Source organism: Condylostylus longicornis, unplaced genomic scaffold (assembly GCF_029603195.1).
Source record: "Condylostylus longicornis isolate FDR11 unplaced genomic scaffold, ASM2960319v2 ptg000135l, whole genome shotgun sequence".
Lineage (NCBI taxonomy): Eukaryota > Metazoa > Arthropoda > Insecta > Diptera > Dolichopodidae > Condylostylus > Condylostylus longicornis.
In genome coordinates this window covers 1895587-1967675 of record NW_026578103.1, presented here as the reverse complement: position 1 = coordinate 1967675, position 72089 = coordinate 1895587, and the positions used below count along the sequence as shown (strand labels likewise).

The window sequence follows — 72089 nt, the reverse complement described above, 5'->3', positions numbered from 1 at the left end:
TCTTACTAAATTTTAGCTTTACTAAATACGTGTGTACAATAATACGTAAAATATCCCTTTTGAATACCCACCCACTTACCATTCAAATACTCTGCACAGACTAGTAAACATACACGTTTTATATAACTATTTTTGCAACTTTTTCATTTAAAAACTTTTCAAATCTCGTTAAAAAAATTAAAAATTCCAAAGAAAACTTCTCCAATTGAAGATTTACTTTTTGATTTGTCTTTTCTGTGCGCTTTCTACCTTTATTTTCCTAGTACTCGTATTGTACTTGCAATGAGCGAAAAAAGGCAAAATTTTAATTTTTTTTTAGATTTGCTTTGCTTTTTTTGCTTACGTTTATTCTGAAAGCAATAATATCCTTTTTAGATTATAATAATATTACATTAAAAGGGGTGGTGGGGTTAGCAAAAAATATGATTTCTTTTCTTTTATTTTTTATTTTTTTTTCTATACATTCAAGTTTTGTTGAGTGCAATTGAAACTTTTTTTAGAGAAAACAAAATCTTAAAATAAAAATACTATGCACATTCTATTATAGTTGTACAACCACAATAAGTAAGAACTCTAATAGGATACTAATAGCTTTGGTGACATTTGGTAAAATTATATAAAAACATTTTTTTTATATAAAATTTTTCTTTCAAGTTTGTAAATTTATTTTATGAAAGATAATGTTGTTTGTGTACTCATTTGTGTTGCAGCATTTCCTATAACCTAATCGACAAAGATTCCGATAACCTAACCCGTTGTAGGTTTTTTTTTGCATTGTAATAAGTGGGCAATTTAGCTATTTACTTTTTTTCAATGACAAATTTATTTGCGAAATAATTTTAAAGATATCACGAGCAGTAGATTATAATAAAGCCCACAGCGAAGTTTACTTTGAATTTTGAATCTATTCAAAATTTGAATTGAAATTTTTTGGTTTTTAATTGCACAGCATATAAATTTGTATATTATTAACTTCTTACGAAAGTCAGACTTTTCCTGAATATAAAATAGAAAATTCTGTTAACAAATTTTAAGGAATAAAAAATGATATTTATATTAGTTCTCAGAATTATTCTAATAGAACAGTAAGATTGGGCATCCATTGAACATACAGAATTTCTCAAGAATTATCAAAAATTTCTGTTATCTAAAATTTTTTAAATGAATCTCTGTTTTAATTAGATAAGCCAACATTATGCGAAAAATTCCCAAATGTGTGTTAAATTTTCATTAATTTAAATTAATTCTCAATGGAAGATACTAGGCCTCTAGATCAAATTTTATGTATTTGGATAAAATCAAATTATATTGTTTGAAAATGATTTCTTAGCTCATAATATTAATGGGAAAGAAGTAATGATAAAATAATGAGTTATTTTGAATAAGTTTTAAAAGTAAGGTATTTATTTTTTTACTTTCATTGTAGAAAGTGAATTTTCGAATTCTGTATTGGTTAATTGAAATTTTAGAAATCTTATTTTAAAAATTATATTGCTGGGAAGTACAAATATTGGGAGTGTCGCTTAAATTATTATTAAAGTGCAATTTGATTTATTTATATAGCTATTTGTTATTTTATTCAGAAATGATTTTGTTAAAATAATAGATTCTATTTAACACTATAAAACCTTCTTATTCTAGTTTCCACGTATCTATATAATGAAATGCTCATTATCTCTTGAATTCATATAATGTAACAGAAACTTTGGATACTTTTGTGCAGTAAGTATGTATATGACTGACCGACAGAGTTGCACAGTTCTATCAATATCAAAAATAGTTTATAATAGAAAAACACTTTTGAAATTGGTGAAACTTCAGTGATTAAGAAATTTCAAGTGAAATCAAGAAATGTGATAAATATAATGAAGAGGCATTAATTTATTTACAATTTACATGCACCACTTCAAAACATTTCGTAAAAATTAAGAAAAATCTTCACTAGAAGCTGAATTCTAATCAAGTTTGTTATAATCGGAAAATCTATTAATTTTTGTCATCAATGTCAGTACAAAATTGAAAAAGATTACAAAAATGCGAGAGAGCTAAATAAAAGGAAAACAGAAAAAAAAAAACAAGAAATAAAAAAGCAAAATTAATGGAAGTCGCATTCTAAAATCAAAAAGGATTTGAATTAAGTGCACAATTTTCTTCATTTCCCATTTCCAGTTTTAATTTCTATAATTTTATAACTACGAGTACCATTTCATGATTTTCTTCTTATCCTTATACCAGTATGCTGTTATTAAGTTTTATAATTACGAGGATGGAGTCTTGATCTTTCTTTTTCATTTCTTTTTTTTAAATCTGAGACATAAAGTATCAATTTGTAATTGAATACATTCTTTTATGGTAGTATTAAATGATATAAAATTATGAAAATGAATTTTATTGAATTGGAAAATAAAATTAATTAAAGTGAATTTTATAAGATTTTTTTTTAAATAATTAATGATATTTCTCTCTGTGTTTTGCTTTCTATTATAGTTATGATTATAAAATAATATTAAAATGAAGTAGAACAAGTGAATTATTATTGTAATAAATTTTGGAAAACTTATTCTATATACTACGAACCTTTGTATTGATATTGTAGTATTATTATTATATACATAGCTATATACTATATAGCATTAATATGTAATAATGTTCAATATAGCATTATTTTATAAGCACATTTGCTAGCAAAAATAATAATGAAGTATAATAATAAATAAGGTTTTGAAAATTGATGAATTATTTTAATGAAAAAATATTATTTTTTTAAATTTTCATTATTACATCAAAAAATTTATAAATATAAAGTTAAATCTATATAATCATACATTGGGGTATATGAAATCCTTGCTAATTATGACGTTAACATAATATAATTTTTAAATTTATTTTAGCTTTATATTTTTAAAGCATTTCAGTAAACTAATTTTATTTAGCGTTCTTATTAAATTACTCGTATCTTCATTAAACTAGTTTTATAATTGTTAATATTTAATCAAAGTTTTTCTATTCTTATTGATAACTATTTTTACAAACAGAATTGCATACAATAATGTCAACATATCTAAACAGTTTTTAACGCACATAGGGAAGCGTAAAAAAACTATTTTTAGCTAGATGTACTTCTATTTGTGCGTTGGTCTGTTCGTTTGTATTGCAAATTTTGATCAAAATGTATATCTGCGTTGACTTTGATTATGTATTGATCAACTTTTATGTCAGGCTTAAGCAACTGAACCGATAGTTTTAAGAAAATAACCAATAAATTTTCTTGATATTTTATATATAACCTGTACAGTCTACATGATAATACGATTAAGAAAATTAAACTCTTTGAAGATTACTCTGAAGGTACATTGAAGTCTTCATTATTGAAAATAAATTTACTGGAAGATGATTAGTTTTTTATAAAATTTGAAATAAGTGCTTATAGAGTATTTTTTAAAATTTTCTACAACACTTTTGTTCAACCTGTTACAATTAATTGTTATAGGGATTTCTCAATATTCTTTAGTATATATATACACTTTGCGCTCAATTAGGTGCTTTTCATATCGAATTTTTAATTTATTATTTTAAAACGGAAGTAAAGTAACTTATCGTTCCTGCACAATAATATCAAGTCTATACCAAAACCACTTATTTACTTTTTTGACATGTTAATATGCCGTTATTATGCAGTTTCATATTGATTAAAGACAAAAAATTATTGAAATTGATTTCAGTAAAAAAATCAATAGGTTAGTTTGAACGGGCAATATAATAACATATTTAATAGGCACTGTTTTACTTAACATTTCTAACAATGTCAATTTTGCCTGGTGCAATGGAATATGAATGAAAATTCATTACTAATTAAAATTCTACTATCGATAGTTGAAATGCTTAACAATTTAGCAATTAAAAAAAAATCTGATGTGATCAGCACATAACCGACCGCAATGTGTATTGTCCAGTTAAGTGAAACTGTTACAGAATATTATAAAAAGGTCTGTTAAATACTTTTTTCCAATTTTTAGGACATTAGTAAGCTTATAGTTAACATACCTAGAAACATATAACTTTGGCTCTTAGTAGAGTTTCGCTTTGTGCTACCCGAATTCCCTGAAATGCTCGCCAGTTAGTTTCGGTAACAACCAGAACTCAAATATCAAATTTTAAGAAATTCCATCAATTCGTTCCGTAGATATGGTGCAAAATGTAAAATCGGCCCGCAGATCAGTTTTCGAGCCTTGATCTTTCCAAAAAATATGTTTTGCAAATTATATGTTCATTGTTTTAATACGAAGAATTTAAATATTAAATTTCAATGAAATCGGTTGGTTATTTCACTTTATATACGGAAAAATGTATATTTGGCCAGTTACTGACACCTGATTTTTTCCAAAAGTTAGGAGGTTAGCTCAGCTTATATATGAAATTTCAAGTAAATCGGTTGAATATTTTCTTCAAAATATTCAAAAATGTAAAACAGGCCCGCTAAAAAGTGCAGTTCCCGAGGTCTGATATATACCAAAAATTGATCAATCCATGCCATGGTGAAAATAAACTTACATATAAAATTTCAACAAAATCGGTTCAGCCGAACTTGAGACAGACCGACAGGTTGCTAAAAATAGTTTATTTATATTTCCCTACTATGGAGAAGTGCATTCCCACCGAAGACTCGTTTACACAAAACGGTCGGTAAAAATGCAGTTGCAAAAACCCTAAAATTTCAACTATATATTTTTTAATTTTAAAATAAATTTAATGCTAATAAAGTGAAAAAATATAATAGCCAATCCTTATACCATTAAGTATTAATTAGATTGTGAAAAAATAAAAATGATGTTACAAAATTTATACATAACTACTTATATTTTGATAAATTAATACGATTAGTTCACGAAACATTCATCAATATTATAAAATGAAAAACAGCAGTAAAATAATAGCTATGCATAGCTTACATTATTTATTAATGACTATGATTAAGAAATTCTTTTGTATTTTGTTTCTATTCCTTTTCTCAAACTTAATTTTTCTTCTTCCTCTTCTATATTTTTCTGAATATCCTTAATTCCTTTTTTCAGACTCCGCCTAAACCATTTTAAATGAAATATAGATTGATAATAATTTATATAAAAATTTTTGTTAAAGAATTTTTCAAACGAACCAACAACACGATTCAGGATAAAAAAATGAATATAGGAAATAGAAAACGATTTTTCTTCCAATTAATGTTAGTAATAAAAGGATACTACACCTTCTAGCTGCTCGTTCTTTGGTTTTCCATTTATATATTGTTCAATATGTTTATAAAATGAGTTAATAATAGAAAAGTTATTGTGGAATGCGGTTGCATTTAAGTACCGCTCCTACTTAAGGATTGGTTTTAATATAATTATCTTTTAAGTTTTTTATAAATGGTATTTTAATATTATTAATAAATAAATCTAAAAAAAAGAAAAAAAGATAAATAAGAAAAAGGATTAAAAATTAAATATGGTAGATTTTTGCGTAGGAAAAAGAAAAAAATATACAAAAAAATTTTATTTCTTGGTAATTTTCCCCTTTTAATGTCTAGGCGTGCCAACAATTTGATAACATTTCTCTCTAATTAATTAATATTTGAGAAAATAAATTGTGCCGGTTGGAATATTGAAATGAAAATTCTTTATAAAAACCAATTTATAATTATAATAGTTTATCGGTATTCAAATAAAAACATTGCCAAATAAGAAACAATTTATTTCTAACTATAAACATTACTCAACTCCTCGAAAAATATTGTACACGAAATTATTGTAGCCCATTTAAAATTTTTGCTTTATTCTAACTAAATAATCTTTTTTCATAAACGGCTCTAAAGTATAAATAATTTGAAAACAGTATACTTCAAAAACTGTTTTAAATTATGTTCCAAATAAAAACGAGGAGGTGAAATACAATTATGTGAAAATTATCTATAATGGGTGGTTGTACACGATTTCGGTCATATGTAGTTGCCGGTTCTGTTTAAAAAAATATTTAAATTAGATAGAATTTTTCTCAGTACAGGTTTCTTTATTTTAAGGTATTGTTATAGTTGCTAATAGATTTGATATAAAATCTATTTGTAAATACCTAAATCTACAATACGTGTTGTTCTACTTAATGCAATATATATCTATTAGGCCACCATGCTCAGAGAGCAAATCAAAAATATATTCTAAATTTATGCGGAGTTTAAACGCATGGGTTGAAGGAAATTGAACAACATTTTTAGCTCCACAGATTTTACATATTTTTTTAAATTTAAATTTAAAAAAAACGTGGGTGGATAAATTCCATCTGAAAAATTCATTTAAAAAAAAATTGTAATTTTTCGCCCAGACAACCTTTTTGTCTTGCAAAGTTCCAAACGAACGGATACTGAATAAAAGAGCAAAGTTTTTGAACAAGAAATTGAATTTAAAAAGATATTTAAAAAAAAAAAACAAAACAAAAAATATCATAATCTAAATCGTTTTTGAAACCATACTAAATAAAGTGAGAGTCACAAAGAATACTCAAAAATTTCACAAAAAAGAAATATAAAAATATTTCAGTCAGAATACTTCGAAAACGAGAAACTTTAAGAAGTGTTGAAAATAATTTCAGCTTGCTGCTTCTTTATTTTGCACATTACTTCCAGAGATAGTACAGCTGTGAAAATGTAAAGAAATACATTTTTAAATACACACACTTGTTATCACGAATAGTGTAATATACATAAACTGCGCGTTTTACTAGTCATAAAGAAAGTGTGAAGATTTGGTTATTCTACCATTTTTAAGTTATAACTGAATCGAATGAGATGGCTAACTAAGTTACTGGACGAAATTAAAAATATTGAGCTTGCTGGCCAAGACGCTAGCTCCCAGAGAGAGTGAACGAGATGATTGCAGTAGGTCTTTTGAGAAGTCCAGGAATCTTTGGTTACTTATTTTGCTCGCAGAATCCCTGAAAGAGTTTATTTGTAAAGAAAAGTTCCAAAAAAGTTCAACAACTGAAATTTTTCTCCAAAATTTACAAATCTTAATTATTTTTTATAGTGACTATTGCGACCAAAAATGAACAATAGTTGATAACTTTAGCACTTAAAATCAAAAATAGTGACAATTTTTTTGATTTTTTACATTTTATCAGGTCCATTAAAAACTTGACATAGAAATGGTTTTTCTGCTGTATCTTCTGTACCAGAAAAGAGTTTTTAACGCTTAAACTTAAACAGCTGGTGAAAAAATCTGTAAAAAAATTTCAAAATTTTGAACAATTTCTAAGTTATAAGCAAAAAAACTTGGACAAATAGATATTTAATGAAAATTCGATAAAATCTCCGTAACACGGAAAATTTTGAGTGTTAGCATGAACAAATTTTTTACTGATTTTTCATAAATTATAATTTTTCATTGATAAATCTTCGTTCGTACAGGTAAAAAGACTTACTACTGAAAGGATACACAATGACTTATAAACAACATTATAGACTAAGCATTTTTTCCTTATAATTACAAAAATTTTTAATTTAATTTAAATTACAAGTATAATTTAAATAACGTCTACTTGAATACATTGTATTGAAAGTAAAATATTAAATTTTGTATTGAATTTTCTCCACTTTAGCTGATATAAGTTAGGGATCGAAAAAGTAATGATGATTTCATGAGAGTAATTTTAATAAATTCCAATAAGCTCACTCAATATTTGGGATTGGAATCATTTTAAGAATGTGCAAGAAAAATACCAACATTTTTATCTTCATTCTTTAAATAACCTTTAAAAAAATTAAAATCAAATGGTAAGAAAAAAACGGTTCAAGAGCACTCGTCTAAACCCTCAAAAAAATTTTCAATAGAAATAAATCTAAAACAGCAAAAACATAAAAAAATATGCAATAATAATAAAAAATTCCACTAAGTCCACTATTATCCTTTTCAATTTCAGCTTTATTAAAATACATACAATTTTTCGATTTATTTTTTGCTATGTATATTACCACCTTTAAAATTTATGTGCGTAAAGGTAGAAACTGGTACATAAATATATATTTTGAGTTTTTTTTTCGATATTTTTAAATTTAAAATAAAAAAAAAGTTTACGTACGTACGTGATCTTCTAACTAAAGAAATATCATAAAATATTCAAAAGGATAAGAAAAATATAGAAAAAACAACAAAATGGTAGTAAATTTAAATTTATTTGATAGCGATAAGACTGCTCAATCGTATATCAATAAAAGCTAAAATACGAAAAAAATTTACTTACCGCTTCAGGTAGCGAAAGCAGATTCCATCCCCATTTTTTTTTAATTTATCAATAATATAAAGTAAGGGATTTTGTAAAAAATAAAAATTTTATATTTTGATTTTTGCTCTCAATTTTTAAATCAGTTTTTGATAAACGTATCAAGAATAAATGAAAACAACTGGTCTTGGCGTCACATTGTCTTGTAGCCATTGGATCCATTTATTTTTGGTAATTTGAAATTAAAAACAACAATAACATTGTACTAAAGAATGAAAACTTACATTACTAAAGCTTGCCGAACCGTACTGAATATGGGTTTACGGTTTAAAGTGTACAATTTCTTGCAATGTCTTACATGGTGAATGTTTTTAATCACAAAATAATTTAGGTTAGTTATAATTTGTTCGCATATTTTTCTCCATGAACTTACAACTGTATAAGAATCAGCATTTTATTTCTTATAGAGTGTTTTTGATAATGCAGTTTTCAAATTTGATTTATAGCTTCATGTATAAATCAAATGTAGAGCTTTTAAAGCTATGCAGTTCTAACCTTAAGAACTGCATTTTCAAAATCACCCATATTACATAAATAGTCAATGCAAATAAAATTTTAAAGGAAATAGATTTTATACAAATCCTATAAAACAAAAACAGAAATTAGCTAAATTTGTAAACAATATAAGTTCGTAATTTCCATGAAATTAAATTTTTTATTCTTAGATTTGGTATGAAAGAATTTAATAAAAATAAAATTTTATTCTCTATATTCAACCCAAATAGACTAAATCTTTTCAAAAAAAAATGTTAAAAAAAAAAAACATCTTCAAAAATATATACTACAACACTAACGTTTTTATACTTACCACAGAATAAGTAAGTTTACAGTAAAGAGCGATTTTTAATGGCAATGGTTACTTCAATTCCATATAAAATAATAACATTCAAATTAGTTTGCTGTAACTATTTTATTATGAAACATTTTCTGATTTTTTTCATTAAAAAAAAAACTTGTAGTGGAACATTTTAAAATTAATCCAATATTCTTGTCAGTAATATTAAGTAACAACTAGTACTGAAACAGTACTTGAAATTTATTTTTAAGTAAACGCATATTTAAGAAATTCTTCTTAGCTTATAATTCAGTAAAGCTTAGAATGATATCAAATCATTTAGTGATAAATTAATATAAAGTACAAAATTTCATAAATATTAAACTGTGGAATTTATTCGAAACTGAATAAGCACTGTGCTTTATTTTGAACACACCTCACATGATGATTTTAGATAATCCAGAAGATAACAATTTCACAAGATTGCATATAATCTTTTTTTCCTTTACCTAAGTAAAAAGTTCTGGGAATTTAATTTTTTTGTCTTTAATTACGAGAACATGGTCATAATTTTCCCCTTTAAGTACATTTTCTTTTAATTTTTAAATATTTTTTCGTTCTTTAATTCTGCATCTGATTCTCATAAAAAACAGATTAATATATTATAGGTGGGATTGTACACTTTTAACTATGAAGATATTTTGAACTTTGATTACATCAAACAAGTTTATTATCATTGAAACTAGACAGGATTACGATATTATGGTAAAAAAATCTGATGTGGTCAGCACATAACCGACCGCATTGTATATTGTCTAGTTAAGTGAAAGGGTTACAGAATATTATAAAAATGTCTTTTAAATACTTCCTTTCAATTTTTAGGACATTAGTAAGCTTATAGTTAACATACCTAGAAATATGTAAATTTGGCTCTTAGTAGAGTTTCGCTTTGTGCTACCCGAATTCCCTGAAGTGCTCGCCAGTTAACCAGAACTCAAATATTAAATTTCAAGAAATTCCATCAATTCGCTCCGTAAATATGGTGAAAAACGTAAAATCGGCCCGCAAATCAGTTTTCGAGCCCTGATCTTTCCAAAAAATTTATATGTTCATTGTTTTAATACGAGGAATTCAAGTATTAAATTTCAATGAAATCGGTCAATTATTTCCGTTTATATACGCAAAAATGTATATTTGGCCCGTAGTAAACGTCTAGTTGCTGATGCCTGATTTCTTCCAAAAGTTAGGAATTTTTGCGGACGGTCGAGAAAAGCTTATATATGAAATTTCAAGTAAATCGGTTGAATACTTTCTTCAAAATGTTCAAAAATGTAAAACAGGCCCGCTAAAAGGTGCAGTTCCCGAGGCCTGATATATCCCAAAAGTTGATCAATCCGTGCCATGGTGGAAATAAACTTACATATAAAATTTCATCAAAATCGGTTCAGCAGAACTTGAGATACACGCGTGCACACACAGACCGACAGACCGACAGACCGACAGACCGACGGACCGACAGGTTGCTAAAAATAGTTTACTTACACTTCCCTACTACGGAGAAGTGCATTCCCACCGAAAACTCGATATGCAAAATTTGTTGCCATCACATAACCTACCTATTGTTTACACAATACGGTCGGTAAAAATAATAAACATGGGTATGTTGTCGGGTAGATGCTCCTTTGAAGCTTAAATCCAAAATTCTTTGATTTTTTAAAATGGGATGTTCTGGTTTAAGTGTTTTCGAATTACAATTTTAGATTTAATTTGAAAAACAAGGCAAAAATGTTTTGCCGTATCAAAAAAATTTTTTTTTCTTAAAAGAATTTTATAAATTTTAATGGATTCCTGAACCACTATAGAGTTTGTGGATAGCTTTCATTTTAAGGCTTTTTTTAAAACAAAATAAATGTAACAATTATTAGCGAATATGCTTATTAACCAGTTTTTATACCCGTCCTAACGTATATTCGAGGAGTATACTAAATTTGCCTTACCGTTTGTAATACTAAGAAATAATTGTCCGAGATATATACCCAAGTGTATGTTTTTGATCAGCGTCGAATTCTGAGTCCAGTTAGCTTTGTCTGTCCGTCCGCCCCAACGATAACTCAAAAACTAATTGAGCTAAGTTCACCAAATTTTCACAAAAGATTCCAAAAGTTATTTGGCAATCGATGTTTCATTAAAAGCCTCTGCAGAACAATTTTGCAAAACAAAAAAGTTATTCCTAATTTAAAATTATTTTTAGAAATTGTACCTAACTAATCTCCACCTTACATTAAAATCACAGAAAAAAAAATCATTTTGTCGTCCTTTTCAGCATTTTTCCAAAAATTTTTGAAAAAAAGTGCTAATTAGTTTCACTCTGTCCGTTGTACGTTCGTGGACTTGTATACAAAACTTGCACGACCTTGCAGATAGAAAGCTGAAACTTTATACATACATAGATCTTTACTAGAAACTTAATTTTGTAGAAGAAAGTTTTTACCTATATTTTTTTGATTATTTCTCTTTATATACACAAAAATGTATATTTAGCCCGTAGTAAACGCCTAGTTGCCGATGCCTGATTTCTTCCAAAACATACGAATTTTCGCGGACGTTTGAGCTGAGCTTATATATAAAATTTCAAGTAAATCGGTTGAATATTTTCTTCAAACTGTTCAAAAATGTAAAACAGTTGAAATAAACTTACATATAAAATTTCATCAAAATCGGTTCAGCAGAACTTGAGATACACGCGTCCACACACAGACCGACAGACCGGCAGACCGACAGGTTGCTAAAAATAGTTTATTTACACTTCCCTACTATGGAGAAATACGTTCCCACCGAAAACTCGATTTGCAAAATTTGTTGCCATCACATAACCTACCTATTGTTTACACAATACGGTCGGTAATTATGAATTCTATTAATGAATTTGTTTTACTTTATTACTTTTCTTAAATGTTTAATATGAACGAAGCTAAAAATTACAATATGTACTTAATTGCTTATCTCTTCACAAGTGCAGACAAGAAATTTCAAATTCTTAACAAATGTAAAATGTTCCATAATGTTGCAGCAGCTTATTGTTTCATAAAATAAGAATGTACATAAAATTAATTTAGCTATGTTTATTACCGACCGTATTGTGTAAACAATAGGTAGGTTATGTGATGGCAACAAATTTTGCATATCGAGTTTTCGGTGAGAATGCACTTCTCCATAGTAGGGAAGTGTAAGTAAACTATTTTTAGCAACCTGTCGGTCCGTCGGTCTGTCGGTCTGTCGGTCTGTCGGTGTGTTGGTCTGTCGGTCTGTCGGTCTGTCGGTCTGTCCGTCTGTCGGTCTGTCGGTCTGTGTGTGCACGCGTGTATCTCAAGTTCTGCTGAACCGATTTTGATGAAATTTTATATGTAAGTTTATTTCCACCATGGCACGGATTGATCAACTTTTGGGATATATCAGGCCTTGGGAACTGCACTTTTTAGCGGGCCTGTTTAACAATTTTGAACATTTTGAAGAAAGTATTCAACCAATTTACTTGAAATTTCATATATAAGCTTTTCTCGACCATCCGCAAAAATTCCTAACTTTTGGAAGAAATCAGGCATCAGCAACTGGACGTTTACTACGGGCCAAATATACATTTTTGCGTATATAAAGAGAAATAATTGACCGATTTCATTGAAATTTAATATTTGAATTCCTCGTATTAAAACAATGAACATATAAATTTTTTGGAAAGATCAGGGCTCGAGAACTGATTTGCGGGCCGATTTTACATTTTTCACCATATCTATGGAACGAATTGATGGAATTTCTTGAAATTTGATATTTGAGTTCTGGTTGTTACCGAAACTAACTGGCGAGCATTTCAGGGAATTCGGGTAGCACAAAGCGAAACTCTACTAAGAGCCAAATTTAACTATTAACTATAAGCTTACTAATGTCTTAAGAATTGGAAAGAAGTATTTAAAAGGCATTTTTATAATATTCTATAACCCTTTCACTTAACTAGACAATACACAATGCGGTCGGTTATGTGCTGACCACATCAGATTTTATTATTATTATTGTGTGAAACAAATGGAAATAACTTAAATTTTCTAATATAATTCAATTTGTAATATTATTATATCTCTTGACAACAATATGCAAATATAATAAATACGTGATTCTTTCACTAATAATAATGTATTGTGCTTCGTGCACTAAATAAATCTTTAGTCTGTCAGTTAAAAGATGTTAAGTGTGCTGCAATTATAGGAAATTGCAAATTCGGCTTTAATTACTCCATTTCTACTTCAGGATGTATTTACTTGTAGTCGGAAATATTTAGCTGAAAATTTGGACAATTTTTGCTAAAATTAGAAACTTTTTTTTATATTATACATAAAACGTATCTATAGTTATTGAATTTTTAGAAGAGTAAAGACTAAACATAATATAATCACATATGAATCACATACTCTTTAACTTAGGAAACAGTAAATTTTGCCAATATATAACTTTTGGTTTCTGCTATTAGTGCTAGGGATGCAATTGTTTAACATGAACTAAACTTCAAAACACAATATACTGCTTAAAAACTACAATAAATTAAAGAAGTGTTAAGACAGTTTATTTAAACATAAAAGGAAACACAAAAATTTAAGGCGATTTTAACTTTAACATACTTGACGAAAACGATTTTAATGTTTACCTGTATAAAAATATAATAAAAACAAATGGTTACTTGTTTTGTAACAAGAATATTACACGACCGAGTAGTAACACGTGTTTAGATCATATACTGACAAATAACTTAAATCAAGACATTTCTATAACCCAATTGAATTATAATTTCTCAGACCATCTGATGTTATTTATTGAGACAAATAATCTCACTCAAATAATAAGAGAATGTTTGAAAAAGTAAATTATGTTACACTCAGAAGAAATTTGTGTCGAAACGAAATTTTCAATTTAGAATATGAATTAACTGCAAATCAAAAATATGATCTCATAAAAACCGCAATTACAAATGCAAAAAACGAATCTACGACAACAATTTAGGTCGGTAATAAAAAAAAAATTTCAAAACCTTGGATCGACAAAGAAATTATCTCGGCTATTAAAATAAAAAATTATTGGTATTCAAAGCATGTTAACAGTCCAGGTAATTTAGAAATTCTGACAAAATATAAATATTGGCTTAATAAATCAACTCATTTAAAAAGACCAAAAAAAGGAATTTATAATGAAAATAAATTTAAAAAATGCAAAAATGACCCTAGAATGATATGGAATAACATCAAAGACATAATGTATTTTAGAAAATTTAATACCAAAAAATTTTACCAAGAAAACAATTCTAATAATGACAAAATCGGAAAATTAAATGAATTCAACAACTATTACTGTAACATAGGTAAAAAATTAGCGAAAGTAATTCAACATGAGGTATTCTACTTAAAATAAACAAGTTACAAGTAAATTTTACTTTAATGTCATCAGTCTATCTGAAGTATAAAATTGCATACGAAGCTTAAAACAAACTAAGTCAGCAGGATATAACAATTTTCAAGTGAATTTATTCAAATAAACTCAGGAAGAAATTTCTCCATTCGCTTATAAACACTTCTTTTCAAACTGGTACATTTCCAAACTGTCTTAAAATTACGAAAAAAATATTACAAACTATAGACCGATATCACTTTCATCTATAACCTCAAAATAATTGAAACTTTAGTCAATACTCAGCTATATAACTATTTGAAGAAGTATGCTATAATAAGTAAAAGACAATACGGCTTTAAAAAGAAATCAAGCACAACTTCTGCGTTATTTGGTCTTATAACCCATATTGAAAAAGAGCTGAACGCCAAAAAGAAAGTAGCCATAGTATTCTTCGATCTGTCAAAGGCTTTTGACTCAGTGGATCGAAATATTCTATTGCAAGTATTACACAGTTTAGAAGTAACTGGAATCGAATTTAAGTGGTTTGTAAGCTATCTTGAAAACAGGAAACAATACACAGAATACGGTATATACAAAGTAAAATTGAAGATATAGACCATGGTGTGGTTCAGGGGAGCTCGCTGCTCACACTATTTCTGTGTTACATACATCAAATCGCCAACACTGCACTTAATGGTAAAATATATATGAATACTGATGATTAAGCAGTTGTATACGCTGACGACATTATGACGATATGCAAAATAAAATTAACTGTGATAATAAAAAAATTCTTGAACTTATGAATCGCTACAAATTGACAATAAATACTACTAAAACAAAGTACATGATATTTAACACAAATGACAACGAAAGGCTTAATATAAAATATAACAATAACGTCATTCAAAGGGTTAAAACCTTTATCTATCGAGATAATAAATATTTCGATTTAAAAATTTATAATGAATTAAACTGAAACTATCACGTCAATTTAAAAAGGCAAATCTACTATAGTATGTTTCATAGCATTATAACATATGGAATCATTATTTGGGGACTTGGGTCGAAAAAAAACTTAGACAAAGTACGAGTATTACAAAACAAAGCTATTAAAAAATTATATGAATTACCATTAAGAATATCATCTGACCAACTATATGAAAAGTTTAATCTGATTAATGTCAATCTTCAAATAAAACTGCTACAAATTGAATATATACACAATATTTTGCAAAAACACATCCTAACAAACACTCACTTTACACAGTATTATATTATATTAGTATTTATTACAATTATGCATACGTAATATGATTAATTTTAAAAACTAATGATCCTTTATTGTTTTTAGTTGTGCACTTTCCATTTCACATCTACGTGTAAATATGTATGTATAATTTAGAAGACGTAATGTAATAATATACGTAATAATATATTAGTGTATTAGAATATATAGATTTGCAATACAAAAATTGTGTTTCTCATTAACATTAAATCAATAAGTTAAATAAAATATTGGTATAACGGTATTCATTGTAATTGCAGTACATTTACATAAATATTGTTAACAAAACAAAAGCGAACGTGTTATGAATTGGTAGCAGTATTTTCAAGCACAGAAATTTCATAAAACATACATACATACATATATAGCATGTATTTTACGTTTGCTGTCTCTATTTACAAATCGCAGATTCACTTAATTTGCTGTAGGTTAGATTATTCTTTTAATTTTATTCAATTCAGTGAAATATAACAATACGTAAAAGTGGGTTAAGTCCTTAAGTTAATGAAACACGTTTCTGGTCCGGTAATTTATTATGTTTCATGGCCCGTAGAATGCTATGTTAAATGGCCAGAAGATGACCATGCAAATCCTTAGGACCCGAATACGTTCTGTGCCTTATTTAATTTTATGTTTACTACATTGGACAAAAGAGCATCAACAACAATCTACAAGGGCATTAAGGTCCTTTCTTATTAAATTTATTCTCACAAAATCGTTAGTATAGAAAACAATGACACTAAGGCCCAACGATATGATGCGCCATCATACACGTAACTTACTGAGTGCCAAGGAGGCCTTCAAGCTCATGCGGTTTAGGAGGTATAGCTATTTTATTTGATTCTATTTCATTCATTTTTGAAATATTTGACAGGAACTATCCTAAAAATAAAAGCATTAAGAACTATATACATGTAACATTGAGGACCATAAAAGAATTTTTTATTTATTTTTTACTTTGCAAGAAATCTATACGTCCGTAATAATACTAGAATACTAACCGGTAAGTCAAAAATTCTTAAAGTATTTTACACATAACTTCTTGAACAACCGCAAATGTAATAGTATTTTTCTATATTTTACTTCTTTATGGCAGAATATTAATGTTAATATCAGAATGAAACGAAAAATTCTAAATAAATAGTTTTTAGTAGAATTTTAGACCTATGTTTTTAGCACTTTTCCAAAAATTTTTTTGAAAAAAGTGCTTATTAGTTTCACTCTGTCCGTCCGTCCGTCCGTCCGTCCGTGGACACTTTTTTTGTTTACAAAACTTCTACACCCTTGATGATAGAAAGCTGAAATTTCATACGTACATAGATCTTTACTAGAAACTTATTTCCGTAGAACAAAATTTTTACCTATCTCCCCTCCGCTAGAAGTTATACCCCCCCAAAACCCTAAAAATGGCCTTTTTTAAATATTTGTTGCAATGAAACCATAAGCATTTTTGAAATTTTGCAAACGCAGAAAGGCAGTGGCTTGCTTCCCCTAGCGTGATATACTATAGTTAAACTTTATAAAAACAAAATGGCCGTTCAAATTTACCGTTATCTAAAGTTCTTTTTTTCCAAATTTTTGATGTCGTTTTTCTTCTAGACCCCATAATCTAGAACTTTGAAATTTTAGGGGCTTTCAGATATTAACAAATAGTTCATTTTGTTAGAAGAAAATTTTTTTCCATCTCCACCCCCTCTCAAGTTATCACCTCTTGAAATTCGTAAAATTTGAATTTTTGACACCTTATATTTCCGAAACCGCAAGCTTTTCCAAATTTTTATGAACTCAAAAGGCTAACGGTAAATTCCATGAAATTAAAAAATATAATTATTTTTCTTAACTCACACAATTGACCCTTAAAATCGAGCATTATGTTAACCCCTTTTTGTATTAATTTTTGCTTTATTTCAAAGACTATGCATATATGCGTCATCCTAAATATATGCAATCCTAGAAATAGTTTTGTGTATGAATGAAAATAATTTTTATAGCGTGATAGGTATACATAGAGTGTTTGTAAAAGCAGAATTTTCACTTGTTGAAGGGAAAAGTGCTACAATACAAACCGTTGGTTTGACCCAACTTTATTAAAACAGGAATTAAATGGCAAAACATTTCTAATTCAGAGAAATTCTGGTACTTCAATCAAACATCATTTCAGTTTGGTGTCAAGCAAACATCATTTTGATTTGTTAACATTCACCTATTATTTACTAAAGAAAATTCATATCTATTTAATTACTTTACATAATACGAAAAGAATTTCTTTATAAAAGGCATAGGAATAATATGAATTAGCAAGCATTGAATAATTTTCTCGGATAGTTAAAGTTCGAAAATTGTACAAAAAAAAATATATAAGAGAAGAGCAGAAGATTTCGTCTAACAAAAGTTTATAATAATAATAGGAGAACTTTATATAAATAAAAGTTTAAAATAGCACACTTTATGACAAAGCAGTATTTATCTTTTATAAATAATGCCAAGCCGAATAGGCTTTCTAAGATACGTTCAGATAAAACTCATAAGAAATATTTATTAAAACAAATTCATACGTTATTGTAAAAAATGTTTTACGTATCTTGGATGTTTACTTGTTGAGATGAGTATAATTGGGAGAAAAATTGAAATGAGAATAGAACACTATAGTTAGCGAAATATTCAATTATGGCGAAAGTTTCAAATATTATTCACAATATAAAGCCGAGAAATTAAAATTACAGGAAATATTAAATTAATAACAAAGCAATACCACATTGAAACAAATTTTATATAAATATTTTACAGCTGTTGAAGATACACACACTTATGTATTAACATTGCTCGGCAAGAATATTATATTTGAATAGAACATCTAAATACTTTTAAAGCCTATAGATTAGTATAATAACGCAGTTGAAATTAATAATTTTTTTGCATTTACTTTTCAAATTATGTTGAAATTTTTATCAAAATCACGGCTGACAGAAATATTTTTTGATTTTTTGTAATGTCAAGATCAAAATCATAAATATGTCATTGCTTTTGGAAGTAAGAGGAATCCAATGCTGTATGTTGGTTTTAAATGAACGGAAAGGAACGGAAAGACAAAGCCTTCTCATGCAAAATTGAAAAAGTTGAAATTCTTTTTTCTCAGGCGGTATAATAGAATGTATTGAACATTGTTGAAACGAGTAATTCGAGGAGGTTAAATTTGATTCAACACTTTTCTAAAAAATTTAGAAAAAAAGTGCTTAATAGTTTCACGCTTTCCGTCTGTTCGTCCGACCTGCACTCGTCTAAAATTTTAGCAGGATTAAAATATTAATAAATAGTTAATTTCATTAGAAGAAATTTATTTCGACCTCCCCTCCTCTCAAGTTATCCGTCCTCAAAATTGATGAAATTGAAATTTTTATCCACTTATTTATTCGAAACTTCAAGCTTTTCCGAATTTCTATAAATTCAGAAAGCTAACAGTAAACACCATGCCTTTAAAACTATAATTATTTTTCTTCACTCACGCGATTCAGTGGCTTCTAGCACAAACGATATAAGTTTGTTTTAGTGATTTCGAGATAAATGAATTTAAAACTTTAAAATAAATTTTGAAAAGTTATGAAACTTTTTGATCTCATTTTTTTTTTTAACAAAAGATAATTAAAAAACAAGAAAAAAAAGAGTTGACCGTGTCAATTCTGTGGTATATACCAGTACGAATTTGTTATCCTATGCGCGAGTTATGAATATCCCATAGCTGACTATGGGACAGACTATGATTTTAAGTTGCCATATTACCATATTAATTTATGCAAAATTTCAGTACTGTGTAGTTTTTGTGTACAAAATTTCAATACTGAAAAAAAATTTCAAACTACTGTGGAAGTTGTATGTCAGCTACCACAAAAAGTTAAGAAATTTCAGCAATTATTGTCACACCTAACAACCCTAAAAATACACTTGTTTTCACACAATTTCTATATTATAGCTAAAATAATTTCTGAGATGGGAACTTTTGGATTGTATGGCAGCTACCAGAAGGAGCCAAGCAATTTCAACGAATTTAATCAAACACATTGCCTCTACTACCATATTCGTTTGTGTCAAAATTCAGTACCACATCTTTTATAGTTTCCGAGATATAGCAAAATAACTTATGAAGTTGTATGGCAGCTACCAGAAGGAGCCAAACAATTTCAACTAGTTTTATCAAACACATTGGCCCTACCACAGCTTTTATAGTTTCTGAGATATATTCAAATAAATTTGGTAATTGTATGGCAGCTACCCGAACCAGCACCCCGATCATATCCAATTTAGATAGAGTTCTGGAATTTATAATAAAAAATCGTTTGTAAAAATTTGTTGAACTTAGCTCAAATAGTTTTTGAGTTATCGTTGAGACGGACAGACGGATAGACAAATCTGAATCGACTAAAAATTCGACGCTGATCAAAAACATATACTTGAGTCTATATCTGAGAACGTTATTTCTTGACGTTACAAACGATAAGCAAATTTAGTAATCCCTTCGAACGTACGTTTGTGCGGGTATAAAGAAGTGATTACCTTATAATATGATGTAAAACAACTAATTATGGAAAATTATTATGGAATAAAGTTGGGTCAAACCAATGGTTTGTATTGTAGCACTTTTCCCTTCAGCAAGTGAAAATTCTGCTTTTAAATACAGTCTATGTATACCTATCAAACTATTAAAATTATTTTCATTCATATACAAAACTATTTCTAGAATTGCATATATTTAGGATGACTCATATATGCAGTGTTTGAAATAAAGCAAAAATTAATATAAAAAGGGGTTAACATAATGCTCGATTTTAAGGTTTAATTATGTGAGTTAAGAAAAATAATTATATTTTTTAATTTCATGGAATTTACCGTTAGCTTTTTATGTTTATAGAAATTTGAAAAAGCTTGCGGTTTCGGAAATATAAGGTGTCAAAAATTCAAATTTTACAAATTTCAAGAGGCCATAACTTGAGAGGGGAAGGAGATGGAAAAAAATTTTCTTCTAACGAAATGAACTATTTGTTAATGTCTAAAAGCCTATAAAATTTCAAGCTTCTACAGGCTGGGGTCTAGAAAATAAACGACATCAAAAATTTGGAAAAAACGGACTTTAGATAACGGTAAATTTGAGCGGCCATTTTGTTTTTCTAAAGTTAACCTTTAGTATACCCCGCTAGGGGAAGTAAGCCACTGCCTTTCTGCGTTTGCAAAATTTGAAAAATCCTTATGGTTTCATTGCACTAAATAGTTAAAGAATGGCATTTTTAGGGTTTTGGGGGGGTATAACTTCTAAAGGGGGGGAGATAGGTAAAAATTTTGTTCCACGAAAATAAGTTTCTAGTAAAAATCTATGTACGTACAAAATTTCAGCTTTCTATCTTCAAGGGTGTAGAAGTTTTGTAAACAGACACACGGACGGACGGACGGACGGACGGACGGACGGACGGACGGACAGAGTGAAACTAATAAGCACTTTTTTTTTCAAAAATTTTTTGGAAAAGTGCTAAAAAGTGAGATAAGCCGTTATATCAAATTTATAAAAAGCACTTTGCAAAGCACATCTCGACTTAGGCGATTTGTGAAAAATTACTTTTGCATTTTCGTCAAATTTAAGTCGACTTAAGCTGTTGTTGCAAAATTGAAAATATGGTTTTATGTGACTTAAGTTATATTGAAAAGGAAAAAAATATATGTATGTATATATTATTTCTATTTTATTTGATTTTTCACTTTTTTTCAAGTCTTTGTCATAAAAAACACAAATGAATAAACTTCAAGTAAAAATTATTTCTTAAAATTGAAAAATAATTGTTTCATTAAATTTAAGAAAGGTAACAGTATCTTTTATCCTCCCTCCCTCTTATCTGCTAAATCTCCAGTTTCAATCGTTTTCTAAAATTTGTGAAATAAAGGATCAATTAATTGCATGTACTCTTTCTTTTTTGGACTAATGTTCTCTTTTCCTTCAATTTGAAGTATATCTTGAAAATCCAACTAGTTAACACCTCGTCTTAAAATATAATAATAATGTTGAGTCAAACCAATGGTTTGTATTGTAACACTTTTCCCTTCAACAATTCGTGAAAATACTGCTTTTAAACACAGTCTAGTACAGGGACGGCGAACCTGAGGCACGCGTGCCCATGGTGACACTCGTCTCTACTTTCCCTAATAAACACACGCTAATAAATATTTTAGTGCAAAAATTTTTTATATTTCCGATATTATATTTGCTTAAAATATAAAAATTATATTTGCTAAAAATTGTTTCCAAAAATTTTTTAAGTGAAGCCTGTATTTTTTTAAAAACTAATTATCATCCTGATATTGATGACTTAGCGGCAGCAATTCAACAACAAAAATCTCATTAATTCTATATTTATAATGTATGTATAAATAAAATTATGTCAGTTATAAATAAATAGAAAAATTTGTGTAAATGACAAATATATTTTGTTTATTTTAAGGCACGCAAGTATTTTCATTTTTCTAAAATAATTATTTTTGACACGCAGTTCGATAAAGGTTTGCCATCCCTGTTCTAGTATATCTACCACACTATTAAAAATATTTTCATTCATATACGAAACTATTTCTAGGATTGCATATATTTAGGATTATGGCGATTTATTTAGTCATTGAAATAAAGCAAAAATTAATTTAAAGAGGGCTTAACATAATGCTTGATTTTAAGGGTTAATTGCGTGGGTTAAGAAAAATAATTACCGACCGTATTGTGTAAACAATAGGTAGGTTATGTGATGGCAACAAATTTTGCATATCGAGTTTTCGGTGGGAACGTACTTCTCCATAGTAGGGAAGTGTAAATAAACTATTTTTAGCAACCTGTCGGTCTGTCGGTCTGTCCGTCTGTCGGTCTGTCGGTCTGTCGGTCTGTGTGTGCACGCGTGTATCTCAAGTTCGGCTGAACCGATTTTGATGAAATTTTATATGTAAGTTTGTTTTCACCATGGCACGGATCGATCAACTTTTGGTATATATCAGGCCTCGGGAACTGCACTTTTTAGCGGGCCTGTTTTACATTTTTGAACATTTTGAAGAAAATATTCAACCGATTTACTTGAAATTTTATATATAAGCTCAGCTCGACCGTCCGCAAAAATTTGTATGTTTTGGAAGAAATCAGGCATCGGCAACTAGACGTTTACTACGGGCCAAATATACATTTTTGTGTATATAAAGAGAAATAATCAACCGATTTCATTGAAATTTAATATATGAACTCCTCGTATTAAAACAATGAACATATAAATTTTTTGGAAAGATCAGGGCTCAAAAACGGATTTGCGGGCCGATTTTACATTTTTCACCATTTTGAAGAAAGTATTCAACCGATTTACTTGAAATTTCATATATAAGCTTTGCTCAATCATACGCAAAAATTTCTAACTTTTGGAAGAAATCAGGCATCAGCAACTGGGCGTTTACTACGGGCCAAATATACATTTTGGTGTATATAAAGAGAAATAATCAACCGATTTCATTGAAATTTAATATATGAATTCCCCGTATTAAAACAATGAACATGTAAATTTTTTGGAAAGATCAGGCATTGGCAACTAGACGTTTACTACGGGCCAAACATACACTTTTATGTACTAAGAACCAAATTTACATTTTTCTAAGTATGTTAACTATAAGCTTACTAATGTCCTAAAAATTGGAAAGAAGTATTTAACAGACATTTTTATAATATTCTGTAACACTTTCATTTAACTAGACAATACACAATGCGGTCGGTTATGTGCTGACCACATCAGATTTTTATATTTTTTAATGTCATGAAATTCACTGTTATCTTTTTGCGTTTATGGAAATTTGAATAAGCTTGCGGTTTCGGATATATAAGTCGTCAAAAATTCAAATTTTACAAATTTCAAGAGGCGATAACTTGAGAGGGGGTGGAAATGGAAAAAAATTTTCTTTTAACGAAATGAACTATTTATTAGTGTCTAACAGATGTAATGTCAGGCTCTTACAATGTAGGGTGTTGAAGAAAAACGTGATCAAAAATTTGAAAAAACTGACTTTAGATAACGGTACATTTTAGCGGCCATTTTTTTTTTTTTAAATTCAAGTATAGTATGCCGCGATAGAGGAAGCCAGCCAATATATTTCTGCGTTTGAAAAATTTAAAAAATACATATGGTTATACTACAATAAATAGTTGAAAAATGGCTTTTTTAGGGTTTTGGGGGGTATAACTTTTGGAGGGGGGTTAGATAGGTAAAAATTATGTTCTACGAAAATTAGTTTCTAGTAAAGATCTATGTACGTATAAAATTTCAGCTTTCTACCTTCAAGGGTGTAGAAATTTTGTAAACAGACACACGGACGGATGGACAGAGTGAAACTAATAAGCACTTTTTTCAAAATTTTTTTTGGAAAAGTGCTAAAAAGTATAACAAAAAATATTGATATTCTCAGTTGTACCAATTTTATTCATTGAAAACCCTTGAATTATAAAAATTTTAATTTCCTAGCAAAATGTGTTTTACTAGTGTATAATAAAAGTTTTGCTTTGTAATACAATTATTGAAATAAAAACTCTTGTTAAACACAAAAACTTTATTTTTGTTATTTTGTTATTTTATAGTGATATTTTTACATGAGAAATTCGTTGATTGAAAAAAAAAACATTTGTAGCAGGTAAATCACGAAATGACGTACAAGGCTGTTACAGATTTTAAATAAACGAAATTAAAACTAAAACCCGCGATATTTGGGTAATTAGAGCAGTGATAATACAGGTAAATTATGCAGATATTTTATATTTTGTGTTAAAAAATACAACTATTTTACTTGTCCCTGAATGTAAGATTTAATTTTAACTATAGTAAACAAGTTTTAAACCATGGACATAAAGTAGCTACACTATATTTAACATAAAATAATATGCGGTATAAAATATTTTTTATTATAAAAAACTAAAAAATATTCTATAATGATCACGTATTATATCGAACACTAAACGCAAATATAATTGTATTTGCAATAATCGCCTAACTTAAGATAATTTTAAACTACCAACAATTATTATTTTACACACATCGTTTACCTCGAAACTCAAAATTAATTTTGCAACAAAAGCTTAACTCGATATAAGCGGTTATAAAAATTCATACATATAAAAAAATTTCACTAATTTTGATTTGCAGCAATAGCCTATTTCGAAATAAGTTGTTCGTCGAAAACATAAAAAAAATGTTTTCTGTTCTTAACTTGATTTAGGCAATTAATGCAAGTGCACATAGTTACCATTTCGAGTTAGGTAGAACCACCAAAGTTTGTGAGCATATTATATCAAAACGGAGAATTCGCTGGTAAACATATCTCATTTTTGTCTTAACTCGAATTAGGCGGTTTGTGTTTGAGGCCACTGTGCTATTTAGTATATTGGTTTAATTTTATTTGTATTTTATTTATATTGGAAACTGATTCGGTCACTTTTGTGTGTATGGTATTTCATTTATTTTACTTCTCATTTGCTTCTATCAATATTGTATATGGGAGTATATACAATATACGTTACAATATACGTTCGTTTTTATAAGTATTACATATGCGTTATTTAGTACGTCGTTCAATTTTATTTGTATTGTGATATTAACACAGAAAAAAATAAGAAAAAATATATGTAATATATCTAATATAAATATAAATAACGTATATCAATTAATAATTGTAAATGAAATATGCATATGCAGTATTTTTTTTCTAAAACAAAAAAAGAGAACTGGAATTCTTAATGAACGATGAACAATTTATTTTTGAAGAAGTTAACTAGTCAGCTAAGATCAGTGTCGTTCTTTAAAATTAGTTCGTTCGCGGACGACACATGACTATCATGAATATTAAAACAACGGATGAGGATTTTTCATTTTGTTTAAATTAGGATACACAACATGTAAGCTTAAACCGTGTATGAATCTACTATTGTATAGTTTTCTACATACACCCAACGACAAAAAAAAGTTTCCATTATAATTTTTTTGGTTAGATAATTTTTATGGAATAAAAAATCACTGTAGATGAAAAATTAAAATTACAAAATTTATATATTTAAAATTTTTGGTTAATATTAGATATATTTTCAACAAAAATTTTAATTATTTAACATGAATTGAGAAAATATTTGCTAATTTATGTTAAAATGACTAAAAAACATAACATTTCATTTCTTAAGAAAAAAATAACAATGTAACAAATTCAACTTCAATATCGTAAAATTAAGAAAAAAAGTATTCATTTTGGTAAAATGAATTAATTTTAGTAAAAAGCTGCTATTTTAAGCAATTTTTCTGCAAATATTTTAACCTATTTAGGGTTTAGTAAGAAGTAGTGCCGCCCTTTGCTTCAAGCACTGCTTTCACTCGTCTGGGCATTGATTTGTAGAGCTTATCTATATAAGATGGACTTAGTTCATTCTGCCACACGTCTAAAATAATTCTTTTTAGCATTTGCATATTTGATGGCTCTTTTTCTCTTATCTTTTTACCCATAACATACCACACATGTTCTATTGGGTTTAGATCTGGACTGTTTCCTGGCCAATTTAGGGACACTATACCTAAATATTCTTTATGCTGGTTCACCTGTTGAATAAAAAAAGAGTGGAGATTAAAACACAAATAACGAAATTGAATTTGCTATCAAAAATACTTGCATTTTTAGCTCTGTGGCAAGGAGCAGAATCGTCTTGAAAAATGACTTTATCCAGATTTTCGAAAAGAGATTCTATCTGTGGTACTACGCCTTCATTAATCATTTCTATATATTTATTTGCGTTCACAAATCCATCAAGCAATAAAATACTACCAACTCCGGCATAAGTTATGCATCCCCATACCATACAATAACTTGAATGTTTTACCGTCGATTGTATAGTATTCGTGTTATATCGTTCACCATTTCTGCGCCTCACCCTAAGTGTACCATCTGGCCCCATCAAATTAAATTTTGATTCGTCTGAAAATATGACCTTTCTCCAATCATATTCGGTCGAGTTTATATATTGACGACACCATGCGAACCTTTTTTGCTTCATTTTGTTCGTTAAAAGAGGTTTTTTTGCTGGAATTCGCGATTTTAACCCCATTTCGTTTAGCCTCCTTTGAACTGTTCGAACACTACAAGGCACGGATTGGGATTTGATAAGCTCCTTGTGTAGTTTAGTAGCCGGCAAGAATCTATTTTTCAAACTCAGACGCTTCAGGTGAGCTTCGTCTCGTGGTGACATTACCTTCTTTCGTCCGGACCCTTCCTTCCGTGTTAGGCAACCTGTTTGTTCATATTTAGCAATTATTTGGTTTACACAAGTGTGACTGCACTTTACACGACGTGCTATTTCACGCTTGCTTAAATTACTTTTAAAATAAGCAATAATTTCTGCCTTTTTTTCAATTGACAATTGCTTTTTAAAATCCATTGCACACTATAATCCATCAAAACAATTCACTTAAAAGCGCTTCACTTCATACTAAACTGTAACCACTTCAACACAAAATACTCAAAACTTATTCGACGCCATAAACGAAGTACCGTTATAAATAAATCAGCCGATGTTGTCAAGTTTTTTTAATAAAAAGTTAATATTTATGTTTAGAATTTAATGGAAACTTTTTTTGTCGTTGGGTGTATTTAGCACGTGCAAATTGATTTGCATGCTTGAAAATAATCTTCTGATGAAATATTCTGACCAACGCAAAGCAAAATGTATTCTTCAAATTTTCGCCGCGTTTTCTTGCATATGCTTTAGTAGTACCACCTTGAACGGCAATTACATTTACCCTTCCGAATCTGCCAAAATATCTTACAAAAAGGTTTTAGTTGTCAAAAAAAAATCTTCTGCCATATGCAATAAATCAATATTCTCCACGGTGTTGCATGAATTTTCAACTTCATTTACGTTTTGCTTTTTGCTCTCGAACTGTCACATATCGGGTACATCGTTGTATGAAGTTATGTTTGTTTGTAATAAATCTTCGCTTTCTGAAGAACTACAACTTATCCATTTTCACTTTCATTTTCCAAAATTTTCATTTATTCTTATACAGTTTTAGGTCTATTAAAATAGTTCTCTATTAACAAATAGTTTTTCATAAATTTAGGAGAAATCTTGGGAATACGAGTACCTATTTAAATTAAATTATTGAAGGCATAAGGGTACAATTTTGTGTAAGCAAACAAGTACTACAGTACATTCATTTTTTTATAGAAGTTCAGTAGGGCAGTGACGATAAGAGATAGGGAACCGAAGATTATCTCTTCTCAATTGTTTTATTGTTAAATTAATGTCTTTATATCTAACAAGTCCCAATACTCAATTTTTTTTACGAAATATTACGAATTTTTGGCTTCGCTGCTGGTTTTTTCTTTAAATGCCACTGATCGTGTCATATTTTTCATTATTTTTTACTTTTTTTTTAAGTAAAAAAGAGTTTAGTATTTTAAAAAATCTCAGGATATTATACACATTTTTTAAAAAGCTTCCCATTTAAATTCTATTGCCCGAAAAAGAAAGAAAGGTAGGAGGAAAGAAAAAATGAAAAAAAATTTCAAATTCATATTTCAGTATGGTTTCAAATGTTAATGAGGAAGGATGTATGATTTTTTATGCACATTTTGTATTTCCCAATAAGGTAAGTTGAGTAGTGTTGGCTAACAAAAATGTTATTAAAAGTAATATAGGTTGACACATTTCAACAATTTGAATTATCTCATTTCGGTTATTTATACGTTACTTATAAAATTGTTTCAAATAATTTCAGTTAGTTTTTAAGTTATTAAAAATAAATATGATGTACCTAGTGCCAATAAATTTTTTTTAAATAATTATTTTAAAACTATTTCAAACATTGTATATTGAGTGCTTCAAAAATTTTGCTGTGCTCTTTTTTATATTTTATTAGCAGGTAAGCAAGAGCAATCTATTTATAAAATGTCCCTGCATGTGTATGTATGACCTACCTTAATTCTAAAAGGAAAGAATTTTAAAATACCTGAACAAAAATTTTAAAATACCTGTTATTTTACAGTCGGAATTTTTGAGTCATTTGGTAAAATACCATTTATTTCAAAAATAGAAAAATATTCAAATCCGGTCATAAAAATATATGATTGTTTTTTCCAAACATTTTAAATATTTTTTTTTCTTAGGTAATTGATATAAATGATAGTAAGTTTTTAATATTTTTTCAAATAAAAATAGAGGTAAAATTTTGAAGTTTATATAAAATTTGTATTTAAAAAATAATATTTGATTGTATTTTAGATATTATTTTCTAATTCCCTCTTCAAATTTTTTCTTTACTATGTATTTATATCAATATTTAAGAATTATCTTTCATTAATTATATTTTCAACTTGACACCACAGGTACTTCCCATATCTTGCGTTAACTTACCCTATGAGAAAAAAAAGCTGTTCACTTAAAAATAATGAAATGCTTTCAGTAACATATAAAACGTTGAAGGCGAAGGATGTGCTTGTTGTTTTTCCGCTTTTTTTTAAATTTTAAAATAATTGTCAATGAAAATATTAATATATTTTTTTGATTTTTCAAATATATTTTCTAAATCTTACCTGCTTTATAATAAGTATAAATTTATTTTAATATTTCTTCTCAAAAAATAGCCACTTCGATTTAAAAAAACCCATATAAAATAAGGTCCTGCTTTCAAGTTTCTCTCTGAACATTGGGAATTGTTAGATATAAAGACATTAGTTAAATACTTTAATTTTTATGTTGACTATTAAAACTTTAGTCAAATAAGCGGTACTTCACTGTGTAGTTGAAATACTATTCCAACAAAAATATGCGAAGTAGCAATTTGAAATTTCAAAAAATAAAGAGTGTACTAATTTTGCAAACATATATTTAGACAAGCAGCCGGCAAACAGAATTATCAATTAGTAAGATTTTACAGTAGATATTATTGTTGACATTTTTGATTATTTGGTTTTGTGAGAAAAGTAATAACGCTAAAAAAATATTATTAAAATACCCAAAAACTTTCAATACATACCTGTGAATAGCTCAATGAAAGCAATGTCCCACCCAAGTATGTATCTTCATGAATGCTTGCAGATTTTCTTATGGATCTTTGTTAAAAATTTAGGCTTCTGAATTCTGCTGAAAGAATCCTTGGATGCGAACAGGATCTTTTTGTTTTGTATATGATGTGCTTTTCAAATCAGTACAATTCAGAATATATCAAAAAACATAACACCTCCCTTAACGAATCGTAAAGTAATTGATTCGATTAGAGAAATTAAATTATTTATAACACTTAAAAAAATACACGTAAGGGATCACTTAATTTAGCTCTTAAATTGATCAATTTAACCTAAGTAAATCACTTGAATTCGAAATTAAATGCAAGAATTTTGTTATTATATTGAATTTTTTTCGAAATCTCATAATGTAAATATTTAAGAATCATAAAGATTTATATTTCTTCACATTATATATGCTAATGATCCTTAAGAAAGAACAACTGAATTTCATTTCAAAAACATTTAAACATAAAATATACATTTGATCCTGTATGGAGCACAAAATAAATTATCCAAAAACTCATTTACGACTCTTAATAAAAATTTCCACTTAAGAGTAATTCGTATAAAAATGTTAAATAATTTCTTAGGAGTACTGACATTAGATCAAATGAAATTTTGTCTAAAATAAAACTTTTAGCAACACTTAATCACTTGAAAGGGTTATTTAAAGTAAACTTGAGATACAACAAAACAAAAGTTAGAAAAATCTGCTACAGTTCGTTTAATGCTCTTGAAATTGCTGCCAATGCTAATGTGTTAATCTAATTCAAAATGTTTGCAGCAATTCAATTATTGCTCATTAGGTCAGTTGCAATGCTATTAAAATTTGAAATATTATCTGAGATAGAATATTATAAAAATTCTATAAGAGAATTCGCAACAATTAGGATTAACAAATGCAGTATTTTTGAAAGATTTTTGCCAAGTACTGCGACAGAGGAAATTAGCTATCGCGATAATCATTAATACTTAGAAAACTTAGATTTACCTCTACAATAAATAATTCAGACAGGGCACAAAAAGAAACTACATAATAGTATTATTCGTCAGATTTTAAATTTACATTTAGATTTCTTACTTTTCCTATTAAATTTCTTAATTGTGATTATAAAGTATTTTAATTGGAAGAAAAATATGAAGCGATTAAAAACCATTAGAGTCTTCTATACGTTATAGACGAAAATGTATATGTAATTTATTGATATACCTAAAATACGAACACAAAATTAGGATTTTATTCCACACACCACTCTTTGTTTCTCTCTTCTTCCCAAGCAAATTAAAACATTAAAAATCAAAATTCAAAGTCCTAATAATGTTTTTATGTCTTATCCTTATTCACCTCCTTCAAAATATTATTTAGAAAGGTTCCTATGTTCTAAAACATTTGTATTTACGTGCCCGTATACTTCTATAAAGATAACAGTTTGTATAGGATTATTCGTATTTGTATGAATGTATTTATGAAATAAAATTAATAATACTAAAAAGATTTATTGAAACATAAATTGCGTTTAATTGTTTTACAACTAAATCACCTAAACAGATGCCGTTTAATTTTATTTTCGTTTTACTTCATACTTTTATACTATTACCGTACCATATGATCTATTATGAAGGGAATGTAAAATTTAAATCCCTAAATTAAGTTATTCATGTAATAAAACCATATTTTATTTTATTTTATTCAATTTATTTATATATATAAAAAAAATTTGTTTTTTTTTTTACATTTTCATGATTTTCTAATGTCCTTGATTGTACAATAAAACGTCTTTACTAATAAACATTACAATTTTTAATTTTTCCTTTTGTTTATATTTTAAGGGCTAAAAAGAGGAATATAGAACGAGATTGTTGTTACTGATAAGGTTAATGTGTAATTTTTTTTTGTAATTTATTTTCAAAGAAATAACTCGCGGAATTTTGATGTATTTGTCGAAAACCTAGAGCAAGTATAGGTTTTAAACAAAACTACTGAAGCATTTTTAATAATTTTCAAACTGTTTTCCTTTTCTGGTAAATCATAAAGGCTGCATAATTTAACGTCTTTAAAAAAAGTTATTAATTTTGAATGTAGTGTGGTTTTAGAAAAATTCTAGGTCAACATAATGAGAGTTTTCAGAGTGTTCAGAGTGTTATGAGAAGGCTCCAGCTGAACGTTGCTGAAACAAATGCTATTGATGTAACATATTATATTTCATATTCTTAAGGAACGAGCTTGAGAAAAATTACAATACTAAAATATTTTACTGTCGATGTTCATATTGTAATATTTAGAAACTCAATATTATTCATATTGTAATATTTAGAGTAATCTCCATATCAAAATTTTGTTGAAATTTTTCATTAATGCATGTTTTAAGGTTTTTAGCATCAATTGTGAAGAATTTAATAACTTTAAAATATCGTAGCATTAAGATACTAATTTTACTATTAAGAAGTAATTAACAAATTAGTTAATGTTGTGTTGCGTAACAACTGGACAGTTTAAGTTTTTGAAATATTTAGAAATAACTTCGATTGTTAATTAGAAATAACTTGAATTACTTGAACCTGTTAATAATAATTATTTTATTGTGCCTACGTATAATGAAGAATGTAAAAAGAAATGAAAAAAACTCAAAGTTGATTCAAAAAAAATTTAACTGCAAGTATTCTGATGTGAATATTTTCTATCACATTCATATCTCATCCTTAAATTTTTATAAATACTAGATTTAAATTACTAAAAATAATTCTGTTATTCACAAACCACATCTTTACTAATTTAATCCGCTGATTTTTTTTACTTGAATTCGTCGTTTTAAATTAATTTAAATATATTGCAACTTATTAATAAAAACTCATAGAATTTTTTTAGCGCTTTTTTCCTCTCTACTAATGGAATAAAGGCAAAAAAATGGAAAAACTAAAGGATAGAATTTCCGATTAAATTAAGTCTTCAGTAATTCTTTTATTTTTTCACATGGAATGTTTGCGTGGAATTTTCGGATAAGAAAAAACAAAATTTTTAATGATGTTTATTAATTGTATTGATAATTTGTGTACATATATGAGCGTACACAAAATAATTCATACCGATTTTTTTTATGAAGTCCTTTGTAGGACGAATAAAAAATGTGAATAATCTTCAGTGTTTCCAGTTGTCAACCGATCGAATAACTTTAAATTTAACCGAAATAGCTTTTATATAATATTATAGTAGTAAAATTTTTAAATGAATATTTAAAAATGCAACTAAGTATTTAATTTATTTATTTAATGAATTAGAGCGTGGTTAAGCATGAAATTAACTTTCCCTTAATATAATTTGTGCTTATAATAATTTTTTTTAAGAATGAAGTTAAACATTTCTTAAAATACTTTGCGAATTATCTTCCAATCAGTTACAAGAAAAATTTTTTTCTGTGTTCAGAATAAAACAATGCGAAATGTACTTATTTTAGTCAAGATAAAATATTCGAATTCCATGGAAAGACGAAGGTTTAAGATTGAAAAATATCTGTATGAATGAAAATTTTATTTGTTAAAACGTGAAAGTAAAATGTTATCTATTTTCTTATTCCATTAGGTGAGTGAAAATTATAAATTTATAGATATTATAGAATTGATATATGGAAAAAAATTTTTTATATATCTCATTCTTTTCATATCTTTTTCAAATATGACAAAATACTACTGATTGGAAATAAATACTAAGACTAAAAACGGTCAAACCTACAAAAATTCATATTATATCATTAATTTGCTTACAAAAGTTTTTAAACATGTGATCAATTGTAAGGTCATTATGTAATCTCTTTTTGAAAAAATTAATTTTAACGATGCTAAATTATTAACATATTGCAGATTTCCGATGTATTATTCAAGTTCAAATTTCAATTATGCGATATCTAAAAAATATGGATAACATAATGAAAAAGCAATCTCTTATAATAAAAAAAACTGTAATACTCATACATCCATAAAACATATTATACATAATATTATAATATTGTGGGATATTATGTTTATATTGTAGTTTATAATATTAAATTTAAAACAAAAACAAATATTTATAATATTATTCCATTTAAAATTTTAATCTTACCAGGATTAGCTATTTATAATTTCACTTCAACTAAATTAATTTGATTAGAAAAGGTACTAGATAATATTATATTATTATAAAATCAACTATGTGTGCGGTTATAAGTCGCCTTTAATTATTCCACTGGTTTATTATAAATTCGTTTTCAATGATATGCACATACTTAGTTACAGTAACTTATATATTGTATAACATAGATACATACAATAATACATACAATAATATATACAACAACAATATTGTAATAATATTCACCTTATGACCGGTGAGGTAAATTTTTAATTTATTTCGGAAATGAATGTTAATGCATAAATTAATTTTTAATACTCAGCTAAATTTAATAATGCTCCATCCACCTTCTACCTATATATAAGTACACTATTAAACATTTAAGCATTAATGCATAATAATAATATATGTAATTATCATTCATAAAATTTCTAATTAAATTATCCATATAATTTTATGTTAATTTAAAATTAAATACACTATTAAAACCAATTACAAAATTCAACTACAACAAAATATTAATAATTTTTTTAAATATTATTTCGATTTGAATTTATGAATTTTTAAACAATATTTTCGCTAAATTTCTAGATATTTGTGCTTTAATTAAAATAATACTCAAATATTACAAAAGAAAACTGTCCTTTTGTTCCTTCGAACGTTTAAAACTTAGACCAGTTTAATGATTTCGCTTTAACAGTATTTATATTTAACAGTATTATGAGTAAACAAGTAAAAACGTTTCAGTCGGTATAAACCGACTGAATAATACCCTACATTTTGACAATCTGAATTTAAAAATAAGTTTTTGAAATATTTAGAAATAACTTCGATTGTTAATTAGAAATAACTTTAATTACTTGAACCTGTCAAACTACTTAATAGAAACTTCACGGATATTATGCCTGAACTGCAAGTGGACACACGACTGCCGAGTTTCATCAATCTAGCTTTAATATTTTTCCAAACATTTAAAATTAACTTTCGGAGTTGTATGGCAGCTACACGAACCTGTCAAGTCATTCCACCAAAACTTCAGAATAATAACGTGTCGATTGCCTAGAAAGTAAAAGTAGGTTACAAAAATATAGATCTGAGTAAATTGCATTTTAAAATTTTTTTAAAAAGTTGCTCTAAAAATTACGACGTACTAAACATTCAACTCAATTCAGATTTTAATGTTATTTTAACGTGATTTAGAGAAGTTTATACTTCTTAGGTCTTTAGATATTTGTCTCGAATGAGAAATACTTTTATTAATTTTGATTTTGATGGTAATCACAAATTTATAAAATTTGGTTTATACTTATATGAAAATATATCGCAGTGGCTACATAGAGAGTTAAGTTTACCAAATTTTCAAAAGTGATTAACGATAGTAATATGATCAAGAAAGTGTTTCGATTGCAAAATATAGGAACTTTGGTCCTAAAGTTCAACACGAATTATTTAAGCAACTATGTCACTATATACAAATCTATACTCGTATTATAAAAAACAAATAGCATCAATATCATGAAGCAGCGTGGCTGCTATTATACAAGTCATAGAATAATTTTGTCATACGGGTAACCAAAGGTAAAGAAACCTTACCTTTTTTCGTTTCATATTTGTGTTCCTTTTGCTCACTAAAGTTCAACAAAAATTGCGTGGAAATTTCTGCAACTCTAATCATATGCATACAGTATAAACACTGTCACTCAATCTGAGCAATAACCACCTAAACCTATAACCACAATAGTTTTCAAAAGGATTTCAGCTTAAAAGATCTCTTGAAAAATGAGTTTTACAAAAAACTTAAAGCAGTTAACGGGATATAATATAGTAATATTACTGTTTCGTCACAAAACGTAATTTTGTGGATCAGAAACATCCACCACAAGAAAACAAAAACTAGCTTTGTCACTAGTTAAGGTTATTTGTTTTTGTAATTAAAATGCAATCACATATTTTTTCAGTTAAAATTCTTGTAATTTTTTGTTTGTAATAACATAATTACTATTATTCTTTTATTACATTCAAATTCGTTATATAATCATATTTAATTTGTATTAAATTTTTACAATTCTTTAAAATAGTTTAGAAAAATAATTAAATAAATGTTAGCATTATGACACTCTTTTTAAAATTGGTAGTTAAATTTATACAATTTAATTTGAAATTGTATTTTATTTTATTTTTACATCTTCTTCGTTCTATGATTTTGATCAAAGTGACCTATTTAACTTTAAAATTTGCTTCGATACAAAAAATTACCGTGAAGAATGCAGTTAACATAATATATTTTAATGGAAAAATGCATTAGCCTAATTTAAAAACTATATAAAAAAAAATCTGATGTGGTCAGCACATAACCGACCGCATTGTGTATTGTCTAGTTAAATGAAAGTGTTACAGAATATTATAAAAATGTCTGTTAAATACTTCTTTCCAATTTTTAGGACATTAGTAAGCTTATAGTTAACATACTTAGAAAAATGTAAATGTGGCTCTTAGTAGAGTTTCGCTTTGTGCTACCCGAATTCCCTGAAATGCTCGCCAGTTAGTTTCGGTAACAACCAGAACTCAAATATCAAATTTCAAGAAATTCCATCAATTTGTTCTGTGGATATGGTGAAAAATGTAAAATCGGCCCGCAAATCAGTTCTCGAGCCCTGATCTTTCCAAAAAATTTACATGTTCATTGTTTTAATACGGGGTATTCATATATTAAATTTCAATGAAATCGGTTGATTATTTCTCTTTATCTCTCATCTCACAAAAATGTATATTTGGCCCGTAGTAAACGCCCAGTTGCTGATGCCTGATTTCTTCCAAAAGTTAGGAATTTTTGCGTATGATCAAGCAAAGCTTATATATGAAATTTCAAGTAAATCGGTTGAATACTTTCTTCAAAATGGTGAAAAATGTAAAATCGGCCCGCAAATACGTTTTCGAGCCCTGATCTTTCCAAAAAATTTATATGTTCATTGTTTTAACACGAGGAATTCATATATTAAATTTCAATGAAATCGGTTGATTATTTCTCTTTATATACACAAAAATGTATATTTGGCCCGTAGTAAACGTCTAGTTACCGATGCCTGATTTCTTCCAAAACATAGGAATTTTTGCGGACGGTCGAGCTGAGCTTATATATAAAATTTCAAGTAAATCGGTTGAATATTTTCTTCAAAATGTTCAAAAATGTAAAACAGGCCCGCTAAAAAGTGCAGTTCCCGAGGCCTGATACGAGTATATACCAAAAGTTGATCGATCCGTGCCATGGTGCAAACAAACTTACATATAAAATTTCATCAAAATCGGTTCAGCCGAACTTGAGATACACGCGTGCACACACAGACCGACAGACCGGCAGACCGACAGGTTGCTAAAAATAGTTTATTTACACTTCCCTACTATGGAGAAGTACGTTCCCACCGAAAACTCGATATGCAAAATTTGTTGCCATCACATAACCTACCTATTGTTTACACAATACGGTCGGTAAAAATATAAATGGGCATTGACCTCGAGTGTGAATACACTGTTCTTTTCTCTTTAATTTCGCCTTGAGATGACACTAACACACTCGTACTGTTTTGTAGCATTTATAATTTGTGGCTTCACTCGGTCGGTCAGGTAGTGCAAAAATTATGTTTAAATAAATCAAGATGTCAGCTGCCATTGGATACAAAAACGAAGGTAAGATCACTTTGCTTTCTTTTTTTTTGTTTTATTTAAATAAATTTATAAAGATAAAATTGTGCCTAAAAGCAAAATAAATGTTTTTAAAGTGTTTTAATATATTTATAAAGTGTTCTTTTGCAAGTGCCGAACCCATTTGCAATGTATTTTGTTAATGCATCATACATTTTACTTGTTTACATTTTGGGCTCATCTAATTTGTGTTGTTTTTATGCATAAAGTACTAATATTCCTTATTTTTATTTCAGAATAAAATTAAGAGGACCAAGATGAGGACCAGAAGTCTGCGCCGACCAAGGATAATGGATCACAATAAGTAACAGGTAAATGTTTTTGCAAAATATGAATTTCTTATTAGAATGGGAATGCTTTTTAATCTTGTTGTTGTTTTTGCTTTTCTTTTTAGATTTTTTGTATTTTTACAGAAGTATTTTTAAAGAAGAAATCAAATCATTAAATCATAAAGGTGAAAGTAATCATAACAAGCAAAAACACTTCAATCGATTTAAATCGATTGAGTTATGCCCCGCACCTTGGCAATCTAAGTGTAAAGACTTGTTTTTGAAATATTTAGAATTAGCTTTCATAGTTGTATGGCAGTAATTCGAACCTGTCAGCCTATTTCACAAAAACTTCACGGTAAGACTAACATATTATTGGACACATTACTGCCAGTTTTGATGAAGTTTTTGAAGTGCAGCCATCCTATTAAAATTTTTAGAGCATTTCTAGAATGTAATTGAACAGATTTATGTAATTTAACAGTCATACTTTTATTAGTTTTTGTTAAATTTAAAATAATCTGTTTAAGTTGTATAGCGGCTACCCGAACTCAAGTTATCGCCTCCCGATATTTGTAAGACTTGAATTTTCAGCATTTAATATTTCCAAAATTGCAAGTTTTTTTAAATTTCTGTAAGTGCAGAAAATTAACAGTAAATTCACTGTCATCAAAAAATATAATTATTTTTCCTAACTCACACAATTAATCCTTAAATTCTATTATTATTGCCTTTTTAAATTTTTTTAGTTGCCTCATCTTAAATGTATGCAATCTTTGAAATATTTTGGTACATTAATAAAATTAATTTTAATAATGTAGTAAATTATTTCTAAAAATAATATTTTTACTTGTTAAAAGGAAGAATGCTACTTTAAAAAACATTGGTTTGACCCTACTTTATTTTCGTATCCTACTGATGGATTTGTAGATTTTTTTTTATTTTTCCTTCTTTTTTCCTCACTTAAGAGTATAAAAATAAAACTGGCAATTTTTTTTTCATTTTGGAATAATTTTGAATGTGTCAGCATATTATATGTGAAAATAAATCGTTCTATCGTTCTTTTAGCTTAAATTTATATAAGCAAAACTAAATATATTATGAAATGTGGGAAGAAAATGAAAAATAACAAAAAGCATAAAACAGGATTCTTCATATTCCGCAGGATTATAATTTATAGAATTTTATTTGGGTAAAAATGAATTGTTCTGGTTGATATTTGAAACCAAAAAATACAAAATGCTCAAAACAAAAAAAAAATTTCTGAAAATATAATTTTACCAAAATAAAGCTATGCATGTAATAAATCTAAAAATAAAAAATATTAAGCTAAGCAAAAAACAAAAGAAGAATCCTCACAACACCAAAATTCTACTAAAAATAAAAAAGCAAAGAAATATTTAAAAAAAATACTTTTAAAAAGAGCTAGAAAACTTGGACTAAACCCCACAAATCTTCGCAATTTAAATTTCAAAAATTTCGCCTGAAAGATTTTCTGGTTGTTTACTCTTTGCTTACACGTACATATTATTATTTTTAGCACTTTTCCAAAAAAATTTTTGAAAAAAGTGCTTATTAGTTTCACTCTGTCCGTCCGTCCGTCCGTCCGTCCGTCCGTCCGTCCGTCCGTCCGTCCGTCCGTGGACACTTTTTTTGTTTACAAAACTTCTACACCCTTGAAGATAGAAAGCTGAAATTTCATACGTACATAGACCTTCACTAGAAACTTATTTCCGTGGAACAAAATTTTTACCTATCTCCCCCCGTTTAGAAGTTATACCCCTCCAAAACCCTAAAAATGGCCTTTTTTAAATATTTGTTGCAATGAAACCATAAGCATTTTTGAAATTTTTCAAACGCGGAAAGGCAGCGGCTTGTTTCCCCTAGAGCGGTATACTATAGTTAAACTTTAGAAAAACAAAATGGCCGTTCAAATTTACCGTTATCTACAGTTATTTTTTTCCAAATTTTTGATGTCGTTTTTCTTCTAGACCTCAGTCTGCAGAAGCTTGAAATTTTAGGGGCTTTTAGACATTAACAAACAGTTCATTTCGTTGGAAGAAAATTTTTTTCCATCTCCACCCCCTCTCAAGTTATCGCCTCTTGAAATTCGTAAAATTTGAATTTTTGACACCTCATATTTCCGAAACCGCAAGTTTTTTCAAATTTTTATAAACGCAGAAAGCTAACGGTAAATTCCATGAAATTAAAAAATATAATTATTTTTCTTAACTCACACAACTAACCCTTAAAATCGAGCATTATGTTAACCCCTTTTTATATTAATTTTTGATTTATTTCAAAGACTGCATATACTCGTATGCGTCATCCTAAATATAGGCAATCCTAGAAATAGTTAAATATGAATGAAAATAGTTTTAATAGTGTGGTAGGTACACATAGACTGTATTTAAAAGCAGAATTTTTACTTGTTGAAGGGAAAAGTGCTACAATACAAACCATTGGTTTGACCCAACTTTATTTCAGTTGAAATTAATAATTGTATACCCAATTGATACGTACATGTAAATATGTAGATATGTACATTAACTGTATAAAAATTATTTTACGCCTAAATATTTCTAAGTAGCTACTTGTGTATAGTATGTATTTAAAAAGCAAAAAAACTGTAACGATATGTTTATAGTTTGAATAAGAATAATTTTCGTTTTAATAAAATAATAATAGAAAAAACTTCATAAAACAGTGTACAAAACACAAAGGAAAAGTGTAGAAAAATAGTTGGCACCTAATGTATGAAAAAACAACGTGATTTCTTTATCGTGTCAAAGGAGCATGGATCAAAATTTATTTCCAAATTATCTCAAACTGAAATTTTGGGATTCCGATTATATTTTATTGATTTTATGTGATTATTTTACCAGAACTCTGTAATTTCGGTGGGCATAGATGTATTAAATGTATTAATATAAAAATTTGGAAAATAATTAATATAATAATTTGGAAAAATTTTGTTTAACCTTGATACTCCTTTTTGATTCGTGCTTATTTTGCAAAAAAATTGTAATGGCAAAGTAAAATAAAACTTGTATTTTGTTTTTGTTAAGCATTTTCGTTGTATTGGGGACAACACCTTCAGGACCGCTTGAGAGGAAGCGATAACTTCATTTTTACCGACCGTATTGTGTAAACAATAGGTAAGTTATGTGATGGCAACAAATTTTGCATATCGAGTTTTCGGTGGGAATGCACTTCTCCATAGTAGGGAAGTGTAAGTAAACTATTTTTAGCAACCTGTCGGTCTGCCGGTCTGTCGGTCTGTGTGTGCACGCGTGTATCTCAAGCTCTGCTGAACCGATTTTGATGAAATTTTATATGTAAGTTTATTTCCACCATGGCACGGATTGATCAACTTTTGGGATATATCAGGCCTCGGGAACTGAACCTTTTAGCGGGCCTGTTTTACATTTTTGAACATTTTGAAGAAAGTATTCAACCAATTTACTTGAAATTTCATATATAAGCTTTTCTCGACCGTCCGCAAAAATTCCTAACTTTTGGAAGAAATCAGGCATCAGCAACTGGACGTTTATTACGGGCCAAATATACATTTTTGCGTATATAAATCGAAATAATTTACCGATTTCATTGAAATTTAATACTTGAATTCGTCGTATTAAAACAATGAACATATAAATTTTTTGGAAAAATCAGGGCTCGAAAACTGATTTGCCGGCCGATTTTACATTTTTCACCATATCTACGGAACGAATTTATGGAATTTCTTGAAATTCAATATTTGAGTTCTGGTTAACTGGCGAGCATTTCTGGGAATTCGGGTAACACAAAGCGAAACTCTACTAAGAGCAAAATTTACATTTTTCTAGGTATGTTAACTATAAGCTTACCAATGTCCCAAAAATTGGAAAGAAGTATTTAAAAGACATTTTTATAATATTCCGTAACACTTTCACTTAACTAGACAATATACAATGCGGTCGGTTATGTGCTGACCACATCAGATTTTTTTTTTATTTCGCCAAATAATATGCTACTTTTACTTGTTTCTATTTTACTAAGCTTTAATTTTTATAGTTCATACTTTTAATAGTTTATGTAATTTTAATTTCACTATTTCCATTTCATACTTGTAATAGTTTGTGTACTTTTAATAATTTTTATACAAAAAGTTTTAAAACTTAAAAAATAATTTTAATAAAAACTCAAATAAAATTAATTTTATAAATTAATGCATTGAGTTAATAATTATAAATTAATATTGAGTTAAGCCTGAGTTTCCCAAAAAACAAATAATGTGATGTATTGTCTAGTTAAACGAAAATGTTGCAGAGGTTATGAAAACGTCTTTGAATATTTCTTTCAAATTTTAAGGACGCCAATAAGCTCCTGATTAACATAATCTAGAAAAATGTAAGATTTCTCTGAAATATTTGTCAGTCATACTTTCAGTACCAAACTGAACTTAAATACTAAATTTCAACAAAATCCGCCAATTAGTTTTTTAAATATAGTAAAAAAAGTGAAATGGGTACGTGGTACAAAAGTTAATCAAAGCGTTTCATCCTCAATAAAAACTCAGTTATAAGTTTTCAGAAAAATCGGTTCAGCCGAACTTGAGATCAGGGTTGCCACTTTGGTAGATTTCTACCAAAAATTGGTTGGTAGATTAAAAGAATATTTTCTATTTTGATAGACTTTTGAAGGCTGAAAACAATTTGACACTTTGATTTACTTAAAATCGTAATAGATATTTTTAAATACATCAATTATTGCAAAATTTATGGGTCTACTGATACTTAAATATAGCTTAAAAATTGTTGCTAAAATATGTATTTTGGGAAAAAGTCAGCAATATAAAAAGTGGATTAGTCGAATATTGCTTTAGGGATCTGACTAAGTTTTTTTATAATTTTTTATTATTACTACATACTTCTGCTGCTGCTGAATAAAAATTTCAGTTATTTATTGTTATTTATTAATTGTTAATTTGCATTAAAAAAATGGCCGGTCACGTAAAGATTGTTAAAAAATAGTTATATTTTTAAATGGGATGACATTTACAATTAGCGTTCTGCATCTATAGGAATTTGCAAAAGCTTGAAATTTTCGTAAATGTAAGGTGTCGGAAATTAAAATTTGAAAATTTTCTAGAGGTGATAACTTGAAAGGGAACCCAGGTAAAAAAAAATTTTCTCCTAGCAATATAAATCTCAAAAGTTGATCAAACCGTCTCATCATCGATAAAAAGGCAGATACAAGTTCTCGTGAAAATCGGTCCAGAAGAACTTGAGATACTGATCTGGACGGACAGGTTGACGGACAGACCGACAGACCGAGAGAAAGGCAGATAAACAAACAAACCGACAGACATCTCTCTAAAAATACTTTATGCTTCCCTACCGCGGAGAAACAAATTTCCGCTTAAAACTCAATATGTGAAATTTGACGTCATCATATAGCAATCATATTGCGTGCTATAAAGTCAGTAAAAATAATGACGATTAAAAATTTGATTAGTTAAATGCGGGATTATTATGAAAAAAAAAACTACAAAATAATTCCTTAAATGCAATTGTTTAATAATAACCGCTCCGAATAATACTCTGCTGTCTCTATTACAAATAATACGCGATTTAAACCGACTGAAAAATTCTCGGCACCTTGGTAATCTGGCACTATAAAAAGTTATTTGTGAAATATTTAGAATATTTACCTTTTATGGTTGCATGCCAGCTACTCGAACCGGTTCCACAAGAACTTCACGGATATGTTTGATTTATATGACTGCCAAAACTTATGAACCTAACTTTATTATTTTATCGAATAATTAAAATTGGTTTTTGAAATTATGTGGCAGCGACCCGAACCTGTTAAACCATTCCGAAAAGCTTTCAAAGTTACGCATGACCTATAACTGACACATAACTGCCAAATCTCAAGAACCAAACTTTATTATTTTTTCGAATATTTAAAATCCGCTCTTGCAGTTGTATACAACTACCCGAACTAGTCAACTCATTCCATAAAAACTTTGAAAATATATCTCGGACACGCGACTGTCAAATTTCCTGTAGCTGGTTTTATTATTTTTCCTAATATTTAAAATTAGGTTTTTGAGTTGTGTAGCAGTTACCCAAACTAGTCAAGCCGTTTCATAAAAATTCAAGGATATATCTGAGCCGTAATTGGACACATGACTGTAAAGTTTCATGAATCTAACTTTATTTTCTCCAATATATAAAATTGACCATATAATTGGCAGCTAGCCGAACCAATGAAGCCACTCCATAAAAATTCATTCCATTTGGAGAACCTGTAAAATGTTTACGGACACACGTATATTTCAAAAACTTATAAAGATATAAATTTTGTATTTATATCTTTATTCGTTTTTGAAATATTTAAAATAAGCTCTTTGAGTTGCATGGCAACTACCCGAAGCCCTTCGCCGAATTGGTCTAATAACGATAGTGACCGTCCTTGGCACAAAAGAAGCAACTTGTAAAAGTTTGGTCGTATTTTCTTTATTCATTTTTGAGTTGTCATACAATCAGACGGACGGACTAGTTTTAATCAACGCAGAATTTTACCAAGCAAGAATGTATATATATGTCCATACCGCAGATGACTCCAAGCGGTAACAAACTCCACACCAAAGTTAATATACCCTTGACAAAGGTGCAGGGTAAAACGATCACACAACTTTAACAACTAGATCAGTTTGATTATTATTAAGTAATTACTGCATATTTTCTGGAGAAAAAAAAAAGAAAATTAAAAAAAATCTGATATGATTAACATATTACCGATAAGCGATAGGTAAACAGATAGAAGAAATGTATTTTCGCCGGAAACTCTACATGTAAAATTTGGTACCATCATATTATCTCCTACAATGTATGCAATGCTTTCGGTAAAAAGTGTAAACGAAAAATTAAGTATGTTATGTTCAAATTCGAATAAAATAAAAAACAAATTATATTTTTTAATGAATAAACAGTTTTATTAATATCTTTTCACAACAACATTGTGTATACAATAGGTAGGATTATGTGATGGCAACAAATTTTGGATATCGAGTTTTCGGTCCTGTCGGTCTGCCGGTCTAGATAGATAGATAGATTCTAAGGGAACCGAGTGGGACAGGAGTAAACTCCCAAGCCACCGCAGCCATTTTTGACTTATTGTGGCCCCCCTACTTTCCCGTCTATAATAAGATATCCCTAAGGCAGTTGGGATATCTTAGTAACTCCGCCTATGTCGGTCCCAAGCCCGAATGTGAAAGAAGGAGGAGGAGGAGTAACAACCTCGTTAAAAAGCCTAGGTTCAGCTGGCCCGGCTGATAGCACCTTGTAAGGGCTCCTGATGAGGATTACACAAATCCAGAAGCGACTGATCTAGAATGGACGGCTACCTGTTCTGCGTCTGATCCCAGAGGGACGGCAGTAAAAACAGAAGGAAAACTATAAACCCTTTAGAAGGCAACGGGAAACCACTAAAGTAACAATCCCTAGAAAGTACCTATGATCAACAACGAAGAAGTAAGATGGCCCTCAGTCTCCGGCAGTAAGAGGGTGCTAAGAATCCCCGGAGGTAAAACTAATAAAAACAAAGCGAAAGACATTTGTATTGCAACCTGGAATGTGAGAAGCATATATCAGGCTGGTAAGCTTGCCAACACAGTAAATGAAGTGAAAAGATTGAACATCGACATCTTAGGAATATCTGAAACATGGTGGGCGGGATCAGGCGAATGTGTAACCAACGGAGCAAAATTATACTATTCAGGCAATGAAACCGATGCTGAAGAGGTGTAGAGTAATAATTCCGCAACACTTAACAAATTGCGTAACCAATTATTTTATGCCAGAGTCAGATAGAGTGATGTTGTTGAAAATTAATGCAAAACCGTTGACATTAAATATTATCCAGGTATATGCGCCTACATTAGATAAGTCTGAGGAAGAAGTAGAAGATTTCTATGCAGAAGTCACCAAAGTACTGAAATTAACAAAACCCCATGAGTTGAACATAATTGAATAGACTTGTTCAATATTGTCAGGGACAAAACTTAAGAATAATGAACACATACTTCAAATTACCACCACGCAGATTATACACCTGGAAATCTCCTCAAGACTCAATTAGCCACATTGTACGTAATCAAATTGATTTCATATTAATTAACAATAGATTTTGCACATCAGTTAAAGGAGCTAGAACTTATCCTGGAGCAGATGTACCGACGGATCATAATTTATTACTAGCTGAAATTAAATCTAAACTCGTTGCGAAACCCAAGGTTCCACAACAGGTGAGGTTAAATCTAGATAGGTTGAAAAACGAAAATATCAGAGCTAGAGCTGCTGCAAAGATAAATGATCAATTACGGAACATAGAACCAGAAAATGATACGCAATCTATATGGAATCAAACGAAAATGGTGCTGAGCAATGTTGGCAAAGAAAATTTAGGTACCAAAAAATATACGGCAAAAAGAAATTAGATGACAGAAGAGATTTTGATGTTAATGGAACAACGAAGATCGCACAGAAATAAAAATACAAGCGAATATAAGAAGCTAGTCGAGCGGAAGTCGTAGAAAATAACTCATCAATTCAACTTTCGGGCCCACCTATTACTAAGGATGAAATACGTCAAGCCATCAACTCATCTAAAAATAATAAAGCTGTAGGTCCAGATGAAGTACCCGCCGAACTATTGAAGCTAATTAATGACAACAACATCAAAATATTGGAGAAAATATTCAACAACATTTACAACACCGCATTTTTCCTGGCTCAAATCTACTTTTATTGCTTTACCGAAGAAAAAAAATGCTCGTAAATGTAAAGATCACAGACAAGTGAGGCACACGTGAGGCTCTATTTGCGATCCAGGTACTCGTCCAGAATTGCAAAGATGTACAAAAAGATGTATTTCTAGGGTTTATCGACTATGAAAAGGCTTTCGATAGAGTTCAGCACAACAAACTAATAGAGATTCTCGAAAACATGGGTTTAGATGGCAAAGATATACAGTGCATTAGAAATATATATTGGCAACAAACTGCAAAAGTAAAATATGGAGATATAACCACAACTACTGCTGACAATCAAAAAACAAAAAGCCGCATATTTTGGTCATGTAATTAGGGGCCAGAAATACGAACTTCTGCAATTAATTATCCAAGGAAGAATTGAAGGCAAACGAGGAGTGGGAAGAAAGCAAATGTCCTGGTTACGAAATATTAGAAACTGGACAAATATAAGAACAATTGGAAATTTAGTTCATATAGCATTAAATCGTGAGGAGTACGCTAATATTGTTGCCAGCATTCGCTAACTCATCAAAGGTACACGCTTACATCCAGCAGTGGATATGCAGCAGAAGAAGAAGGCAGTTGGACAACAGTTCCCGAACACTTAGGGACCCATGTCCAAGACAATTGCGGCGCCGAACAGCCAGTGTCGGACAGTCGCAGAGAATGTGCACGGCGGTCTCATAGCCACCCTCATAAAATCTGCACAGGGGGGAGCCCGACTTCCCCAGCCTATGCAGGTTGTACTTCACTGGGCAGTGCCCCGTGAAGAAATTCGCAATAGTACGAACCCGGCTCCTGCTCATTCCCAGCAATTCTGCGGTGAATCCGCTGGAGCACGCCGAAAGAAACACTTTCGGATGACGGCACCCTTTCATGTCCCGCCAGTGACGGCCGCATTCCGCCGCGAGCAGGCAGGCAAGCCTGGCCCCCAAGGCGGAAGAAGGCAGACCGCAGAAAGGCAGCGGCTGCACAAAGTCTGCCCCAGATCCCCTCCGCGCCAGTCCATCGGCAACTTCGTTGCCCGCATGGCCACTATGGCCCGGCACCCAAATGAGCGTCACTCTGTTCTCCGATGCCAATTCCATAAGTGCAGCAAGGCAGCTCCAGACCAACTTGGATGTAACCTGAGCTGAACGAAGCGCCAGCAGTGCAGCCCTGCTGTCTGAGAACACATAGATCGTGCGGTTTCTATACCCCCTTTCCAAATTGAATCTCAGACAGATCTCTATTGCATGTATTTCGGCCTGGAACACTGTGCAATACGGGTCAAGGGTTGCATATACACGCGTGTCCGGACGAACACCGTATACGCCCGAACCCATACCCGACTCCGTTTGTTGTCTCATTTGAGACATGCCATCCACCAACCCTACTGCCGATAAATTCAGTGCAAAGGGTGATGTCAAGGACCTCTTCCCTAATTGCATTTATGAATGTCGGCCTATTGCCCTCATTCATAACCATTAATTTATTGCTATATATAAATTCAAGTAGGCACTCACCTCTTTTGTTTATATTACTGCTTCCCCAGACGGTGTGCTGGGCATTGGCATCATTTCCTATTATAAGTTGGAAGTTCCTCCTTCCACAGTCTGCCGGTCTAACGGTCTGTCAGTCTGTCGGTTTGTCGGTCTGTCGGTTTGCCGATCTGCCGGTCTGTGTGTGCATGCGTGTATCTAAGTTCGGTTGAACTGATTTTGATGAAATTTTATATGTAAGTTTATTTCGACCATGGCACGGATTGATCAACTTTTGGGATATATCAGACCTCGGGAACTGCGCTTTTTAGCGGACCTGTTTTAAATTTTTGACCACTTTAAAGAAAATATTCAACTGATTTGCTTGAAATTTCATACATAAGCTTCGCTCGACCATCCGCGAAACCCCCTAACTCTTGGAAGAAATCAGGTGTCAGCAACTGGGCGTTTACTACGAGCCAAATATACATTTGTGCATATATAAAGAGAAATAATCAACCGATTTCATTGAAATATAATACTTAAATTCTTGGTACTAAAACAATGAACATATAAATTTTTTGGAAAGAACAGGGCTCGAAAACTGATGGAATTTGTTGAAATTTGATATTTGAGTTCTGGTTGTTACCGAAACTAACTGTCGAGCATTTCAGGGAATTCGGGTACAGCAAAGCAAAATTCTACTAAGAGCCAAATTTACATTTTTCTAGGTATTTTTCACATTACCTCCCGGCGTTATTTCTAAAAAACTTTCCTCTGGTACCGGGGCAAATTAAAAAAAAACTATTTTATTTGAAATGCTTTTTAGCTTCAGAAACTTGAACAAAACAGCTTCGAATTATCAAAATTGTAACCAATTAGAAGTTATATAATAATAGATATAATTCAATAGTTTTTAAAATGATAATATATTTTAATAATTTTGGTACATGGATAATTAAACAGTTTAGTACTTTTTATTGGTATGATATTTTTGAAAGCATTCTCCAATATGTAATGCTACTTTACAAGATTTACACATATAAGCACTTGGTTTTCTTATTTTATGCGCAGAACAGACGCGACAATTCCTTCTAACAAATTTGTTGGCCTTATCGCTGAAAATTTTTATCAACTCGTGTTGTTTTATGGATCCCGAAAGCCGTCCTCGTTTATCAGCCCGAGGTGTTCTTGTAAAAGAAGTACTAGGTTCACTAGCTTCGATATCTTCGTCTGAGTAAGAGTTTTTCTCTGTTAGCCAAGACTCAGCAAGTCTAAGCAAAAATTTTGAAAATTTCAACTTTTCGTCGGGATTTAATTTTTTGTAAATTATAAATGCGTTTAGAAGTGCGCAATTAAATAAATACATTGTAACTTTTTTGGTCCATTTTTTTGTTTTTTTAAAAATAGGATAGTATGAGAGATATTGATCGGCAAGACTACACCACTCATAAAATTATTATAATCAATAACACTTATCGGTTTTCTTATCGAAAGTCCCGTTTTTCTATCTATTTTTCCGGTATCATGAATTTCCGCTTGGTGAATTGTTGAAATCATCGTTACTTGTTTCGTTTTTTTGGCTTGCCACACTTGCAATAATACTTCACCTTTTCGGCGATATATAGATTCATTTATATTAAGTTTTGGCTTTTTTAGAACGGCAGGTAGTCCACGGTTCGCCCTGATAGTACCACAGATTCTGGTCTTCAAACTATATAGATGATTTGCTAAATCAACACTATTATAAAAATTGTCAGCATAAATGTTATGCCATTTATTCAAATATGGTGCCAATACTTCAGTAATAGTGTTCCGCAAATTATTGCTTTCACCTGAATATAATTTGAAGTTACATATATAACCAGTTTTAGATTCGCATAACATTCTATTTAAAATTCCATATTTGACTATTTTCATGGGATTGTATACTCTGAATTTTAGACGACCACGCCATGGAATCATACCCTCATCTAATGATAAATTTTGGTTGGGTGTGTAGATCTCCATAAATTTTCTACAAAAGTAGTCGATGATATATTGAATTTTGATTAAACGATTCGAATTTGATGGTATAATAGAATTATCTGAAAAATGAAGGAAGGTCAGAATTTGCTGGAATCTATTACGAGTCATAGTTTTCCGGAAAATAGGCATTTCAATCAGAGGGTTAGTTGACCAACAATCAGCTATAGAATTTTTTTTTACCAACCCCATAATTATTACCAGGGCAAACCACTTTTTCAGTTCGATATTAGTTACGTCATACCACTTTGCAGTATGCTCCACTTTTTTATATTTGTGACGATTTTGAGAGTAATATTTATTTGTTTCTTCACATATAGTAGAGAAAAGATCATCACCAATAAAAAGCGATGTTACATTTTCTACGCTGTCACGATTTTCTGGAAATATTTTCACTCCTGAAGCACCTTCAAAATCATTTAGATTTCTCGGCAGATCAGTTTCTGACCAATCCAAATTTTCGTCGGCTACATCATTTTCTGAGGAATCTGACAATCTCATTACTCGTTGTCTTGGTACGAAAATTCTAGAATCAGAAGACTCATCACTTTCTGCATATTCACTGGGGATGTCTGAAAGGATATCCTCAAGATCCTCTTCAAAATATATATTTTCGATTTCATCCATGTTTCACTTTATTGTTGATATGTGGGTTCAAAAATATGCAATTTGCTATAAAATAATTCAATAAATATGTGTATACATACATAAAACTGTATTCTGTATAATAACAGTTTTTCAATGATTTTTTTACCTTGCCTGAAATGGTTTCTAAAAATAATTTTAGTTTATATGTATTTGTTTACGTCTTTTTATATTTAAAACTGCAAATATATCGTTCTTATATAGCAAATAACGTTTTTTTCAAACCAAATTTGAAAAATGTGCTAAGCTATAATATACCACGGGAGACTATAGAATAGACAAAGAAAGATCATACAGGGCAAATGAAACCCCATGTGAGAGAGTGACCTTACGGGACAAATGAGAACTCAAGTGAGAGAGTTCTTGAGAAATTTGAGATCAGACGAAATTATTTAACTTTACAGATGAAAACAATTTGAAATTAACCGTTACCTCGCTCCTTATCTTATAAAGGCGTTTTCTCTTATTTTATAAAGATGTTTGAGTTCAAATTCAACAAAACGCACATATATGTGTACACGGGATTTTCTTGAAGTTCAATGAAAAGCACAAACGTGTGCACACGGGACGTAATGTGTTAACTATAAGCTTACTAATGCCCTAAAAATTGGAAATAAGTATTTAACAGACATTTTTATAATATTCTGTAACATTTTCACCTAACTAGACAATACACATTGCGCTCTGTTATGTGTTGACCACATCAGATTTTTTGCTTTTATAAAAGCCTTGGAATAGCTTACAGTTTCACTCTCCAAGTCTTGGAATAGCTTACAGTTTCACTTATGTTCTCTCCAAGAACAGGAGAAGTAGGTTAATCAAAATATGGATTGATTTTTAAAAACTGCAAAATCTTAGACCTCAACTAAATGTTAAAGAGAAAAACGATGTAAAATATTTGAAAAAACTTGTGGTAATACGTTACGTAGCCTAGTTTTCATATTTTAATACCTTTCAAAAAAATTTTGAAAAAAGTGCTTGTTAATTTTTGTCCTTGGACCTGTTACAATGCATAGATCGTTACTTAAATTTTTCAAATTCTACAAACGCAGAAAAGTAGTGGTTAGTTTCTTCTACTGTGGCTTACATATTTGAACTTTAAAAAAAACAAAACCACAGGCTGGAGAAGTCTGAAATTTTAGCCGCTTTTAGACACTAATAAATATTTAATTTCGTTTGAAGAAAATTTGTTTGGACTTCCGCTCCTTCTTCAAGTTATCGCGTCCCGAAATTTGTAAAACTTGAATTTTCTGCATCATCCAAAATTGCAAGTTTTTTCGAATTGCTATAATTAGAGAAAGCTAATGAATTCAAACATCATATTAGCGCCTGTTTACATTTTTTTTTTTGTTTGATTGCAAATACTGCAAACATTTTAAATGAATGAAAGTAGTAATTGATTTTTTTAAAAGCAGTATTAAAACGTCTCTTGAGGGGAAAAGTGCGACATCACAAATCATTAATTTGACCCAACTTTATTTACTATTTATGTAATTTAATTGCTGTAAGTGAAAGAAGTTGCTGCGTTTGCGCAATTTTAAAATTTTTTATTTTTCGGTATAATGAATTCTCGAAAAAATATTAAAAATATTCGCACAGCCAACTTTACCGTTTTTCCTTTTTTTGTCTTTTCCTTTTTTTTACTCACTTGTAAATATGTTGTTGTTAAAGTAAATAAGAAACCTTCAGAAGCTTAAAAGGAATGTATCAAATTGCGTTTTAATTATTATCAATATTTGAATTATTGTTAATATTATAGTTTTGTTGTTATGCCATAGTAGTGAAATTAAAGTTTTCATAACGGTTAACATATTTGTCATACTGTTATTTTTAAAGATGTTAAATATTTGCCATACTGTTATAAATAAAACGTATGTATATGCACTGTTACAAAAAACATATACATATATACATTATGTTAATAAGCACATTCTGACCGTTTTAAAACTTTTAAACTTTAATAAGTGGGCTACGCTCATACTAGTTCCTCCGCAATATGTTATTAACTTCTTTATACAGCTATATAAGCTCATCTAGAAAATAAATTCCAACTTTCAAGCCAACCAGAAAACAATATTTTTGAAATGCAATTCCAAACAGTATTGGGTTGGAAATTTATATACGTAAAACAAAATCGCCAATATCTAAACGAACTCGGTGATCGTTTCCTTTTTAATTCAGTGAAATACAGGCTATTCAAAATATCCTCGAAATATTTTAGAACTAACGCTAAAGAAAAGAAATGTTGTAAAAAAGATGCATATAAAAAGATCATTGCCTATAAAAAATACCCTGCACTTTCATGAAGTGTATATTAACTTTGGCATCAAGTTTGCAAACACTTGAAGGAGTCGTCTACGGTATGGACATGTGTATATATTCCGTACGCCCGCTCAATCGTACAATAACTCAAAAACAATGCAATCAACACAAAACTTTTACAAGTTGTTTCTTTTGCGCTAAGGCCACAAACAGACTTTTAAAAATATTTCAAAAACTAAAAGACATATTGATATCAAATTTTGTACCAGTGCGTTAAATTATATTCTACATATACTCTGAAAATGTTAATGATATAACTCCAAAAGCTAATTGTAAATATTCGGAAAAATAATAAAGTTAGGTTCGCGAAACTTGGCAGTTGTGGCCCTAATTATAGGTCAGGCATAGCCGTGCAGTTTCGATAGAGAGGTTTGACAGGTCTGAGTACTTGATATAAAACACTGAAAGCTAATTGTACATATTTCAAAAGTAAATATTTATACTCTGCAGATTATCAAGACTATCAATAAATTTTCGTTAATCCCTGCAGATTAACAAGTTGCAGGGTATAATTCAATATAAACTCAATAAACATACTTGAAGGAAAATTATATAATTATTCTATTACAATACAAATAGACTATCGAAAATTTTATACTCGTAAATTGACCATTAAAATTGTATATGAAGCAAAATAATTTAAAATGGCGTATAAACAATGTTCCATTTGCAAAAAAAATATTGCTGGGAAAGTTAAATGGATTCGTTGTAGTGGGGTCAAAACACATATCACATCAAATACGCTGAAGTCGGTGAACCAAAATTTGAAGACATTAAAAACGGTGTTATTCGCTAGTCATGCCCACATTGTTCATCGGGCCTTAACGAGTCTTTTAAGGTAATAGAAGCTGATGAGCATTCAAATCAGCGCCAGCCGACGATGATAATATTCCACATTTAGTGCGGTGATCTTATATCTTTTGATTTCACTATTTGCGACCTACCAAAAATTGCAAGTTTTTCGAAATTACTTTCGGGCCTGTGCTGTCTAATTATATTATAATATTTAAAATTTAAACAACCATTTTTAGATAATTTTGTTTCATACAATGTGACGACGTCAATATTGTTTCTAGATCAAAAATCTTGTAAGAATAATTGTTTACTCGTAACTACAGATTTTAAAAAATTAATATTCAACGAAATTGACTAAATATTATGTTGTTGCAACATTCGTTCAGTCATGTAAATTTTCAAACAGAAAAGCGATTTTCGATGAATGATTTTGTAATTCTGTTCGTAATTTTGCATAGTTCTCACAAAGTGTTACATTTTTCGTCATAATTTTAAATTATCATTCATTCCTACATATGTTAGTATTAGTGCATTCAACTATTCGGCATTTACAACTATCCGGATATCGATTACTTCTTTGTCAACTATTCGAATATCCGGTTATTATCCAGATATTACGAGTATATATTAAATTAAATAAAATTAAAAAATTAACATAGAATGCCAAAATAAAAAATTTTTATTGTTATTTTATTTTATTAGTTTTCATTTTGAAAATAATATTTAGACACCTTCTTAATTTAAATTTTTTTCCAAATAGTAGCTTCGCTTAATGGCATCTTTAAATTTTTCGATTCAATGTAACCCTTAACAGCTTTTGAACTTTTTATTGCATGAACTGGCATGCCATCTTGGGCGGCAAATCTATATAAAATAGCACCCAATGTGTCTTTATTTATGTACTTTAAAATATTTTCAATTTTCGGTTTTTTTGTTGGTATACTATTTTCTTCAGCATTAGATTCTGATTTAGTAATTGTAATGTCATGGATTTTGAGATAGTTTATTAACGCACTTGTAGATGAGCCTTTACATTCTATAGTTTTGGCACATACATTGCATTTAGCTTTTTCATTATTAGATAGCTTTTCAAAGTGATTCCACACATCAGACTTTTTGAAACGAAACATCTTTTGATATGGGCTAAAAATTAATGTGAATTTCTTTTGCTTAAATGTTATTATTTTTTAATTAGTTTTTATACCCTGCACTTCGTGAAGGGTATATTAACTTTGGTATGGAGTTTGTAACTACTTGAAGGAGTCATCTGCGGTATGGACATATATATATATTCTTGCTCAGCATAAGATTCTGCGTTGATTTAGACATGTCCGTCCGTCCGTCCGTCCGATCGCACGATAACTCAAAAACGAATAATGCAATCGACATCAAACTTTCACAAGTTTTTCCTTTTGTGCCAAGGACGAGCCTTATTGTTATTGGACTAATTCGGACAACGGGTTCGGGTAGCTGCCATACAATTCAAAGAGTTTATTTTAAATATTTCAAAAACTAATAAAGCTATAAATATAAAATTTTGTATACATGTGTCCAATTGTATTCTACACGTGTTCTAAAAATTATAATGGGATAGCTGCACCGGTTCGGGTGGCTGCCATACAACTCCAACAGCAAATTTTTTATATTCGGCAAAATAATAAAGTCAGATTCATGAAACTTGGCAGTCATGTGTCCAATTATAGGTCAAATATATTTCTGAAGTTTTAGAGGAATTGCTTTACAGGTTCGGGTACCTGCCATACAACTCCAGAAGCTAATTTTAAATATTTGGGAAAATAATAAAGTCAGATTCATGAAACTTGGCAGTTGGATGTCCGATTATAGATCAGATATATTTGTGAAGTTTTAGTGGAATTGCTTGACAGGTTCGAGTAGCTCCCATACAAGTCTAAAAGCTTATTTTAAAATTTTGGAAAAATAATAAAGTCAAATTCATGAGACTTGGCAGTCGTGTGTCCAATTATAGGTCATATTTCTAAAGTTTTAATGGGATTGATTGACAGGTTCGAGTAGCTCCCATGCAAGTCTTAAAGCTTATTCTTAATATTTGGAAAAATAATAAAGTCAGATTCATGAAACTTGGCAGTTGTGTGTCCGATTATAGATCAGATATATTTGTGAAGTTTTGATGGAATTGTTTGACAGGTTCAGGTACTTGCCATACAACTCCAAAAGCTAATTTTAAATATTTGGAAAAATTATAAAGTCAGATTCATAAAACTTGGCAATCGGATGTCCAATTATAGGTCAGACATATCCGTGAAGTTTCTATAGAATGACTTCACAGGTTCGAGTAATTGCTACACAATAACGAAAGGTGCAGGGTATAATTCAATCGGTTTATACCGACTGAAACGTTTTTACTTGTTTTTTTTTGTTTTGTTATGGCTTTTTTTAAACAATAACAAATGATAACTATATTGCGTAACAAATATGTAGATAAAAGTTTGGTTTTTAATCGCAATTTTAATTTTGCAAATAGAATGGGGTATTCCAGTATAAATATCAGCTGTCAAGTCAAGTGTATATTAGTGTTGACGTTGTATATTTTCCTTTCAAATCCATCCATTATTTATTGGAAACGTAATACATAAACTTTTTAGAATTATTTTGCGCGTTGTTGACATAAATTGAAAATAAAAGAAGAAATATAGTATTCGACTATTCGCGAATACTGATTTCGAAATATCCGGATAGCGAATACCTTAAAACAACCCCGAATATCCGGATATCCGGATATTCGACTATTCGAAGTTGAATGCACTAGTTAGTAATTATATTTTCATTAACTTAATTATTCTTATTATTTTATATATCTGCAACATTTGCAAAAGAGACGTTAGTATATAATTAGTACATAGTTATTAATATGATTAATTTTGTTTTTATTTTTGCCTAACATATTTTGTTTTTTCTACACAATATCTCTATTTTTTCATCTTCTCTTTATATACGGGACATTGTTTGTATGATGCGGGGCGGCCAGTTGATTTGCAATGAACGCAATATAATTGCTTTAGTGAACTGCTTTTAAAAATTTTACAATTATTTTCTGCAAGATTTTCTCCACATTCGATGGATCTTGTATTCATATTACAGTTGGAAGGGGAATTGTTGAATCTCTAACATCTTGCACATTGTTTTATTACTGGTTTTTTTAATTTTGCCCATTTGACAAGTTGATGGTTAATATTTTCAACGTTGCTGTTGGGCTCAACTTGTATAACATAAATTAGCAACAGTTTGTTTTCGACGACAGATTTTTTGTTATTAATCTCAATACCTTTTTAAAAGAGGCATTTTCAATTTTAAGTTCTTTTAAGTTTTGGAAAATTGTTTCAGGTTCGTAGTTTCCGTGCAAATCTTTAAAAACTAGGTTGATTGGTTTTTCGGTTTTTGTTGTGAAAGAGAAACATTGTGTGTTTATTAATGTACTAAATATTTTTTTGTAGTCTTCTTCAGTGTCTGTATATATTGTATGGTGTGTGCTATTAGAAGATTTCATAACAAAGATTTTTATATTTAATTGTACTTTAGTAACACTTTTAATATGGTGGGTATGTCGTCAGAATTAACCTTAATTAGTGGAATTTTTTTATTAACTTTTTTTCATATTACTTGCATCATTCACAGTTGTATCGTTTTTAGATGTGCCCTCAGTAATATTGTTTCCTGACTTGTCTGTTATTTTTTTACTTAAATTTTTTATTCTTAAAATTGCAATAACATATGTGTCATGACCTTGCTTTTCATTTCCCGCATTATCTACATTATATTATTAACGTTTACTACGTTTTCTGCGCACTCCACCTCGCCAAGAATAGCAAATTGATTCTTTGATATATTTGAATTTTAATTAAATGATTTGTTAAGCATTTCTTTCATAGCATTTAATTCTGTTCTCAAATTCGTATTATCAAGTGTAATGTAAATATATAATCAAGTGTCTAATGTAAGTTTTGTTATGGCTTCACTATTATTGTCTTATTTTGACCATGCGATCAGTGCATACCTAATAACAAGAATATGTTATATACCTTTCTATTTTTTGTTTTATGATTTTTTTTTTGTTTTTTTGATTGTTATATATTTTTTATAATTTTATAAATTTTGTTTTATATTTTTTGCATTATACACTATATACATATGTGTAAATGTATGCACACTTGTATTATTTTATTAAAACTTTTATTTTAATTTTTTCGCACCTAATTATATTTAGCACTAATTATTAGCAAGTCTTGATCCAATCTAGGTTAATAATCGAATCCTTCTAGAATGCAACAACGTAGAATTGGAAGCAAAAATATGTGAATTAGAAAGCTTACTGGATGAGTCCTACCAAATTGAAGTTAAAAATTTAATTTTGGCAGGATTACCATTTAATTTAAGTAATTTAACTGATTTGGAGAATGTTATGCTGAAAATTTGTGAGAAAATTTAAGCTAATATACAAAAACGGAGATATCTTAAAAACTTGAAAGCAAAAATGAACGAAAAGTTGTGTTCAAATGCGGTCCAACATGCTATAAAAAACCTAAAAAGAAAAGCAAAAACAACAGCAAAATTGGAAAGCATTCATATTCTAATAAGAAATTATTATTTTGTAAAAACATTTACCTGTTACTTGTTGTGATCCATTATCCTTGGCGGGTGCAGACTTCTGGGCTATTCTGAAAAAAAAATTAGAAATATTAGTACTTTATGCACAAAAACAACACAAAATAGATGAGGCCAAAATGTAAACAAATGCAATGTATGATGCATTAACAAAATACATTGCAAAAGAACACTTTATAAATATAATAAAACACTTTAAAAACATTTATTTTGCTTTTAGGCACAATTTTTAACTTTATAAATTTATTTAAATAAAACAAAAAAAAAAGAAAGCAAAGTGATTCTACCTTTGTTTTGGTATCCAATGGCAGCTGACATCTTGATTTATTTTAACATAATTTTTGCACTACCTGACCGACCGAGTGAAGCCACAAATTATAAACGGTACAAAACAGTACGAGTGTATTAGTGGCATCACAAGGCGAAAAGGAAAAAGAAAAGCACAATGTATTCACACTCCAGGTCGATGCCAAATTGTATTTTTTTTATATAGTTTTTAAATTAGGCTAATCCATTTTTCCATTAAAACATATTATGTTAACTGCATTCTTCACGGTAATTTTTTTGTATCGAAGAAAATTTTAAAGTTAAATAGGTCACTCTGATCAAAATCATAAAACAGAGAAGTTGTAAAAAGAAAATAAAATACAATTGTAAATTAAATTTCAAGTTTGAATACTAATATTAAATGAGATATACCGAAAAAGAGTGTCATAATGTTAACATTTATTTAACTATTTTTTATAAGTATTTTTAGTAATTGAATAAATTTAATATAAATTAAAAAATGAGATTACAAAACGAATTTTGAAATGTAATAAAAGAACAATAATAATTATATTATAATAATTAACAATTGCGAAAAATTTAACTTGAAAAATACGTGTTTGTATTTTAATTATAACAAGTAAAAACGTTTCAATCGGTATAAACCGATTGAATTATACCCTGCACATTTCGTTGTTGTATAGCAATTACTTGAACCTGTGAAATCATTCTATAGAAACTTCACGGACATGTCTGACCTATAATTGGACATCCGACTGCCAAGTTTCATGAATCTGACTTTATTATTTTTCCAAATATTTAAAGTAAGCTTTTAGACTTGTATGGGAGCTACTCGAACCTGTCAAGCAATCCCACCAAAACTTTAGAAATATGTTTGACCTATAATTGGACACACGACTGCCAAGTCTCATGAATTTGACTTTATTATTTTTCCAAATATTTAAAATAAGCTTTTAGACTTGTATGGGAGCTACTCGAACCTGTCAAGCAATTCCACCAAAACTTCAGAAATATATTTGACCCGTAATTGGACACATGACTGCCAAGTTTCATGAATCTGACTTTATTATTTTTCCAAATATTTAAAATTAGCTTCTGGAGTTGTATGGCAGACACCCGCACCTGTTAAGCAATTCCTCTAAAACTTCAGAAATATATTTGACCTATAATTGGACACATGACTGCCAAGTTTCATGAATCTGACTTTATTATTTTTCCGAATATAAAAAATTTGCCGTTGGAGTTGTATGGCAGCCACCCGAACCGGTGCAGCTATCCCATTATAATTTTTAAGCATGTGTAGAATATAATTGGACACACGTATACAAAATTTTATATTTATAGCTTTATTAGTTTTTGAAATATTTAAAATAAACTCTCGGAGTTGTATGGCAGCTACCCGAACCCGTTGTCCGACTTAGTCCAATAACAACAGGGTTCGTCCTTGGCACAAAAGAACAAACTTGTGAAAGTTTGGTGTCGATTGCATTATTCGTTTTTGAGTTATCGTGCGATCGGACGGACGGACGGACATGTCTAAATCGACGCAGAATTTTACGCTGAGCAAGAATATATATATATGTCCATACCGCAGATGACTCCTTCAAGTAGTTACAAACTCCATACCAAAGTTAATATACCCTTCACGAAGTGCAGGGTATAAAAAATTATCTTACCCAGTGGCGAAGCTAGTTTTTTTGAATTTCTGATCCTGTGTTTCTGATCCACAAAATTACGTTTTGTGACGAAACAAGCTGACCTATGCGTATTTAAACTTAAGTGCTTCAAAGAAAAGAGGAATTCCTAATTAAGAAAAAGACATAAAAACATTTCTTCATTGTTGAGTAGGTTTTAAAAAATCAAGGCAATAAAGAAATCTATGACAGGCCTCAAGGTGTTAGAACAGAAAACCAATTTTAGCTTTTATGGGTAGAAGATATGACCAAATTTTTTTTCGTGAAAAACAAAACAAAAAGTCATTTATTTCAAATGCATTGTTTTAGTGACATACTAAGAATCAAAAAAAGTACCAATGATAAATGCCAAATTGCTGTTGCATAGAATCTTAACTTTAAATATCATTATTTTTATTATCTATATATGTAAACTTTATTTCAACTATTGCACTATTAAAATTTTAATATAACTATTGCACTATTAAAATTTCGTATAAATGTATAAATTTTTTTTTTTTTTTACCGAGAGGAATGGTGAAAAATCTCGAAAGACACTGCCAGACGAAAAGCAGTAGTGTGTAACTTTAATTCACTAAAAAACACCCTCCTCAAAATAAATTATAAATCTGCTTGTTTTCATAGGTATGCCATTCTAGTCCAAATCCATTCGTGGCCCTGATAAGATTCCTGTAATCCATTCCGGAATTTACAATAAGCTTAAATTGATTGTTATTAATCATTTTAACCTTATAATTGATGTCCTTATTTTTTAATGTTGACTATATTTGATTATATTCAACCACATTACTTATAACTACTGGAGGCGGCCTACAGTTTTCGTGACATTCCCACGACTTTTAGAATTCGCTTTTCTGTTTTTATTGGACCTCTTTTGCTTTAGGATCCAATCTGTTCCTCTGGCGAGTTCTTCCTCATCTGTTGAGTAGGCGTTCAAGATTGACCTCACCTACTTTGCTTGTGGTGTAGCATCTTTTTCTTTATAACTTCTATCATTAGACTTATTGTTCGTAATTTGCACATGTTTCTCTTTCTTTAGCTTCTCATTCTCAGCCCTCAGTTGAAGAACCTCGTTTTTTCAAAGCCAGACAGAACTGTTCTAGTTGGTTAATCCTGTTATGTATGTCAGCAATCTGATCATTACTTCCTTTGGCTTGTCCTTTACTCATGCTTATACCCTTACTTGTCTGTGGAGCCTGATTGTTCGGTAGTCCACCTTCTATATTTTTGTTCTTTTCTAAAATCCGCACATCAGATGTAGGTGGTAAACGCCGGGTTTTCGCGTTCCTCCTAAACGGATCAATCAATGCAATAAATGGCTCTCCCCAAAATCCGACCTCCGAAGAGGGTGGATTCTCCAACGTAGTTGGATTACCTGGGGACTTAATCCTTTTATTTTGTCCATTACACAAATGATTAAATTCTGCATTTTATACCTACTGCCAGGATTCAAAAACTGCCGTCCCTCAGGGATCAGATGCAGACCAGGGAGCCGCCTATTTTAGGTCAGACGCTTCTTGATTTACCGCCCACGCTTCCTAACCAACGAAACCCGCATAAGTGCCGAGTACTCGCTTTCGCCCGCTCTCGTCAGCCTTCCTATGTAAGTTGCCCAGGAGACACGCAGCAGATAACTATGTTACCTACCTTCTGGGAGGTGAGAGTCGGATTTGTTAGCAAAATTTTTAGCTTCACATGTTAGGAAAATGTGAAACCGACAGCCTTAGTCTCCCCAACATATCTGCAAACATAACCTATAAATCTAACATTTTTCTTTGCTGGTTCATTTCGACTTCAATCACTAAATTTCTCCACTTTAATTTCAGTTTCAACTTACAACTATAAACTTTTTTAATTCAATTAAATCTTCAAATTTCAATCACTTTTTTTGTCTTAACAAAATTTTTTCAACTATAAATTCAACTTGTGCCATAGAACAAATTTTAATTGAATTAAAGCTTGATATATCAATTTTTTTTTATTTTAACGAAATAAGTTGTAAAACTGTACAAATAATTAATATTTTAATACAAATAAATAAATTTCGGTTATTCATGCAATACACGGAGGTATTTTGATTTACTTAAACCTTCTTTATTAATATTTTCACATTACTTCTTCGAATTATTTTTGGGAAGAAACATTTTTTTTTAAGAATGAATTTAATTGTATAGTTTTGAAATTAACTATTTTAATTATCTAGCGTTTAAAATTCTTAATATTCTTATCAAGTTAGGAAAACCGATTTTGAGTATATTTATAGAAAACATTTCAACAATAGTACAGTACTAGGCGCCTGTAGTGCGAATGGCACTAATTTCATATATTTTTGAAAACATTAAAACAGAATTAACACATTGAACTTCATGACTATAAATAATATTAAAAATACTTATGTTGAGTTCCATTGTGTAACCAATGTGTAAATCTAAAAGGCTTCGTAGAAACCGTGCTCACCTGCGAGCGACTTGCAGTCCATGTATCAGAGATATAATCTCACAAGTCACAATTTAGAGAAATTAAATATATCTATTAGTAAAAGAGTAACATAAATAAATTTTCAAGTTTTTTTTCTACCGTAGAAATCAAATTTAACTCTGCGTTACTAAGTTATTCGCATGTTCAGCAATAATTCCACACATATAGGTTTTCTTATGTTCACCACCCCCCCCCCCCCCCCCCCCCCCCGCCTGTTTTTAAAAGCAGTATTTTCCTGAATTGTTGAAGGGAAAAGTGCTACAATACAAACCATTGGTTTGACCCAACTTTATTAAAACCCATTTTTTACAATTTGCAATTCTTTTGTGCCAATCTGAGTTCTTATTTTGTAATTATATAGTAGGTCAAAAACTCAGATCAATTAAGTCAAAATTTTAATGCTGCTACGACGAAGAGGAGAAGGAATGGTGATCCATCTATTTTCTGTGTATCCGAACTCAGATAAAATTTATTTCGTTTTTGCGAAATTTGTAAAAGATTTAGCTGTCGTGTACACTATGTTGATGATTATGACAATATGAAAAGTAAATATAACTGTGATAATAAAATATGTAATTATACCCGTTCGAACGTATGTTCGAAGGATATACTAAATTTGCCTTACCTTTTGTCACTCTAAGAAATAATGGTTTGAGATATAGACTCAAGTGTATGGTTTTGATCTAATAGTATCTAATGTGTTTGATAAAATTCGATGAAATTGCTTGGCTCTTTCTGGTAGCTGCCATACAACTTCAATAGTAGTTTGACCGTATCTTAGGAAATATTGAAAGTATTAAAATTTTGCATAAATTAATATGGTAACTTAAAGTTATAGTATGTCCCATAGTCAGCTATGACATATTTATTCGCACATAGGATAGCAAATTCGTACGGGTACCACAGAGTTGACACGGTCAACTCTATTTTTTCTCCTTTTCAGCACTTTTCCAAAAATTTTTTGAAAAAAAGTGCTTGTTAGTTTTACTCTGTCCGCGGTCCGTCCGTGAACATGTTTACAAAACTTCTACACCTTTGAAGAGAAAACTGAAATTTAATATGTCCATAGACCTTTACTAGAAACTTTTTTCCGTGGAAGAAAATTTTTTCCTACCTCCCCCCTTCTAGAAGTTATACCCCCCTAAAAACCCTAAAAATGCATTTTTATAAATGTTTATTCCAATGAAACCATAAGCATTTTTCAAATTTTGCAAACGAAGAAAGCCAGTATGTTGCTTCTCTTATCGCAGCACACTATAGTTAAACTTTAAAAAAATAAAATGGCCGTTCAAATTTACCGTTATCTAAAATCCGTTTTTTTTAAATTTTTGATACAAGTTTTTCTTCTAGAACCCAGGTTGTGGGAGCCTGAAATTTTAGTAGCTTTCAGGCACTAAAAAATAGCTCATTTCGTTAGAAGAAAATTTTTTTCCATCTCCACACCCTCTCAAGTTATCGCCTTTTGAAATTTGTAAAATTTGAATTTCTGACGCATTTTGACATTAAAAAATATAATTATTTTATATATAATTATAATTAACACTTAAAATCAAGCATTATGTTAACCTCTCTTTAAGTTAATTTTTGCTTTATTTCAAGGACTGCATAAATCGTTCATCCTAAATATATGCAATCCTAGAAATAGTTTCGTTTGTGAATGAAAATAATTGTAATAGTTGACCCAAATTCATTTAAAAAAAAAATCTGATGTGGTCAGCACATAACCGACCGCATTGAGTATTGTCTAGTTAAATGAAAGTGTTACAGAATATTATAAAAATGTCTGTTAAATACTTCTCTCCAATTTTTAGGACATTAGTAAGCTTATAGTTAACATACTTAGAAAAATGTAAATTTGGCTCTTAGTAGAGTTTCGCTTTGTGCTACCCGAATTCCCTGAAATGCTCGCCAGTTAGTTTCGGTAACAACCAGAACTCAAATATCAAATTTCAAGAAATTCCATCAATTTGTTCTGTGGATATGGTGAAAAATGTAAAATCGGCCCGCAAATCAGTTCTCGAGCCCTGATCTTTCCAAAAAAGTTAAATGTTCATTGCTTTAGTATGAGGAATTCATATATTAAATTTCAATGAAATCGGTTGATTATTTCTCTTTATATACACAAAAATGTATATTTGGCCCGTAGTAAACGTCTAGTTGCCGATGCCTGATCTTTCCAAAAAAATTTACATGTTCATTGTTTTAATACGGGGAATTCATATATTAAATTTCAATGAAATCGGTTGATTATTTCTCTTTATATACACAAAAATGTATATTTGGCCCGTAGTAAACGCCCAGTTTCTGATGCCTGATTTCTTCCAAAAGTTAGGAATTTTTGCGTATGATCGAGCAAAGCTTATATATGAAATTTCAAGTAAATCGGTTGAATATTTTCTTCAAAATGTTTAAAAATGTAAAACAGGCCCGCTAAAAAGTACAGTTCCCGAGGCCTGATATATACCAAAAGTTGATCGATCCGTGCCATGGTGGAAACAAACTTACATATAAAATTTCATCAAAATCGGTTATGCCGAACTTGAGATACACGCATGCACACACAGACCGACAGACCGACAGACCGACAGGTTGCTAAAAATAGTTTATTTACACTTCCCTACTATGGAGAAGTACGTTCCCACCGAAAACTCGATATGCAAAATTTGTTGCCATCACATAACCTACCTATTGTTTACACAATACGGTCGGTAATTATGGTATGTTATATATTTGAACAGTGTACACTCTATACGAGCAGGTTTTTGCTCTTCAGAGAAGTAAATAAATAAATAAGATTAATGAAAGTAACCTGTTGGGTACAATTATTGACACTCTTAAGTGTTATTTCTTATAAAAGTTTTCTATACAGAATTATCAAAATTTAACCATTAGTAAAATATAAATTGAATATTCCTCCTTCATAATCATATACCAAAATTTATCAAATATTAAAAATTAAATTTGGTTGCTCGAATACCAAAGAGTACAATAAATTATTGACACCCTTGTACGACTATTGATATTGCTTAATAGCTTCTCTATCTCTTCTTCAAAACTAGTCCAGTCAGTGTGTTCGCGAATAATTGCTAACAGCTTTAAAATTTTAAATGAAAGATAAGTTTTTGTGTTTTATAATTATCACAGTTTATTGTAGAAAGCACTAAATCCAAAAAAAAAAATTATGTACTCTTTTTTCTTTTATATTACAAATGTTATATTTAAAAAGTTGAAATTATATAATCCAAGAAAACTATCTTTGGCTTAACCAATTTTTTCCGTTTAAATTATACAATTGAAAAAATTATCTTATGTTTAACAAAAATTTATAATTCGAAATTCGATGTGTTGCGGTTAGCGATCTTCTATTTAGTAGTACTTCTTCTGAATCATTCTGTCCCTTTTACAATTCCTGGAATTAACGGTTGAGCAAACGGTGAAGTTTTTCCTGGCCAGTCCCATTTTTTGGTTGTTAACGTTTTTCTTCTTTTCTTTTACATAGATCATATGATATAGGTCAACGAATCTGTAATGCAATGTATCAATCTTATGTACATCGCAATACAAATTGTTGTTGTAAAATTCTACGTTTCTTCTTTTCTATTTTACGCTATTTTCCCCTTCCATTCTACATTTCATTCACCTTCTATTCCTTTTCTTACTCCATTACACTTCTATCAATAGCTGACTATAACTCTACATAAACTCGTCTATGACCATAGGTGACAGTTGGCATTGAAATATAATGTTTGTGCAGAAATGATCGCTGCAAACTGCCCATTAGTTTTATTTACATTGTGAGGTGAACATAAGTGTTTAAAGAAACAAAAATATAATTTCACAAAAACGGAGATTTAATGGAGACGGAGTCCAAAAAAATGCACAAGTGGAAGGAAAAAACGGTGGAGGATGAAGCGCAAAAGAAAAGTGCTCGACAGGCATTTGAAAACCTCATCTGGACTGGTAGATGCATAACTGGAAGACATTGCAAATTCATGTAAGTATTTTATTACAAATAAAATTACTTGCCAAATCCAATATATTCAATTTTTAGGTCAAGAAACACAGCCCGATGAGTGGATTGAACTGGATTGCAGCAAGTTTATATAAGTAGCAAAAATGTTTTTTTTTGTATATAAAGTAGTGTTTCTTGGTAAGTTTTCAAGTTTCGATTATACGTTCCAAATGCAAATTGTACCCATCACTAAAGTCATGTCCCTTTAAGTCTTCACCTGTAACGAAAAGAGCAGAGGGATAGAAGGAAGAAGTTATAGCGCTCTATCTCGCTTTCCGGAAATTCAGGAAGTGAGAATTAGGAAAAAAAAATCTATTAGTAATAAGTTAACTAACAAATTAATTTAAGTGTTACTTAAGTTAATTTAAGTAACTTAAATTAATTTAAGTGTTACTTACTTTTAAGTTAATTTTAATCTTAGGTTACAAGTGTTTGTATTAGGTGCCTCTACTTTTTTTTTTTTTACGTTAAGTACCGTAAATAAATGTTATTAGGTAGTGCGATGTTTTCCGTGGAAGAAAATTTTTTCCTACTTCCCCCCGTCTAGAAGTTATACCCCCCTAAAAACCCTAAAAATGCAATTCGGTAACGTTAGGTTGCGCGATTTCCTCCCGTTTTTTCTTTTCTTTTTATTGCGCATTAAGTGTAGTGCTACTTGCGTACGATTAAATAACGATACATTACGCGATTTTTTTTTTTGTTTTTCAAAAATGCTATTAATCGGTTTCGATTGATTGCGTTTTAGTTTCATCATAATTTTCCATCGTATCTACTGGTAGTAAGCATATCTTTGCAATCGAGCGTTTCAACATGTTATCCTTCGTTTTTAATTCGAACAACTCCATCGGGTGTCGAACAAGTCCATCGAGACCAGAATGAATCTCTGTTATTCGACCCATTAACCATCTGCTTGGTGGCAACTTCTCGTCCCTATGTAAAACCAAATCGTCAATTTTTATGTTGTCAGTCCTTTTAGTCCATTTTGGACGATGATGCAATCATTATAGGTATTCTTTACTCCAACGTGTCCAAAAGGTTTGATGTAATTTTTGCAATAGCTGCCATCTGTTTAATCTGTTTTCATTTAAATCTAGCAAAGAAGGTTCAGGTTGTGTTATAGTTACATCACCAGTCAGGAAATGTCCAGGCGTCTGAATTTCTGCTAACTTCACAAAGAGGTCTAGAGTTTTGGCAAGCCTCAATCTGAGTTAAGACCGTTGAGAACTCCTCATATGTCAACCTTGCATTTCCAAGTATCCTTTTAAGATGCTGCTTTGTAGAGCGGACACCAGCCTCCCATAATCCGCCAAAGTGAGCTGAACCAGGTGGTATGAACTTGAAAACTACTCCCTCATGTTCAAGTACTTGTGCTAAATCTGATTTTAATTGTTGTAACATCTGTTTGTGTTGCTTTGCAAGCTCTTTGCTAGCGCCGGCAAAATTAGTACCATTATCGCAATAGAGTACCTTGCACCTGCCGCGTCTGGTACTGAATCTTCCGTATGCTGCCATCAATCCCTCGCTGTTGAGGTCTGTGACTAGCTCGATATGTATAGCCTTAACTGCAAGACATACAAAAATAGATATGTACGCCTTATATGTCCTCGGATTTTCCTTTATGTGTTCTCAATTCAAATGGCCCGCAATAATCAACGCCAGTCAACGCCAGTATATGTAAATAGCCGACTGGCCGCAACCCGAAAAGCAGGCAAGTCTCCTATAAGCTGTTTTTGAACTGCAGCCCGCTGTCGATAGCACGTGATACATTTATGTATTTGCTGTCGAATTTGATCACGTGCACCAACGATCCAAAACCTTCTATTTATTACGTTGACCATAAGTTGAGCACCACTATGTAAAGTTTCGCGATGAATTTTCTCTAAAAGTAGTCACACAAAAGGGCTTCCATCGGGCAATATAATCGGAAATTTTTCATCGAAATTCAAATGTGCATATCGCAATCCCATTCTCAATATTCCATTTTGATCCGGAGAAGGATTAAGCCTCGCTAAACGACTATTTGTATGAATAAGCCTCGTTTTTCGTAATTGTGACATTTTTTTTTAAAAAATGCTTACGAGTATGTTGCACTATTTGTACCCACATCTCTATACTAGCGTTGAATTCTGACACTGATATGAATGTATTGCAATTTATATTCCTTTTGGTTAATTTGGCGATAAATCTTTTGAGGTAACTCGTTACATTGACGAGTTTCGTAAATGATGAATATCGCGTTTCCAATTCGTGAATCTCGTTGCGTTCGTTATCATTAATGATCGTGTTGTGACATAGAGTTGATTTCCCTATCTCGCTGTCTGTATCTTGAAGTAATATTTTAGTCGGCCAGTGTGACTCTGGTTTCTGCAACCATTCTGGGTCGCTCTACCACACTTTGAAGTTTGAGAGATCCGGTGGCGCATTCACCGTGAAGCACAATCTGCTGGGTTTTCCTTTAAGGGTACGTGACGCCATATGTTTTTGCTTAATGTGTGATATATCTCAGCAGTCCGATTTGCTACAAGCGTTGTCTATTTGCTCGGGTGAGCCCGCAACCAAGTCAACACGATCTCTGAATCTGTCCAAGCTTGCACACTCGATATATTTTGAATTTTTAATACTCGCTGAACATATTTTATAAGTTTCGCCAAAAATGCTGCCCGCTCAACTCTAGTCTCGGCAAAGATATTGTTTTTATCGGAGCCACCTTTGATTTTACAGGTGACCACCAGGCAGACCACCGCTGCATACGCCTTTATCGAGGTATCACAAAATCCTTGTAGTTCTATTTTATTTGCCAACGTTGAATAGTAGAACCACCTGTTTATACGTTGTGCTTCCAGTTGAACAAGAGTCTTCCTGCAAATCTGCCATTCATCGTGCAAGCTCCTTTCTACCTCATCATCTCATCCTGAACCCGAAAGCCATAATTTTTGTATCATTACCTTAGCTATAATGATACAAGGTGCTAACCAGCCGAGAGGATAGAAAAGTTTTGAAACCTGCAGCAATATTGTTCGCTTTGTCCATTTCTGTGAATCATTCTACTAGGGAAATTTTATACGAAAATTGGTCGTTTGCTGGATCCCATTGTATGCCTAATGTTTTGACTGTTTCAGCTTCTTCAATTTTTAAAGGTCAATTGATTTCTTGATGTTCTTGTGGAAGGGCTTCTAGTAGTTCAGCTGCATTTAATGATCACTTGCGCAATGAGAATCCGCCCGAAGCCATCATGTCCAATAATTGTTTTTGCATTTCCAATGCCTTTTCGATAGAATCCGCACCTGACAGCAGATCATCCACATAAAATGATTCCAATGTTATTTTTGATGCAAGAGGATAGCTTACCTTTTCGCCATCGCCAACTGTTTTAATACACGTGTTGCTAGAAACGGTGCTGATTTTATACCAAATGTTACCGTAGTTAATTTGTAGTCCCAAATTGATTGACTCGAAGAAGCTCTGCAGACTATTTTTTGATAATCGGCATGTTGCAGTGCAATTCGGATTTGCCTATACATCTTCTCCAAATCTGCTGTAAATGCAATTTTATATTTTCGAAAACGTAATAGAAGAGTAGATAAATCATCTTGGATGACTGGGCCCTTTAATGTTTTGTCATTTAATAATGAACCATTCGAAGTAGGCCGTGATGCATCAGGAACCACTCGTAGTTTTGTTGTTGAGCTACTTTCCCTTATGACGCCTTGATGTGGCAAATAATTCGAAATGATTTGTTGATTTTTTAATTCCGTTGACTTCACTTGCTCCATATGGTTCATGTCTAAATATTCAGCTATACACTTGCTCTAGTTGTCTTTTAGTATCTCATTTTTTGAAAATTGTTTCTCCATGCCGAAAAGCCTGGCAATCGCAATATGTCTTGAACTTCCAAGTGATATTGGACGCTCATTCGGCATAAAAGGTAACTCAGTGTATGATGCAACTGAACCTGACAGCGTACATCCTCAAGTCTACGAATATTTTCAAAAAAATACCTTTCACACAATAATTCCTCCTCTGTAAATATTGTTTGTTCCGGTACTCCTTCTAACTCCCAGAATTTTCTGATGCTATGATCTAAATCGGATTGGATGTGGAACGTCTCTATTGATGTCGTGTTCACACTTTGTTGATCGACATTGCCTGTTATGATCCATCCAAAAATGGTTTTTTGAGCATTTGGTGCACCAGGAGGACCCTTTCTTAGTCCCTCTAAAATAATTTGGCCAAAAATGTCTGCTCCGATGAGTACATCTATTTTTCCCATCGAAAAATAACCTGGATCAGCTAGGATCAATCAGTCTATGTGTTACCACTCCTTAGTTTGAATATTACGCTCTGGTAGCAACTTGGTAAGTTTCTTCAGAACCAACGCCCAAGTTCGCACCTGCTTGGAATCCCTTAGATCTCGTATGATGACATCCACTTTTGCTAATGATTGGCCGATGTTGCTTTCTGATACACCGTGTATATTTGTTATTGTCCTGTTTTTCAATTCAAATTCTGAACCGCTGATTCGGTGATGAAAGAACTCTGTGAACCAGAATCGATTAGAGCTCTAGCCCTCTGATAGCGTCCCGTTGCTGGACATACTATTTTAATGCACGCAGTAATCAGTAGAACCTGTCGTGTGTGTGCATCCGATGTGCCGCAAGTGTGAACATGGCTGTTTCTACAACCGGGTACAAATGCTGGCGCCGATGTCGAAGTTTCACCTGCCATGGTTGGAGGTGACGGATCATGTGAGACGTAGTGCGCCCATACTTGTGACGCGACTGCGGTCTACTGTTGTCGCCGTGATAGGCCTCGATACCTTATTTCTTCGTTGTCCGTATGCGATAGGGTATGATGTCGTTGATGACATTTAAAGCAACTCTGTTGACCAGGGCAAGTGGTTATCATATGTCCAGAATTAAGACAGTTGATACACAATCCCCTACTTTTAACAGCTTCCAATGT

The 72089-nt window shown here is 30.3% G+C and overlaps 2 protein-coding genes across 2 annotated transcripts; both read right to left on the bottom strand.

Annotated features, from left to right (window-relative positions):
• Window positions 1-49194: 49194 nt before the first annotated feature.
• On the bottom strand, window positions 49195-50879 carry LOC129615114 (piggyBac transposable element-derived protein 4). The gene is made up of 2 exons (XM_055530190.1): window positions 49603-50879; window positions 49195-49501 (listed from the first exon to the last, which is right to left on the bottom strand). The coding sequence occupies exons 1-2, from the start codon at window positions 50877-50879 to the stop codon at window positions 49195-49197; spliced, it is 1584 nt and encodes a 527-aa protein (XP_055386165.1).
• A 16964-nt stretch (window positions 50880-67843) lies between these two features.
• LOC129615113 (uncharacterized) lies at window positions 67844-69184 on the bottom strand. The gene is made up of 4 exons (XM_055530189.1): window positions 69021-69184; window positions 68782-68978; window positions 68257-68689; window positions 67844-68057 (listed from the first exon to the last, which is right to left on the bottom strand). The coding sequence occupies exons 1-4, from the start codon at window positions 69182-69184 to the stop codon at window positions 67844-67846; spliced, it is 1008 nt and encodes a 335-aa protein (XP_055386164.1).
• Window positions 69185-72089: the final 2905 nt, after the last annotated feature.

Bases quoted from the DNA above. Each gene is read 5' to 3' on its own strand.
- LOC129615114 (XM_055530190.1), bottom strand. From the start codon at position 50,879: ATGGATGAAATCGAAAATATATATTTTGAAGAGGATCTTGAGGATATC. The intron at 49,502-49,602 runs GTTACAATGTAT...ATTTTTGCTTAG, and splicing joins CAAAAAAATGGACCAAAAAA to ACTTGCTGAGTCTTGGCTAA.
- LOC129615113 (XM_055530189.1), bottom strand. From the start codon at position 69,184: ATGTCACAATTACGAAAAACGAGGCTTATTCATACAAATAGTCGTTTA. The intron at 68,979-69,020 runs GTGACTACTTTT...AACTTTACATAG, and splicing joins CCCGATGGAAGCCCTTTTGT to TGGTGCTCAACTTATGGTCA. The intron at 68,690-68,781 runs GTTGATTATTGC...TATGTCTTGCAG, and splicing joins ATATACTGGCGTTGACTGGC to TTAAGGCTATACATATCGAG.